At 32.8% G+C, this 72,089-nt stretch overlaps 4 protein-coding genes and 1 pseudogene across 9 annotated transcripts; 1 reads left to right on the top strand and 4 right to left on the bottom strand.

Moving 5' to 3' along the window:
* Positions 1-3,261: 3,261 nt before the first annotated feature.
* LOC115701074 (uncharacterized) lies at positions 3,262-4,500 on the top strand. Its single transcript, XM_030628771.2, has 2 exons — positions 3,262-4,161; positions 4,268-4,500. The coding sequence occupies exon 1, from the start codon at positions 3,371-3,373 to the stop codon at positions 4,016-4,018; it is 648 nt and encodes a 215-aa protein (XP_030484631.2). The 5' UTR covers positions 3,262-3,370; the 3' UTR covers positions 4,019-4,161; positions 4,268-4,500.
* A 30,539-nt stretch (positions 4,501-35,039) lies between these two features.
* LOC115701067 (RING-H2 finger protein ATL52) lies at positions 35,040-36,572 on the bottom strand. Of its 2 annotated transcripts, none has more exons than XM_030628760.2 (3): positions 36,132-36,572; positions 35,943-36,010; positions 35,040-35,815 (listed from the first exon to the last, which is right to left on the bottom strand). In XM_030628760.2, exons 1-3 carry the CDS (start codon positions 36,297-36,299, stop codon positions 35,215-35,217), a joined length of 837 nt encoding a protein of 278 aa, XP_030484620.2. In that variant the 5' UTR covers positions 36,300-36,572; the 3' UTR covers positions 35,040-35,214. The 2 variants fall into 2 exon arrangements, with proteins under 2 accessions (XP_030484620.2, XP_030484619.2); XM_030628759.2 differs by having other exon boundaries at positions 35,943-36,013; positions 36,132-36,538.
* A 3,656-nt stretch (positions 36,573-40,228) lies between these two features.
* LOC115700140 (uncharacterized) lies at positions 40,229-43,139 on the bottom strand (annotated as a pseudogene).
* Positions 43,140-50,997: 7,858 nt separating this feature from the next.
* On the bottom strand, positions 50,998-54,363 carry LOC115701072 (uncharacterized). 5 transcript variants are annotated; one of them, XM_030628769.2, is made up of 6 exons: positions 53,937-54,363; positions 52,955-53,110; positions 52,700-52,832; positions 52,525-52,564; positions 51,305-51,441; positions 50,998-51,215 (listed from the first exon to the last, which is right to left on the bottom strand). In XM_030628769.2, the coding sequence occupies exons 1-5, from the start codon at positions 54,219-54,221 to the stop codon at positions 51,354-51,356; spliced, it is 702 nt and encodes a 233-aa protein (XP_030484629.1). In that variant the 5' UTR covers positions 54,222-54,363; the 3' UTR covers positions 50,998-51,215; positions 51,305-51,353. The 5 variants fall into 5 exon arrangements, 4 of the variants coding, with proteins under 4 accessions (XP_030484629.1, XP_030484628.1, XP_060958870.1 ...); XR_009684137.1 differs by lacking the exon at positions 52,525-52,564 and having other exon boundaries at positions 53,937-54,332; XM_030628768.2 differs by having other exon boundaries at positions 50,998-51,441.
* Positions 54,364-62,339: 7,976 nt separating this feature from the next.
* LOC115701084 (RNA exonuclease 4) lies at positions 62,340-64,607 on the bottom strand. The gene is made up of 7 exons (XM_030628784.2): positions 64,422-64,607; positions 64,131-64,282; positions 63,924-64,054; positions 63,605-63,828; positions 63,306-63,515; positions 63,138-63,218; positions 62,340-63,034 (listed from the first exon to the last, which is right to left on the bottom strand). The coding sequence occupies exons 1-7, from the start codon at positions 64,445-64,447 to the stop codon at positions 62,797-62,799; spliced, it is 1,062 nt and encodes a 353-aa protein (XP_030484644.2). The 5' UTR covers positions 64,448-64,607; the 3' UTR covers positions 62,340-62,796.
* Between the last annotated feature and the right edge of the window lie 7,482 nt (positions 64,608-72,089).

Raw genomic sequence — 72,089 nt, 5'->3', positions numbered from 1 at the left:
GCCAAACAAGGATGGCGTTTCTTGTGTAATCCCGATTCACTTGTTTCTAGAGTGTACAAAGCAAAGTACTTCCCACCCTCAAACTTTCTTTCAGCCGAACTTGGAAACAACCCAACCTTTGTTTGGCGAAGTGTTTGGGGTGCTCAACATGTGGTTCGCCTTGGTGCTATTCGCACTATTGGAGATGGTTTAAGTACAAGTATCCTGGGAACTCCTTGGCTACCGAATCAACAAACCAAATGCATTACTTCCAGCCATCCAAGTCTCCAAAATAACCTTGTCAGCTCTCTTTTTCAGATCTCTGACCGTGCTTGGGACATTGAAGTGGTTAATGACTTGTTTCCTTCTCATGAGGCAAGCATAATTCTGGGAATTCCCTTAAGCCGAACTGCAGGAGCCGACTTTTGGTCTTGGACAGCAGACCACAGAGGTCTTTTTACTGTACGCAGTGCGTACTCTTTGCTGCAGAATGCGAAACCAGCAGCCCCCCCACCAGATAACTCGGGGTTTTGGCGAAAACTCTGGCACTTAAAGATCCCACCAAAGGTACTAAATTTTCTATGGCGTGTTATCTCTGACTCCCTACCTACTTGTGTGAATCTTGTAACAAAACATGTACCTATCTCTAGTCAATGCCCAGTTTGCAAAAGGCATCCCGAAACAGCTATTCACTCACTATTAAATTGCGAGTTTGCTCATTCCTGCTGGGCATTGTTTGGCTGGCCTATAAATGTTGCTGCACCTACCAGTTTTGGCAGCTGGTTCGAAAACATGCTGCTGGTGTGTGATACAGAACAGGTATGCCGAGCCTCTATGCTTGTTTGGGCCATTTGGAAGTCTCGAAACCAAGTTCTTTGGAAGAAACGAAGATGTACTACTAACGATGTTTTAGCATCAGCCTCCACCACCCTTGATCATTGGAGAAAAGCTCAGAATTCATCTGCTCTATCATCACTTTCCCACTATAATAGTGGTGATGGAGCCGAGCTTTGGACTAAACCACGCATAAATCACATCAAGATTAATGTGGATGTTGCTCTTTTTCATCGTGATAACTCATATGGTTTTGGGATTGTTGCGAGAGATAGTTTGGGCAAACTTATTGAAGCTAAGACTTGTTACAAGGCAGGCTCTTACTCGGCTGAAGTAGTGGAAGCTCTGGGATTCAAGGAAGCTCTTAGTTGGATTAAGAGTACCAATTGGCAAAATGTAGAGCTTGAGACTGATAGCCTCCTCACAGTTCAAGCAATTCGAAGTAACCAGAAAATGTCATCTATTTTCGGTTTAATAATCCAAGATTGCTGTCAGTTATTGTCTACTCTTCCTAATGTTAAAATAAGTTTTATAAAACGATCAGCTAATCGAGTTGCTCATGCTATTGCAAGGCATTCTCGATTCTCCTCTGATTGTAGCATTTTCGAACAAACTGTTTGGGCTGATTTACAGGCTCTGTTGTATTCAGAATGCTATTAATTCAATGAAGTTGATATTTCATTTCAAAAAAAAAAAAAAAAAAAAAAACTAAAGGCTAGCTAGAATTTTCTTTTAACTTTAATCTTTCTTAAAAAAGGATTTCAAAAGTATATATATACAAGTGATTTGCACTCACTTTTTCTTAAAGGTGTGTAGTACCATTCCATAATACATATCCGTTGCTTTTTATTTTATTTTCTCTTTTGCAGATGCAAAATTAAAGAATGAATTAGATAAATTAAAGAACCACTTTTCATTTTTCTTTTGCCATGATCCCTGTGATCATATATACAAGATTGTTCTATACTTCATAAAACTCTCTCTCGTTGATCACATGAAAGGTTAATTTAATTTCTCGTGATGATCGATTAAGAGTACTTCATATTAACGTCATTTCTGTATTACTATTATTAGAGACAAAACTAATATAGATACGAAAATTATACACGTACGTATATATGATATAATCTAATAATCGCAGACCAGTGAACAATTAACATATGTTATAATGGTATATTTCATGCTGTGGAATAGGAATGAAAACATAGAAATGAGAATGAGAATTATTGGAATAGGATTAGGAATGGAATAGAATCAAATTTAAAATACATAAAAAAATTGATAACAAAATTATTGAATTTTTTCCCACTATGCATTAGATTGGTCTTTCCTTTCATTTCAAAAATAGTTATTATACCAAAATGATGGAAAGACCATTCCATTGGAATGACATTCCAACATTTTAATATGCAACCAAACAGAAAAATAGAATGAAAATTGTTTCATTTCATTTCCATTCTATTTCATTACCTCCAAAACACTACCTAGTGAATAAAATGAAGTTGGCAATAGTAGCAATTTGCACATGTACTACAAAATTTATATTTTTAGTCAAAATAAAATTAGTGATTAAAAATAAAAAAGAATTAATTAATTATAAATTATCATTTTTATATTGTGACTAAAAGTATTAGTTACAAAAATCACAATTTGTTATGATTGAATGTATTTTTAGTCACAATGCTTGTTGTGAATAAAACTAAATTAGTGACAAACTTATATCTAAATGCTATGTTTTAATCACAAATAACTTTTTGTTGTGATTGAAAATCATAATCACAAAAAATTTATAATAATGGTCTATATATAATAAATTTAGTTATTTAAATATATATCCAGATATAATATTGTATAGCAATTTAGCTACTAAGAAATAGTAGAAATATTATATATTAGGCTACACAACACATTTATTAGACACTGCAAATCGTATACATTCTTTCTTTTGTAAGTAAATTTTATACATTTTTTACACACAAGATGTGTATTTAATTTTAGCCATATATCCTAACCCAAAAGAAAAAAAAAAAAGAAATAAAAGAATAAGTCATGTATAATTTTAAGTGGGACCATCACACTTTCACTTTTTTTTTTTTTGAAATTGTATAGTTAGGATTAATTATTCAATTCTATCCTAACTTTACAAATAGTGATCTCATTATGTGAATTGCATGGTGCAAAGTAACCTAAAATTCAAAACTAAACATACTATATATAATATATATAAAGTCACTAATAATCCAATAGTTTGTGAGCAAATTAACCATCATCTTGAGGAATATTAAGTATTCCACACAAATAAAAAGTGTAGAAAATTTAAAATATCTATAATACTAACTCTTTAATCTCTCACACATGATATTCACTTGATTCATTTGTTTACTTTTTCTTTTTCAGTTACACCATATCCACATAAATTTTCTTTCAAAATCTTCTATATATATATCACATATGCATTAGTGCTTAGTATATATTCTCATCTCCTAAACTACTCATTCAATAATAATTTTCTAGTCAGGCAAGAGATAGAGATCTATGTACTATCACAAAAATTATTATGGCGCCCAACAGAGAAAACCTAATAATGGTTGGCTCATCCTCAAGAGAGAATAAGCAAGAAAATAACTTGACAAATAGTTGTGAGGCGCCGGCAAAGCTCTCAATGGAAAGTCTTCAAAGAACAATATCTGACATCTCACTCGAGCTCATGATGACCAAAGAACTAGCCTCTAACATGGAAGGTACCGACAAAGACGATGATGATCATCACAAAAATAACAAGGACCTCCCGGCCATAACGGAGGAAGAGGAGCTGGCCAAATGCGAATGCTGTGGCATGGCCGAAGAGTGCACGGCTGACTACATAAGCCGCCTACGGCGCAAGTACTCGGGGAAGCTAGTGTGTGGGATTTGCGCGGAGGCGGTGAACGAAGAGATGGAGAAAAAAGGAGTGACAAGAGAAGAGGCGTTGAAAGAGCACATGAGCGCTTGTTCCAGGTTCAACAAGCTTGGCAGGACTCATCCTCTTCTCTACCAAGCCGAAGCTGTCAAACAAATTTTGAAGAAGAGTTCAATAAGTGGTAGGGCTAGGTCTCTCAGTCCTAGGGATTATAAAGGGATTAATTCTTCTCAAAGGAAAAGTGCTGGAGTTCTGGCTAGGAGCTCCAGTTGTATTCCTACCTTAGTTAAGAATGACCTAGATTAATATATATATTATACAAAATCAATTATAAACGTATATGCGAGTGTGTTCTTTTTTCTTTTTGTGTTCAATATTAGTATATTAGTGAGCTAGAAGTGTTCTCTAGAAATTCAGTACGTGGCAAGGGGTAGACTGGCCATGCATGGGTAAGCTCTTTCTCCTGTTCGTCTCTGATCTCTGATCTCTGATCTGTCTCTTAATTATTGCTCTGTCTCTCACACACACAAAAACTATGTTTATTTTGTTTGGCAGGGGATGATCTCACTGTTGAGGGGTCATGCGGATGGGAGGCTCAGTGCTGTCTCGGCTGGTTTTTCTCTGCTTTTCTGTGTTGTGTCTGTCGTTGTGGATGTGGCTCACGGGAAAGGTGGACAGTAATTGATGTGACTCACTATATCTTGGGTCCGACTGGATTTTGTTTTTCAGATTTTGAGTTTGATTTGTATTCTTTTTAGTACTTTAAATGGGTTTGCAATTGCATGAAATTTTGAGTTTGATTTTATTATTAATATCTTACATATATTAAAAGAGCCAATAATTACTACTATTTATAAAATGGTCAACCAAAACAATTGGTTTCTTCCATGCACACATATATATTAATAAAATTATTCAACAATACAAAATTTACTGCCACACTTTCCACACTTATATACCCCATCCATTCCACATTTTATCACCTTTTTCTTTCTTTCTTTTTTTTTTTTTCTTTTAACTTAATTATAAATCTACATTGTTGAAGAAATGCATATTAGCTTTCTTTTTAAATGTATTTTGCAATTTAATAATAAAAAACCATAATAAATTTCTTTAAATAAAAATAATCTTACTCTAAATAGAAAAATAAATTTATAAATAATTACAAAAAAATAATGATAATATTTGTATGAATACCAAAAATACTATTTTTAGTGATATTTTCACTAATAGTCCAAACAAAATTACTTGTTACTAAAAAATAATATTTAAATATAAATTATTATTAATTTAATTTTACTCACAATATATTATTAATAAATTATGATTTATGTGACTAATAACTTTAGTCACAGATTTTTTAGAAATAAGAGCATCGACAATAGGAACAATTTTTAGTGTTGCCTAAGTGAACCCATTATTAGCTCTACCTAATCAAATTTTTGTGGGATTATTTCACAAATACACAAAAACAACAAAAAAAATTACAAAAATAAGGTTTCATGGAATTTTAATATTTTTATGATTTTTTGATTTTATTTACAGAAAATATAGTCTTTTTATGTTGTACTCTTGTTAATTTGTTGTTAATTTTTTGTTATCCGTATGTTATTTTTTGTTGTTGTTTTGATGTTATTTTGATGTTGCTTTTATGTAGTTTTCTTGTTGTTTTCATGTTGTTTATATAAAAAACTATAAAAATGGAAAAAAAAAAACCAATCTTTAAATGTAAAAATGTATTTTTTTTTTTTTTAAAAAAATGTATATGGTAATTTAATAATTAGAGACCATAAGTGATTTTTTTTTTAATAACATTATTTTATTTCCAAGAACAAAGTGAATTATAAATAATTACAATATATATTAGCATAGATCTGCATATTTTATTATGAAAAAAATACATATTTTTAATTAATATTTATAGCTTTCTTTCATAATATATCATATTATTTATTATTGTTTATATTTCATGTGCCTTTAATTTAATAATTATTTTAAATTATAGTAATAAACTTCAAATAACTAATACAATTATATATATTAGCTCAATATGTAATTTTAATTTATCTTTATTAATTATGTTTTTTAAATCTAATATATTTGCTATACATTAATATATGCTTATGTGAATTTAATATAATATTTATTAAAACAATATTAATATATTTTAAATTAATTGATACTTTAAAATTTCTTTATAATATAAAAAAATTTCGAATAGGATCATACATATAGTGGTAATGATGGTAAGCCCTTTTAATGGTTGCTATTTAGTAAATATTTTATGTTATATTTTTTTATTTAGAAAAACTTTGTATTCTACCATATTTAATTTTAAGTGAAAGAACTTTTTATTATTATATCAATTTTTATGTATGTGTAATTTTTAATTTTATTTTAAAGTTTAGTATCAAATGTATTATTTTTTTAATTTTTTGAACAAATTAAATGTATTATTTTATTAAAATTCTTTATTATTGTGCCATTTTCTAATTATATGTATTTTTTTTATTTTATTTCAATGTCTTTTAATACATATTGTATTAGAATTATATGTTCCATATATATTTAACATAAAACATCATCAATAATGATTGTAATAACTATTTAAGAATTTTATTATTAAACATATTTATGATACAAATTATTTATATCGATAATTATACTTTCAACTAACTTTATGATAATATATATTTTTTTATATATTTTTTTAAATAATTTATCTTTATAATAATAACATATAATTTTTTTTTCATTTATTTTAAATAAAATTACAGACAATCTTTAATTATATTTATTATACGTGCAACGCACGTCCCAAAACTAGTAATAACTAAAAAGTAATAATAATAAGAGCATTATTATCGGGCTAACAGTGGTGCCCACACCACGGTGGACTGACTACGTGTACTCAAGGGTAATAAATGTGACAAAATTTTAGTGGTACACCTAATTTTAATTTTAAATATATTAAAAATAGTTTAAAAACTAAAAAAAAAACAATTTATAAAAATAAAAAATATATATAAATATTTTTTCTCTTTTTTTTTTTCTTTTTCTTTTTCTTTCTTCTCGACAGAACCCCCCTAACCCTCCTCCTCCTCCTCCTTCTTCTTCTTCTTCTTCTTCTTCTTCCATTTTAAAATTAGGACAAAGATAGACTCATCCAATACCAGCTTAACTTACGAAAAATTCTAATTTAAATATTAGGGGAAAAACATGTTTTTTCAAAGTATCATTCAACACCAGCTTAACTTAACAAAAATTATAATTCAAACATTGGGAGCAAAAACATGTTTTTTCAAAGTATGATCAACAACAATGAAATTCACTATCAAAGGTGCACATCGCCAACTAATGTAAATGAAAAAAACAAAAAGCAGTTACCAATCGATTGAGGATGATACAATGTCGCCGTTATCCAACGCAAGACCCGTGACCTGCAACTGATGGCCCTTGAGAGTGTGGACCTTCTCCCCAGTTCTCAAGTCCCAAACTAGGACCAGCATGTCCATGTCTCCAGACACAATCGCACCATACGTGAATTCTTCAGCATCGAGCAAAATCCATTGCAATGGACCCACGAAGCTTGTATGGTCGAGAAGAGTTTTTTATGCCGAGAATCGTCTCTTGTCGGAGGGGTCCAACGAGCAGAACCTCACGGTTCGATCCCGAGACGAAGTGGCAATACATGCATTGCCGCAAACGCAAATTCTTCGAACCTAAAAACAAATTCTCACCAATCAAGTAACTTAACAAGAAAGAAGAAGAAGAAGAAGAAGAAGAAGAAGAAGAAGAAGAAGAAGAAGAAGAAGAAGAAGAAGAAGAAGAAGAAGAAGAAGAAGAAGAAGAAGAAGGATTAGGGGGGTTCTGTCGAGAAGAAAGAGAAAGAGAAAGAGAAAGAGAAAGAAAAAGAGAAAGAGATTTATTTTTATAAATTGTTTTTTTTAGTTTTTAAATTATTTTTCATATATTTAAAATTAAAATTACGTGGACCACTAAAATTTTGTCACGTGTACTACTGTTGTGTACACGTAGGCAGTTCACCGTGACACTTAACTGTAATTTTTGGACAGAGGGGTACAAAGCAAAGCACAACTAGGGTTCAGAGAGTTATGCTGCCAAAATTTCAGTTTTGTGGTTAACTGTTACAAACCTAAAAGTTAGGGTGGTTTAGCCGCCAATATCCCTTTTAGAAAATATTTTTATTTTTTTAATTTTAAAAACAAAAAACTAATTAAAAAAATATTACTAACACACCCTATATTTACTTATTATTTATCTCATTCCACTTATCGACCTTTAACACACGTCTTTTACTCTGAAATGATTATTATATGAAAATAATTTTCATAAAGCATATACAATCAATATAGAATGTGAAATAATATAAACATATCAAACATATATGCAAACCACACAAGAGATCGAAATACATCTAACTAATGATTCTTTGATCTTCAATCCCACACGGGCTTCAAATCTATACAAAAGAAAAGAAAATGAGTTAGTGTAAGTAATCGAGCTTCTCTACTCTCTTTAGATAGAATTTGATGTTTATACAAAATGAATGAGGAGCTCAGGGACCAGTACCTGATATTTATAGGTGAGATACTCCATTAATATTTGTGCCACATTAATTGTTAGAATATTTTGACAATTAATTTAGAAAATTAAATCAAGAAATAAATTAATTGGAATGATTTGGTTAGGTTTCGGTAGAGTTTCAAGAGGTGTAAAATTTGGGTTTCCTGTTTCCTGCAGAAAATGATTCACCATTTTGGGGCAAACGGTTAATCGTTTCTTGCTAGGAAACCCCAGGGAAACAGTTAACCGTTTTACAAAATGGCAGACTATTTCTAGTGGTGTTTCGAACCCTATTTTTTCATATTTTCTTGATGTTCGAAGTATGGGTACACTACTGATTCATACGTGACTTTTGGGAATAAATTATGGACCTGGAATAGGTTAGGTCATTTGGTTAATCGTTCTTTTGTTGTTATGATATAGGGCCCAAGATCGTTTATCGCTCTCCATACATGTTAACCAACATACTTGAATCGAAACTTGAGCTAAGAAAAGTATATTTGTACCGCATGGCATGAGAAGATGCAATTATTATTGTAATGACTCGATTATGATCGAGATGAAACGGTGATTACTGTTAAAGTGAATTAAGATCATGACGTCATTTGAAATTTTTATCAGGTTTCTAGATTGTTGATTGTTTCATTAGACAATGGCAGTGATATATGGATGTCAGGTTAGGGCATCGACTTGCCTGATTAGGCAATTTGATATATGGATGTCAAGTTAGGGCATCGACTTGCCTGATGAGGCAATGTGATATTATGGAGATGGTTACTTTTTAGATTAATAAATATGATTGGTTTTATTATATAAATATTGGATTGTTATTGTTTAATTATTTTATGATTCTAGTATGGATAATTGATTATTGCATGTGTTTCCTTTATTACTTTTCTTGCTGAGTCTTTGTGACTCACGAGTGCTCTGAAGTGCAGGTAAGAGCAAGAAAAAGTTAGAGTAGCCATCAGGCGACGATCTTCTTCGACGAATGTACATATTGACCTTTTCTGGCTTGTGTGGTCGAGTTGTCAGGAGTTATTTTTGTTGGAATTATTTTACCAGGATCTAGATTTACTAATAATTATATGCTATTAACATCCTAAACATGAACTTGTAAAACAATATGAAATAAACACATATAAAGTTTCAGGAACCTTACAGTGGTTGCAGCAGAATATAATGTCTCCTTCCGCTCAGATCTCTAACCCTTGTATCCTTTCTGTACCAGAGTATCACCAAGATCTGAGCCCGAATCTCCTTATCTTGAAACTGGATTCTTCACAGCCTTACACACTATGATTGAGTACCACTTGATGTGTGTGGGCACTCACTCTTTCACTATAGGCTTCGGTTTTGAAGAGAGGAAGAGAGAGAGAAGGTTTCGAATAGGGTAGGTGAAGAAGGCTCAAATTTTTACTGAAGGAATGAGATGCATCATCTTTTTTCTTTAGCCATCACTACCTATTTATAGGAAACCATTTAGGGTTAGGTTAGATTTAATTAGCATTAAAATAATAAAAAAATAAAGTGGCAAAACCCTTCCCAAGTGGCCGACCATGGATTGTGGGCCCCACTTTGCAATTTTGCCATTTTTTTTTTTCATTTTTCATCTTATTTTCTCAAAAATACTATTTTTCCAATTTAACCACTTAAATGCCAAATCTAATTATTTAATAACTAAAATTAATTATTAAATAATATTGTCATTTAATATATTTATTAATTAGACTTAGCAAAGTCTCTTAATTAACAAATAAACCTTAAAATCTCTTTTCTTCACAATTAAGCCCTACCTTAATTAGTGAAAATTCATAAATTAGACATAGTCTAGTTTTAGAATTATAATTGATTAATTAAAATCAATTAACTGAGTCTTATAAGTAGTATTGTCTCAACTAGTATGGGGACCATGAGCCTATATATCTGAGCTTCCAATAAACAGATTTAGAATTTACCAAGTAAATTCACTAACTTATTAATTCCTCATTGCATCCACCATAGAACTTGGAATTGCACTCTCAATTATATAGAACGCTCTATATGTTCCATGATATAGATACACTATTAAATATCCATTGTTATAATCCCAATAATCAATGATCCTCCATAGATGATCTACATTGTATAGGGATTAATTAACCGTTACACCCTTCAATGTATTTTATCCTTAAAACACTTAGCCACCTATAAATGATATTTCAGTGAACTAACATAATCACTGAAATGAGTACTCAACCATTTATCTCTGTTTAGCCAAACTCAAAGGAAATCATCATTTCACTTCTATGCCCAGATAGAAGCTATAGATTCCATAGCTATGATTAGCGCTCCCACTCAATTGCACTATCATGTTCCCAAAATGTACGTATCACCCTAACCAAAAAGTAGGCTTAACTAACAAATCAAAGAACATGAATAATACTCTTGAGATCGAACCTAACCATGTTAGGATTAAGATCATTTGATCTAGGATTAACTAGGTGATATTGAATTGAATAGATATTACGGTAAATTTATCATATCTAATCCAAGTTCAATATCGGTCCCTTCCAATGCATACTCTATGCATCCAACCCAAGCTTTACTTTAACCAATGCCCTGGAAAGGACATAACACTTATCCAAGGTGCAAGTAAACTATGTTGTAGATTATCATATTAGTTAAACCTTGTGTACTAATAAATTTAGGAATATATATTTAATCACACAATCTTGATTACTTTCCACTGTGCTGACGACACAATAAACAAGAATATTAATGTGATAAGGGTTTGGATGAATTTACAAATCAAATAAACATATAAATGATAATATGAACCAAATGACACATTAAATAAGTGATGAGAATACTTCTGTCTCTTTATTGATAATTAAATGATAGAGATTACATTGAAATAGAGTTTTATTTAGGGCACAAAACCCAACAGTTTTAGGCTGTATGTGCCGTGTATTTTGACTTACTATTGTATATAGTCCTTTTGTAAAACTTTTGTAACAAGGATCCCCACAACAAAATTTTAGTGTCCTTATGTTGTTCATTATTAGGCTTTTATTTTCGTGGATTTTTTTATATTATCACGAATTTTGATAATCAATTAATCTACTATCACTAAACCAGCTTACAAAACCACATACATGTGTTGTCCTTATAGGTTAGGGCGTTACAACTTAGTACCAGAGCAGCCATAGTTTTAAAGGTCCTGAAGGCTGGTTGGATATGTGCATTTGCTGCAAAGACATGTCGACTCGTAGTATAGTAAGTGTTTTGTATTTATTTGCTATTGGATTTCTTGCCTAGATTATTACAAAGCATGCTGAAAAAGTAACATAATGATGACTGTGATAGGAATATATGTGTGATATATGGATATTGATATTGATATCTAGTTAGAAGTTCTGGATCGCAGGTGCATTAGATCATGCAACAACGATCTGGTCGATTGAATCGTGAGCTGAGGCTCGAGGCAGGTGGTGAGGAAGAGAATCCTCCATTGCCTCATAACTGGGAACAAGTGCTTTCTGCCATGCATGACATAATTAGGCAGTGAAGGAAGCAGATTTGAGACCTGAGAGAACAATAGGCTCGTCCTGCACTTATTCTGGCACCTCATGTAGTGCAAAAAAATATGAGGGCCGAGATCTTATGGAACCAATTTATAAGCGGTTTAGGAAACCAAATCCACCTGTGTTTAAGGGTGGCTCAAACCCACTAAAGGTAGAGCAGTAGATGAGTATGAATACCTCTATCTTTGACTTTATGTGGGTTGAGGATAATGATCGAGTCCGATGTGTTGTATACATGTTACGTGATGATGCCAAAATATGGTGGGAGATCGTCTAAAGGCCATGATCTGAATACCATGACTTGAGACATGTTCTAGGAAATATTGTATGAGAATTATTATAACGATTCCATCCATGTCGCCTAAGCAGAGGATTTTGTACGGTTAGTTTAGGGACATAGCATGACTATGATTAAATGTGCTACCAAGTTTGACATGTCGACCAAGTTTTCTTCTAATGAAGTGGCCGCTGAAGCTGCAAGAAAAGCCAAATTCGTTAGAAGCTTGGAGGAATATATTGCTAGGGATGTCATTATGGCAGCTAAACAACCAGGGGTTGTGAAGACTTATCCTCAGATTGTAGATTTAGCTCTTGCTGCTGAGGGAGATGAAGGTTTTGTTCGTAAATAGAGTAATTAAAGAAGGGATGCGTGTAAGATGAGTAATTTTCACCCCAAAAATATTAACCAAAGCACCATGAGAATGTGAATTAATTAACTCGACTACCAAGGCATATTTAAGACTTTAAAAAGTGCACTACCTAACTAATAGTAGCTCAACCATTTAAGGCAATGAAATTCTTCATTATTAGCTTCCAAGAACATGATACTATCATCCACAAAAATAAATGTGAAACCCGCACTCCATTCCTACCAAATCACAGACCATTTATATTAGTACGGGCCTCCACCGCTTGAATCAAACAAGATTAAGCCTCCTCAAAAAACATAAAGAGAAAAAGTGATAAAGGATCTCCTTGGCGCAAGTCCCTTCCTAGAATAAGACTTCCCTTCACGTCCCATTAATAAGGAAGGAAAAGGAAACTGAGGTGACACAATTCATAATCTTAGCTGCCCATCTCTAATCATAACCTAACCTTTTCATCGTCACTTCCACAAACAACCACTCCGCCCTATCATACACTTTGGACATATCCTATTTAAGCGCCACCTTCTTACCATTACCAATTTGATCCTTATGCATGCAATTCATGCATTCAAATTCTATAATAACATTATGATGAATCAATCTTTCACTCATAAATGCACTTTAAGATCCAAAAATAACATTATTCCCAAAAGTATTTAGAAATAATTTTACAGACAACATTACACAAAGTGATTGGACAAAACTCTTCAATCTTAAGTGACTTAACTGTGAGCTACCAAAGTTTCATTAAGCTATTGTAAAGAAACTCCGTTATTTAACACCTCTAGACATACCTGACAAACATCTCCTCGCGTAGTGTCCCAAAACTTTTTATAAAATAAAGTAGGCAACCATCCTTCTTAGGAGCTTTTAAAGTGCTCATACCTTTCACTGCCTGCACCACAATCGTCCTCGGTAAACAAAGCCATGAGAGCTAAATTAATCTCATCTGTGACCTTAGTAGGAACCTACCAAACCACTTCCTCAATCCATGCCATTCCAGGTTTTGTAGTTGTGAATAGCAAGTTGTAATATCGCTATATAACCTTAAAGATCCCCTCTCCAGTCTTTTGTTCGATTACCATCTCATCCATAAGAGAGTCGATACGATTTTTTTTTGGAAGCCTTATGATAGAAGTACTTAGTATTATGCTTGTCGCACTTCATGCACACTGCCTTACGACGTTATCTCTAATACGTCTCCTTGTTCCCTAATATCCCATTAAGATGCTTTTCTTTTTTTTTTTTTGATAATTTCCAATTGCCTAGATTGATGTTAGCGATAACTCATCAATTTTTTATTTGCTCACATCAATATTCTTAAACATCTCCTTCCTTTTAGCAATATTCCACCCAAGCAAACATTTGCATACATCTCATATTTTTAGCTTTCAACATGGTAGGGGTAACACAAGAAATCCCATAATTCCATTTTTCTTTAACAACCATCTCACACTCTACCTCCTCATACCAGGTCTCTTCAAAATAAAATCTAAAATGTTTCTTTTTCAAGAACCATCACCATACTGAACAATATTCTGACAAAAAGAAATAATCATTGCTTTATGATTAGAACACCACCAATCCAAGTATTAAAAATTTTCATTTAGAAAAGTATCACATCAATCCATAGCAAATAATATATCAAACTTTTCCAATACAAAAACTGCAAAATCACGATGACCATTTCACCAAGAGAAGGTATTATGGTCCTTCCATAAATCTTTGAAAGAAGAATAATCTAGAGAATGTTAGAACCTTGCCATCACTTCAAGAACTTGTGGCGAACCACCCTGCTTTTAGAATTAGACAAGATTTCATTCATATCCCCTCCACATATCCATGGCCCGTGCAGACTATCACCACTATGCTCCAACAACTACTAGGTTAAAAACCTTTGAGAAGCATATGGATTACCATATACTCTAGTGAATCTAAAACATACGCCATTAGTATTACGAATAATAGAGTCAATGTGGAACCTCAAAGACGACTCAATACTCACTTCCAGTATTGCCTTCCACATTAAAAGTAACCCACCTCCATCTAATTCTATCAACAGTAAATAAAAAATCAAATCCAAGATTCCTCACCACCTCTTCAGCCTGTCTGCAAGTTAACTTACTTTCAGAAATAAAAATCAATTATGCTTTCAATATCTCACAGTGGGAATTAGGAGCAAACAATGTACAATAATTCCCCAAACATTGTACTTTCCAACATAATATTTTCATTGTTCTCGGTGGCCTTGGACACCAAAGATTGCCTCTTTAGAATTAAGGGGAAGAGAAGAACAATTCTTAAGAATAGAAAGTACCTTCAGAGTCACAATTAGCATTATCCATTTCAAATTTCAAAGCTCCATCATTAGAGTCGTGTAACTCAAAATCACGGTCATCACGATTAATCCTCTTATCATCCACAACCTTTATCCTCAACCTTCTTGCTTGCTATTTGATCGAGAGTTTCTTCTTCTTACCATCGTCTGAAATCAACTCACCTTCCTTCATTGAGCTTCCTACCACAAAAACCCCTAATTTCTCTCCCATCTCCAATAGCGGGTCTTCTATGCACATCTCCATCTCGCACCACCTTTTTTTTTGTCTCTCTGTGGATATCAACAAATCCCACAGGAATAACCTCACCTAGATTTTGTTTACCTCATTCTACCAAAATTGCAAGAGAAGAAGTCATTTTCTTCGTTGAGCGAGATGACTGTCTCTTCCAAGTTGGGTCAACTTGTTCCTGAACTTTCACCCCAAAGTAACTATGTTTATTCTTTTACTTTGGATTAGAGAGTGGACTATTGGTCTTCAAAGCTTAGAATAGAAATTCACGCCCATGAGTAATATTATTTATATCTGAAGGTCCATCCATTAAAACATCTCCTTCATCCTATCAGCCCACTACCACCTCACACCATTGACCATCCCTCAATTCTACCGTGTTTTCTACCTTCAATCTTACATCATCGTTTGTCACATCAGCTTTATAGACATGATCTTTTCCATAATCATCAATAATACTCCCATTTCTTTACCCATGATTAGAGCACCCTTAGATCGTGGAGAAATTATATCCGCTATCGACCTAGAGGCACTTGAACTTCCCTGGCCACCATGAATGAAGCCAATCCCAAGAATGAACTAATTCTGCTACTTCGTATGACTTCTAGGCATTAGTGGCTCTTCAACCGTGAAGCAATCCTTTCTCTTATCATTTGACTTTAGCCATTCACCATATAAGGGAACAAGACTACACTGTAAACATTTTTCTAAAACCATTTCATTGGAGTAAGATTTTTGTTCATGACCCTAGTATCCATAGCGGAGGCAAAGTAAAGGGAGATAGTCAAATTTGAACTGGACCCAATTTTCTTCCCATCAACTGGTAAAAATTTCCCAACAAAGGCAGATGTAAAAAAGATCAAATTCAATCCGAATTTTGACTTCCTGTTTCATTATCATTACTTGAATATTCTCACATTTAATGTCAAGAACCTTCCTTGCCATTTTTCCTATTTTCATAGCATTATTTTTAGTGAGCAACTTTGGATGGAAATTCGTCAAACGAACCCAATAACCAAAACTACCCAGTCTCGCGTCACACAAGTTCCAAGATTAGGGCCACAACTTACAAAGCATTAGTCCCCTCTTAAAAGTCCATAATGCTTTGTCAAAAACTATTTTAGGAAGCCAACAAATGTGATGTCATCCTCGAAAGCAAGCACATGAACATCCTAACACTCAGAGACCTCTCAAATTTGACCAAATACTGTCTTAATAAAATTTCTTTTACACTTACATTTAAAAATGATTCGTCCTATCACTGACAGTTTCCAAATGTCCTCCACAATTACATTGCTCCTCTCACAGGTTGCCATAGTTAATAGAGATGATCAAATAAAGGGCTACAAAAACAAGCATAGAACACACAAGGTCAAAGAGAGTCTAACTTTTTAGTTTATATACATGTATTTATATTTTTTAAATTGTTATTTATTTATTTTTATATATAATTATAACCTAATTTGACAAAAAAAATTTATTTTCAATACCTTATAAAATTATCTTTACAGAAATTATTTAACCACACTAAGTAAAACATGAGTTATATTTATATTTAAACTATGTAACTGCTTATTGCATTTTACATTTTGATAAAACTATCAAGTTTGCCACAATATGACGTAAGGCCGTCTTAAATATTTTGGAGGCCTTGTTCTAATCTTTTAAATTAGGCTCCTACAAAATAATATAATTTATAAATAATATTTTTAAATATTATCATACGGTTATATATTTTACAAAATACCAAAACACTTCAATTATTTTATTAAAATTGTTTTTGATTCCAATACAATAAAAAAATGATAGAAAAAAATATGAAAAGTTTGAAAAAAAAAATAATAAATAACACTTAATGACAAGTTGTTAGCCCTTTAAAAAGTTGGATTCACTAAAAAAAACTAAAAGGCATTAAAGAAAAGGAAATTTTTTATTTATATACTTTAAATATAATCTATTATTAATATTGCCGTCAATTAATTTAATGACTTTTTATTAACGCTCCACATCATCATCCCTACCGAGAATTAAAAAAAAAACAATACCAGAATTGCAAACATGAAACTTGCAAAATCGTCATCACGCGCCGTGCTCCTCTATTATCCACGGAATTGCATCATTTCAATCGCACATGTGTAATTGACTAACAAGGAAACCTATAAAACTATAACTCAAAGGATTCTCGCCATTCAAACCATTCTCAGAGAAGAAAAACCATTGATGAACAAAAAAGCTCGATTACCGACTCATCAACCATTGAATCTCGAACTCCTTCCTCAAAACTACAATCATATCAGCGAAATCATTCACTGCGACTGTAAATAAATTCAAAATTGCACACATCGAAATCTTCTCAAGAACTGAAAAAAAACTCCATTAGTGAACAAAAAAAAAGCTTCAGTCGCATACATCACAACTTTGATCATTCAATTTTCAGAACCAACAAGCAATCACTCATTCTACCATTCGACATATCAACCAAACAGTCAACACAACAATGCAATCAACAATCAGAAATTCATCAAAATTTACGTTTCGCACCATACTCAACAAAACATACATCAAATATTGCAGAATCTGTACATGCATGTAGCGCTCAAAGAAGTAAGAGAGTTAGCAACTTTATTTGAATGTCTTCAATCTTTGGTACAAAAATGATATTGAGACAACAAGAATATAATATTATCTACATTCACATACTTGACAACTATTCCAGAAAAATGCTATGTAAAATTAGAGATATGAGCTTGAAATACAAGGTAACAATTTTGTTTATTTTGTATTATCTTGTAACAAAATAAACCTACTAGTTTATTACTATATGTAGAAAATGATACACCTTATAAAAAACTCTGCATATATGTTTACAAGGTAGTTTATAAAAAACACAAATACATGAATTCTTGAACTAAAGTATATATGCACATAATCATTTATCATAATGACATCTTAAACTGTAAAGTAACAACCTATTGTTTTACCTTATAACTATTTGTACAACATAATCTATAAATGAACCTACTAGTTTATTACTGTATGCATATCATAATAAACCTTATAAAATATAAAATGCACGCATTCTTAAAATAGCATGTATATCCACATAATAATATAGTATATTAATATTTTATTATTTTATAAACTACCTTGTAAACATATTTATATATATTTTATTTAATCAACTTATTGGTTTATTGATGCATATCGACAAATAATACATTAATGCATGCGAGTATACATGTTAATCTAATCTCATAAATAATTAACAAAAACATTACTCATTTATAGCTTCAATTAAAATATTTATTTTTATAGGTAGAAACGTTAAACCTGCTTGTATACAAAGTACATGATTGTACCGACTCATACATGGTAAACCTAGATAACAAAACTTATAGTTGTCGGAAATTTGAATATGATGAAATGTCTTACTCATATGCAATGCTTGTATAAAGCTCAACATACATCTTCTTCCCAGTAAACTCTGAACCAGACTCATATCCATTAAACTCCTTCCTCATACAATGCACAAAAAGCTCAACACACATCTTCTTCCGAACAACATTCATATTCAAAGATTTGGGGACATGGTTGATCATTTCATGTATAAAGTATTCAACATACTTTATAATGAATACACCACAGTCACTACTAAAAATACAAGAACAATACACATTTAATATCATTGTAAACTATAGAATTAATAAATATATATAAAAAGTAAACAGCATAGTTACCACTGATCTTGTTGTGACAATTTATCCACAAATACAGCTTCCAAAGAATTCGTCTCACTTACTCTTTGAAAATACTTTGTGTTCTTGTCAATATCCAACCTCCGACCATAGAAGTTCACATGAGATAGCAAAATGGATAGAAGAACAGCAAAAGCTTTCACAAAATTAGTGTTCTTACTCCGGCAAAAATATTATTATTATGGAAGAAAATCATCTTACCCTAAATACGATTCTCAAGTTTATTAAAATATTTCTTCCACTCCTGTAAAAACATAAAAAATAACACAATAATATAAAATATTATAAACTATCTTGTATACATATTCAACAAATACATTATTATACCTCAATCTATCTAAGTATACATCGTAAATCGAATTATACAATATACATTATCTAATAAGATTTACACAAAAATTAAATCGGTATAAATAATATACCTTACTGTATACTATACATATATAAATTCGAGTCAGCCTCATAATGCAAACAGACACTCAAAAAACTAACTTAATAAATAACAAACCAAATAACACTTGCAATATACATATATTCTAAACTATTACGTATGCAATTTTACAAACATACACCCCTACACCTAATCTAAGTATACATCCCAAATCAGAGAACATAATATACATTAATTTATACAATATACAGATATTTAGTATACAAAAATATGCACAATATACACTAATTTATACAATACACACAAACAAAAATCCTTATAGACAACACACCTTATTGTATACTATATACACACGAAATACGAAACGATTACATACTTTAAACTAAAACACAAAAACTTAAACTGGTAAACCATAAATCAAATAATAACTATTATGTATATATTTTAACAATAATACATTACAATAACTACATATACATCAATATATACAATAAACGTTAACTTATACAATCTGTATGTAAATTAAAATATTATATACAATACACTTTACTGTATATTATGTATACATAATGCACAAATCAAATACATAACTAACCCCAAAACTCACAAACATTAACTAAAAAATACAAAAACAAAAGTAATCTATATATAATCATACTTAAAATTCGATAAAATACTAATAAATCAAAAAATAAAACAGCAAATAAATCAAAATAATCACAAAAAAACACTATCTTAGACCAAACGCTTACAAGAATTCAAACACATACCAAATCCTAAACAATCGAACCATCAATACACCGATCCAAACTAAAATAAACCAAAAAAATTATTAAAAAACAACACTACCTTAACCTAAACCCTTATAAGAATTCAAACACATAGCGAATCTTAAACAATCGAACCATCAATACACCGATCCAAACAAAAATAAACCAAAAAAATTATAAAAAAAAAATTATAAATACATTAATGCTATCGGAACTACAATCTCTTCATCACTATTAACATACTCAGCTTCATCTTCCTTTATCACTTTGCTTCATCCTTTTCGAAGCTCGATCTACATATTTCTCCCTTCTTAATTAGATCCATTTACATTCTTCTTCCTCTTCCTTGAAACATCCGATTCCCCACTACCATTATCCTCAGACATTGTTTCTTTCATTTTTCTCTTTTGATTCATCGTCTTAGAAGATATAGAGGGAGAATGTGATGAACGTGTTTTCACCATTACTAAGAAATTATAGAAAAAAATAAAAATAAATGCAATGGGTACCATGTTTTATAAGAGGTAGTTTTGCAAAATATGTTTACAAAGGAGGTTTACAGAAGGAGGCATGATCACGCACTCTGCACCTCATGACGCACGTCACATCCAACTGTCGTTGACATCATCCATTTCTTCAGCGTGTTCAAAAAGTACTAGAAATGGATTAAATTTTAAAAACGGTATAAAGTAGCGGTAATATTAATAATTAGAAAAACTAAGTTATTATTGGGACTAAATACACAAACATCCATTCACATGTGTAAATTTCAAAATATATATTGGCCTCTTTATTTTTTGGGGGCTCTGTACAGTAGCTCAACTTGCACACTATAAGAACCGGCCCTAGTCTGACATAATTATTTTATTTAAATATTATAAATTTATAATATATTAATTTGTAGAAACATATAGAATAATCAAACAAAAAAAAATTTAAAAATACCTTTTTAGTATATATATGCCATTCACACTATATATAAATATGTTCATTTGGAAACAAAGTAGAGTTTTGGTTTAGAGGTTTTGCATCCATTATTTAGAATCTATTTTTGTAGTGGGTGGCTGTCAAATTAGTGTTATAGATTCGACTATATTTATATATTATATATAGGCTCACTTTTGCAAATTGCAATTAACTTTATGATTAAAATGAAATTTACGTGCATGAAATGAAATATTAAAATGCGGCTGCGAGTGGGTACTAATTAATACTCGACCACTAGGTAATTAATTATTAATTTATGTAAGTTTTTATTATATAATGAATGAAGTACTGAAGACAAACTCTTTTTATATTTTTTTTGTTTATCATTGGAATTTTAATAATCATTGATTTAAAAAATAAAATAAAATTAATGATCATTCATGTGTGGATAGTGGGTATATAAGTAAGGAAATAAATTATTCAAAAAAAAAAAAGTAAGGAAATAAATTAATATAAATAGATGTTTATCTAGAATATTTAACTAACTTAAGAGAATAAATAAATTCCTTCAAAAAAAAAAAAAGAGAATAAATATATAATATATATTGTTCTTCTAGTCTGAGTTGTTTTGGCATGGATATGATAGATAGATAATGAGTATTAATGCAAGATACACTTAAACTGTACACATTTATTATATATTGTGGATAAATATTAACTATTTAGAGTAATTTGTGGTATAAATACTTAAATTTTATGTCAAGTAGCAGATAAATACTTAAGTCGTATTTTTGGCGGTAAAAATACCTTCTGTCACTAGTGTGGAACTTCCGTAGGTACCTGGACGTTATGTGCCAGGTTAGTGGCCACGTGTCATTCTTTGATTAGTCTCCGTCATTTAATTTTAAATTTTTATTTGTAAATCAATTTAAAAATTAAAAATAAAACAAAAATAATTTTAAATTATAATAAAATAATAAATATTTAATATTCATATTTTTAATTAAATTAAAATAAAATAAATTAAAACTCAAAACCTAAAACCTAAAACTAAAAAATAAACACAAAAGAAAATTTCACAAACACCAGTAATCTTGCCCTTTTCTTCTTTGTCCCCTTCATCGTCCTCTTCTTCTTCACTGCCATTTTCTTCTTGCTGAAAACCAGTAATCTTCGTCCCCTTCATCTGGGTACGCCATTCTGTTCCCAAAAACCATTTGGGTCAATCTATGTCACTACAGAAGCCTCCATCGAAAAGCAGACCTCGAAAAAGTGGGTCCTTTAGCTTCCCTCCTCAAATCCCACTCCGTGGTTCGGTTCCGAGGACCAGACACCGTCAAGTTCCTCCAGGGACTGTTGACCAACGATGTACGAAGATTAGATGAACCCGCGAGTGAGAAGGATTCATCGACTCTGGTCACGCCCAATTTGGCTACGGTCCCCGCTCCACCCATGTACACTGCACTGCTCAGTCCTCAGGGGAGATTCTTGTACGCCATGGTTCTGTATAGACCGGCGGTGGCGAGAGCTGATGATAAGCTTAATGAAGCTAGATCAGGACCCGGGTCTAACCCAGATGAGGCTTTTGAGCTCTTTGCTGATGTTGATGCTTTTGTCTTGGATGAGCTCTTGAACACCTTAAAAAGGTAAGGTTTTTTCTTTGTGCCTCTTCTTCGAGAAAGTCATTGTTGTCAATTTGATTTTGCTAGATAGATGTTGGTGAGTGATGAGGTTTTCGATCGCATTTGATGTTGCTACAGGTAGATCTGAGTAAAAAAAAATTGGGGAAGAACAATGGATGAATTTGAATTGGGGTTAGAAATTTTTTGGGTTCGGGAGCAATGGATGAATTTGAATGTATATTAAATGTGTTTAATTTTATTTTAAGTATGTAATTTAGTTTTCTAATACATTATGTTTAATTGTAATATAATTTTTATATTTTTTAATAATTTTTTTGATATTAAAAATACTTTTTAAATGTTTAAATTAATTTTTTAAATAAAATATATAAATTAAATGACGTGGACTAATCAAAGAATGACACGTGGCCACTAACCTGGCACATAATGGCCAGGTACCTATGGAAGTTCCACACTAGTGACGGAAGGTATTTTTACCGCCAAAAATACGACTTAGGTATTTATCTGCTACTCGGCATAAAACTTAGATATTTATACCGCAAATTACTCTAACTATTTATATTATTAAGTGACGTACAGCATTACTTTTAATTGTATTTTTACTACTACAAAGTTTTAAGAGGTACTTTTTTTAGTTGATTAATAAATAATTGATGCCATATAATGTAGCTAACTATAAAATTTTAATTAAAACCACATACAGTATTGATTATTTTGTAATAATCGACATTATAGGGTGATAAATTTTTAATAAAACTACATTTAACGTCGATTATTTGATAATAACTGACGATATAAGGACACGCATTGGCTGACACGTGTTTTCTATGGCGTCAATTATTATTAAATAATTGACGCCATAGGAATTATATAACCCTAATCAGACCTTCATCTTCTCTCCAAACAAAATAACGTGGTAAAAATTGCAAACTATACCGCACCGCGGTTTGACAAAATACAAAATTATAATTGTACCGCAAAATATTTCAAATTACATTTATTGTGTAGTGCGAGCAGTTTGTGCAGTGTGAGTGGTTTAACACACCTCTACTTTATGTGATCTATTTCCTTCTAATACCCCAACCAAAGGAGTGATATACACTGTCTTTCACCAATTCTAATAATTAAAACAAGGTGTTGATAGATTTTATATATTTTCTTATTTGTTAATTTAAAATGATAGATTCGATATGTTAAAAATGGATTTTTTTTTAGTGTAATAGTATTGTAATTAATTATTAGGGGTTTTCACTAAGCTATAGTAGTCTTGGTGGCTTGTTAAAAACGTGTGTTAGTTATACCGAACAAAACATGTACATATTACATAAATTTGAAATTTGTTAAGGACCAACCAGGCAGATGTTTCATATATAATATTAGTGTTTGATAAATATTCTCAAAAGTACCAACTAAGCACATGTGTCCCGGACCCATATACCTAGCTATCTAGAGAAATAAGTCCTATATAAAGCAACATATGTTTCGATCTTGTAGTAAACATATACATACAACTCTTTTCTTGTCTTGTCTAGCTTTGTGTTAAATATGGCTATACAAGTCCCCAACATGAGCGGAAACTATACGAGGAAGGCGGTGGTGGCAGTCAAGTCCAAACTTGTTGAGGTTGAATGGACGAAAGAGCAACTAAGGAGTAAGTTCATAAGTGAGGACATGGATGGAGATGGAAAGCTGTCCAAGAATGAGATCAAGAAAGTGTTCAAAGATCTTGGTTCCTCTAGCGGCTTTTACAGAGCCAAGAAAGCTCTGTGGCGTGCCGATGCCGATGATAACGGTTATATTAATATCAATGATCACGAATTCGAAGACCTCCTCCAGTATGCCTATGATTGTGGCTATAAAGTTAAACCTTAAACTATCTCTATATATGGTATGTATGTGTACATGTATTTATATATTTCAATATTGTCATCCCTTTTCAAGAATTTTAATTTAAGTACTAATTATATATGCATTACTAATACAAATATATCTATTGTAAGTATTTTGTATTAGCTGTTGTGCTGAGCAGTCTTGATTACTCTAAGTATATACATATATATAATAAAAGAAGGTGGGCTTACTCCTACCTTTAATTCTTCTTTGTTAGTTTATTACTAAATATGGTGTAATTACAAATAAAGTTTAAAAAAAAGGAAAAAGGAAAAGGAAAAAATTAACAAACAGTATTCCTCTTATTATCTATCTAGAAACCCTTTGTTTCCTCCTAAGTTTTCCAACCATCTCTAGTTGTGGGACCAAAGGTCCACCATTTTACGTAAATTAATGTTAATTAATTTGTTAATTATATTTGTATAATCTGTCAAGAAACTCGTACGAAAAGGAAATTATAAAGGGGTTTTTTTATTTTTACATTTTTTTTTTGTATTTTTATAAAATTATACATAGAAACTCTTATTACAACTAGCGCTGCAACCTAAATTGCAACAAAGAATCGTATATAAACCTCTATTGCAACTAGCGCTGCAACCATTTTAAAAACCAAAATCGTAAATTTAAAAAAAAAAAAAGTTAAAAAAAATAATATATGAGATAATTCTCCAATTATAAAATCTTCTACATCATCATCATATATGTAAGTCTTGCTAAGCGTCAAATAAGTTCTTAGTTGGAATTTCTTATTGTTTTATCATTTTTAAAAGCCTTTAATTAGTGATTTTGCATAATATTATTAAATTAGAATATGTAAAATTAATATTTAATTATATTAATAATCATATGATATTTTGTAACACTACTATTAGTGCCTTAATTTTAATTAGTATTTCTTTAAGGTTTTTTTTTTTGCACTATCCTATATATACGTCCAACACCACAAAATATGTCATATGGCCACATTAAGTTAAGTACTATATTTAAATTTTGACGACTACAAATTGAAAAAAAAAAAATTAAAGCAATGAAATTATATATTTTGAAAAGAATTTAACAAGATGTATGGGATCTTTGTTGCGTATGGACACATTGATTAATAGTTGTAATCAACAAGGATCTAGTGAATTTTTTTAGTGAAAAAGGTACATAAAGTTACCAAAAGAGTAATTTTGTTAGTTTCTTTCCTTTAGTTTTGTTGAGTGAGATATGACACATTTAAAATATTTGTGATTGGTCCAACTCAAATTTTTTTTGAAAAATTTATTGCTTATTAATTTTAATAAAAATAAAATAAAATTTAAAACATCAAATGATAACTAACTTCAATTATAAAAAATATATATAAAAAAATTTTATTAAAAAATTATATATACTAAAAAACTACTACTTTTAGTGACAACATTTTAGTCACAACTTAAATTTTTTGTGACTAAATGTGACTTTTAGTCACAAAAAAATGTTACTTGTGACTAAAATATAGTATTTAGTTACAAGTTGTCACTAATTTAATTTTAATCACAACAAGTATTGTGACTAAAAATATATTTAGTCACAATTTTTTTACTTTTAATCACAAATTTTGTTGTGATTAAAAATAAGATTTTTTGTATATATGTTACACCAAAATTAAAACAAAAATTAATAAAAACAACACTTAAAATTATTTTTTCACATCCCTCTCTCCTTGATTATTGTCCCTCTCCCTCTTCGATCTTCTTCTTCTTCCCCAACTTCTCGTTCCTCCTTTTCGTTCTTCCTCCTCATCCTTTACCACCATGCGCAGAGGGGCAACTCCTAAGCGACAAGCTTCGCACTTTGACTATTGTTCCTTATAGTGTTTAACTAATAAAAAAAATATTAATATCCAGTGTGATGTTTAAACTTATTAATTACTTTTTTTTTTATTCTTCTAATTAACTAATAAAAAGGTAGTACATTAACTAATAAAAAGTTCGTGCTCAATGACATTATTTTGTTGGTATAGCTCACATTTTAGCTAAATTTAAAACTATTTGGTGTCCATGTTTATTTACTTGTAGTAGGAACCTTTTATTGTGGCTGATGCCAATTATCAATGTTATTCTTAGTCCTGGACCACCTTTTTTCTTTTTTTTTTTTGAAATATTTGATCTAAAGACAATATTCTCAAAGGCTTTTAAGAAAACCTTATAAAAGAGTATCAAAAAACTAATTGCTTTAAAGAGGAAAAGATGAAGAAAAATTCTAAGATTGCTCTTTCACCACCGAGATGTCCATCTACATCAACAATCCCAAAATTACTTGCACAGTTGCACCGAATAGCGAGCATCAGTGAACCGTACTAGTAACTGTTGATTAAAGATTATATAATTTTATTATTTTCATGATTATTTCTTTTATGGCTAATGATCTTATTTCTATGTACAATACAAGTCACAACCTCATATATGAATAAAGAATTTTTTGATATTTATATATTAATTATTAATCACTAATATTCAACCATATATCAAATTGTTCAACTTATATTTATAATCAAAAATGTCTTTACTTGTTTTTCAAGACATAAATTATAACAGTCTATACTCCAACATTATCGACCAATAATAGAGACCGTAAGTTACATTGACATGCACTCCTTCTCCTACTCACTATTTTAAGATTAATGTGTTTTACATATTAACCACTTTAATCTATATGATTAATTTATTTATAATAAAACAGTCTGATTTTATCAATAAATAAATTACTTATGATAAACATTAAATATTATTTGAAACTCTTTTTAAATACAATAGTGAATTTTATTTTACCAAGTCATATAAATTAATTAAAATTATTCAATTTACATGCTTTTTGTTTTAAACAAAAACAATAAGCATATAAACACAAAGAACAATCCTAATATATTATGTTTTTACAATTAGATGCATAATAGTTAAACAGTGTGAGATTTTCATATATAGGATGTCATTCACTAATGCATGATTATGTTGTCAATCAACTATCAATGAACATTCCTTCCAAAAAAAACTATCAATAAACATTTATTTAAATTTAAATAAATAAACAATGATGATGAACCGAGTAATAATTGAGTATTTTTTTTTTTAATTTACAACCTTTATAAATATTAGAAATTAATTACAAAAAAAAAATGTTCCATCTTCTTTTATCTCCATAGGGGCAATTCTATAATTTTGTAAGATCACCTCAAACCCATAAATTAATTAAAATAATTCTAATTAATTAAAAAAAATTATCCACAGTAATTTTTTTTTCTTTCTTTTAATTATATTTAATCAAATAATAATATCTATTTTATTATTTAATAAAACTTAAGATGTATTAAACAATTAAAATTGGTTTCAAATTCAAAAACCAAAAACAGTTTTATTTCAATTAAACATAATTAAAATAAATGTAATTTAAAGATAAAATTTATTTAATAAAAAAATAAATAGAAAACTTATAGTGCATATAGAGTATGTATATATGCATATACACATATATACATACTAGCAAAAATTACGTGCGAGGCACGTATACTAAATTTTATGCTAGTTTTTTTCTATGTTATTTGAAAGTGATACAATTAAAAATTAAAGAAAAAATATTATTAGTTATTAAGTGAGATTATTATTATGTGTATCCAAATATTATAGTTTATAATGTTGTCAATTAAAAATGAATACCGAATGCAATATGTTAGTGTTTAAGAAAGCTTGATGATTTAAATATGTTCTTAAGTTAATCCAAAAATAAATTAAAAATTGATGTTCCAATACTTAAAGAAACATTACTTAAATGGGTGTAAGATAAAAAGAAAATTAAAAATCAATCTCTAAATTGTTGATAATTAAAGATAGCATTTGTCTAAAAATTGTAGATAAGAAAACTAATGATATCATTGGTGGATTTCAATCTTCATTTGCTTCGATAGAGACAATAGTGTAATTTTTGTATTTTGCAATTTTCATTCTACCCAGGTCCGCATATATGTGGATTGTCTATTTTTTCGTTGATAAATTGAATATGGTAGTGTCGACAAAAAGTGAAAGCATGTTTAACAAAAAGTGATAGTATTCTATAACAAAATACTATTAAATTATTTGAATTTAAATTATTTTAAAATACTATATTTTATGAAAATAAAACTCTATACGATTAAAATTTCATATTTATCTTTATTCAAAAAGAAAAAAAAAATGAAAAGTTTCTATTGTTATCTCTACTGCCTTTCTAGATGTGAATAATGGTCTATTCTTTCTTCCATATTCTTCTTTATTTTTTGTATATTGTGTTTGCAGCATATATGTAAATTATTACGTAACTTTAAAAAACTTTGCTCCTGGAAACTAATGCATATGTCGAGCACTTAGAATCATTTGTTAGTTGTAAACTTTGTTGGGTTTTCTTTGCCATTGATGCTTAGTTTTGTAAACTTTAATAAAAGTCACGCTTCTTTTTTTTTTTATTATTATTACTTATATATTTTGTTATTAAGTTGTGAAGAAGAAAAAAGAAAAGTGTGGATTGGAATATTATTTGTGATCCCATGGGAATGTCCAAATTGTAATAGGAAAAGGAATACAATAAATATTAAAGAAAACTCAATCGTAGATGTACAACAGCAAAAACCCAATCATATTTTTTTTTGATTTAATATGATTTATTTTATTATATATAAATAAAAAGTGACCATGAATTTCTCATAAAACATTTTACTTGTAATAATAAACCATTTTATTTTTAATATAAATAAAAAGTCACTCATAAATTTCTCATAAACCAAGAATTCTGTTATATAGGCACAGTGGTTAATGGCTCTGGGAGGAGCCACCATGGCCATTGGTGGCATGGCTAGACTGATAGGATAGTCATGTCCTTAGTTGCGATTGCAAGAACAAATAGGCCCAAGAGGGCAATGCAAACGTGGACTGAAGGTCTTGGGCAGGATTAGTGGGCAACAAAGAAGACCAAGAGGTCTATTTGATCTCAATCGCACGTCCCTAATGCCAAGGGGCTCCATCAGCAGCAATGCCCAATTGTGACTGCTCCAACAAGTTTTGGGTTTGAATCCTGTGATGAACTCGTCAAGTTGCCATGGTACTTGGTGCTCTTCAGTCGAAGGGCATGGAACCCAAGACGGTGGCACCACCCTGCATGGCTGGGCTTCAACGTGAACCCGAGCTCCATGCAATGATGTTACCTGGGCTTCAATGTTCCATCTTCTTTTATCTCCATAGGGGCAATTCTATAATTTTTTTTATATTGTATGTAATTTTTTAAATGTTAGTATACATAAATGTTTAAAGATAAATATTTTATATAATATTAGCTCTTGAGTATTCTTGATAAGTAAAATGGTAAAAAACTTAAATATATTTAATATTAAATTTATATTTATTATTTTAAAGAAAAAAATTACAAATTTATATTTTAAAGTATTACTGGCGGATTGATCCGGTGCTAATAATAGTGTGAGTTTAATGATCTGACACTATTATTAGCGGCGCGCAGGTGTGTCAGTCCGCCACTAATAATAGTTATTAGCGACCAGGTATTACCAGCGGATTATTACCGGCGGACCCCGCCGTATTACTCTTTAGCGGCGGAAAATTGAATTATTACCAGCGGAGTGGTCAGCCTCTAATAATCATAATTGTTGTAGTGCGGGATTCTATGGATTTCGAGCTACGTGTTCGTGAGGATTACATTGTATTACATAAAAAAATCATTACATAAAAAAATTTATGCCCCAATAATGATTTATATTAATTTTTCTAGAAAAAACAAAAGTAATTTTTACACTCAATATTACCATATAACTAACGATCTATCATCACCCAAACATTCATTATATATATTAGAATTCATCATTTTTGTGAAACTAAATTAGGTGTGCATCAGAAGCATTTTAGTGATTATCATCTTGCCACATCCTAAGATCCTCCACATGTACATACATAAATAAGAAAACAAAAGATGAATAGAAAATTTACCTCTTAATAATCTATTAAGTGTCATTGTTATCTTTTCGTAAATTGTATTCGTAATAACACTCACACTACGATCTTTCAAATCAATCACAACATAAAAGAATCAGAGTGGGATGATAGAATACACAAAAATGATAATGTTCTTATTTTCTAGGTTATCCTATGGGAATGAAAGCTTATAAGTTACTTGACCTCAATACTAATAGGATTTTTTGTTCTAGGGATGTAATATTCTATGAGCAAATTTTTCCTTTTCTTAAAACCAGTCAAGTATCACCTGGTTTTTTTGATTTCTTCCCTGTTGATGCTTCCCAAACCAGTATGGATTTTTCTCACACCAGACCTGATGCACAGCGTGCGTCTTCTTCCTGGTCAGCCCCTCCCATTGTTGACAACAATGACAATCAACCTTCCTATCCAACTAGTCATTCCAGACCCGATCCTATTTCTCAGAATGAAAATGTTCATTCTAGACCTGCTGCTATTTCTCAGGATGACATTGTTGATATTCCCCAGCAGGTTGTTCATACCAGACCTACTCGAACAATTCAGAAACCATCTTATTTGCAGGATTATCACTGTTATTTGTCCACCAATATATTCTGTGCACACACAGGAGACAAAGTTTCCACTAACCATTCTATTGCTGAGATTGTTAATTACAGCAGGTGATCACCTCAATTCAGAGCCATTGTGTTAGCTATTTCAAGCCACTATGAACCAGAATTTTTCCACCAAGCTCATGGCATACCTGTTTGGGATAATGCTATGGACAATGAAATTGAAGCTCTTGAAGCTAATGACACTTGGATAGTGGTTACTTTGCCAGCTGGACAATATGCAATTGGTTGTCAATGGGTGTATAAAATCAAGTATAATGCTGATGGTTCTGTTGAGAGGTTCAAAGCTCGGCTTGTTGCCAAAGGTTATAATCAACAAGAGGGTGTTGATTATAATACCAAATGCTATTTGTAAGCTCAAGAAATCCCTTTATGGCCTTAAGCAAGCTTCGAGGCAATGGTTTGAGAAATTTTCCACAGCTTTAGTTGAGGAAGGTTTTCAACACTCAGCCTCGGACCATTCCTTATTCATCCAACACAAAGGTTCAACCATAATAATACTTTTGGTATATGTGGATGATGTGATCCTTGCAAGTAATGATATTGCAGCTTTGGAAAGGTTGAAACTCAACTTGAATAGCAGATTCAAGTTAAAGGATCTTGGCGAGTTAAAATACTTTCTTGGTATTGAGATTGCCCGAACCAAGCAAGGCATTTTTATATCCCAAAGACACTATGCTTTACAATTGTTGGAAGATTTGGGTTTCTTGGGATGTAAACCTGCTAATACACCAATGGAAGTTAATTTGAAACTTAGCTAAGATGGTGAAGAAAAGTTAGCCGATCCAAAGTTGTATCGAAGGATCATTGGGAAGTTGCAATATTTGACAATAACTAGACCCGACTTAGCTTACACAGTGAACAAGCTAAGTCAGTTTCTAGTTACTCCCAAAGTCACACACATGAACGCTGCACAAAGGGCACTTCAGTATATCAAAAGTTCTCCTGGACATGGGCTGTTTTATCCTGCTAATTCTGAAGTAAAACTTGAAGCATATACTGATGCCGATTGGGCAGCATGTGTGGATACTAGAAGACCGACAACAGGCTTTTGTGTATTTCTTGGAAAGTCTTTGATTTCTTAGAAAAGTAAGAAACAACATACAGTCTCAAGATTTTCTGCTGAAGCTGAATATAGAGCAATGTCTAACACAACTTGTGAACTTGTTTGGTTGCTTTCTTTGCTGAAGGAAATAAAAATCGAACACATTGGACCTGCTGTTGTATTTTGTGAAAATAAAGCTGCCCAATAGATTGCTGCCAACCCTGTGTTCCACGAAAGAACCAAACATATTGAAATCGATTGCCATTTGGTAAGGGAGAAGGTCCAAGAAGGGATTATAAAGACTGTTCACACCTCTAGCAAAGACCAAATAGCAGATATTTGCACAAAAGCCCTGCTGCCTAATCAATTTCAAACACTCAAGAACAAAATGGGAGTTTGTAATATTTACACTCCATCTTAAGGGGGAGTATCAGAGTGTGTAAGATGGAGTGTCTGTTAGAAGTTGGTTAGGAGTTTGTTAAGGGTTTGTTATGTCTGTTTTGCTGGTTGTTAAGTGGTTGCTTTCTGTTGTGTACACTATAAAATGAATTGTAATTGCTCTGTTTTCATTAATGAAGAATCAGCTTCTAGCATCAGTACTTTTCTCTCTTCTTACTGTTTCATTGTTTTTTCCTTGATTATCAACTAAAAAACAACTTTAAAACAACACTAAAACAAATAAAAAAAAATAAAAGAAAAAATGATTAAAAAAATTAACCATCTTCTGCACAACCTCAACACCAGATGCAATGGATGCTATATTTGCAAGCCCGATTCTGGAAAATTAGAATAAAAAAAACCACTCTTATTTTTTTTCAAAAACGTGATTGAAAATTTCAAAAACTAAAAAAAAAATAAAAACAAGATGAAGAAAAAGAACTGGACAAGAAATAAAATAAAAAACATATATGTTAATATATATATATATATAGAGAGAGAGAGAGAGAGAGAGAGAGAGAGAGAGAGAGAGAGAGAGAGAACTTGAGAAAGAAGATAGTGAAAAAAAAAAAAAGATTATAACCTATGGATTTTGAAACACAAACAAAAAAAAAAACCAAAGAAAATGAACAACGAGAGAGAATGATGAGAAGTAGGATGATGAAAGTATGTAAGAACGTGTAGAGTACATAAATGGTGTGATATATTTCATCATAAAATTAAATTAAAAGAAAAAAAAAGTGACACAAATTTAACAACACCAGGTCAAATTAAAATTTTTTAAAACAAAATATCATAAAAAAATAAAATAAAATGCAAATACAATAGGCTGCCACGTGTGTTGAAAAATAGAACAACAAATTTTTTATTAAAAAACCAGTATATCAATATAAAAGTAGAGCAATAAAAATATAATAAATACCAAATAGCAGTAAAATTTAAATAAAATTTAAAAAAATACTATGAGGTGTAAATAATAATAATAATAATAATAATAATAATAATAATAATAATAATAATAATAATAATAAGGATAAATATTATTTTGGACCCTCTGTTTTGCAAAAGTTAGTAATTGGACCCTGTGTTTTGTTAAATGACAAAATGGACCATGTATTTTCTAAAATAGTACAAATAGGACCCTGAATTGATTTTTTGTCAAAATAAAGTTTAATTATAATCCGATCTAAAAGTGCTATGACAAAATTGTTTACATTTTTTGTATTTGTTTGTATTAAGCATTGTCTTCAAGTTGGTTGTATTAAAAAAAAAGTTGTCAAAAATTAATCTCAGGGTCCTATTTTTACTATTTTAGAAAATACAGGGTCCATTTTGTCATTTAACAAAACACAGGGTCTAATCTGTAACTTTTGCAAAACACAAGGTCCAAAATAGTATTTACCCTAATAATAATAATAATAATAATAATAATAATAATAATAATAATAATAATAATAATAATAAATAAGTATCAAAAAACTACATTAAAACCCTACAATGAAACTTAGTTCATAACCATAGATTTAGGATGATTAAAAAAAAAACTAAATAAGAATTGCATTAAAGAAGAAAAGATGAAGAAAAACTTTAAGATAGCTCAAACTGTTCTATCTAAGGTGCTCCCGAGAGTTTATTTTGAGTTTTTGCCTATGAAAAATGTAACAGAGGACCCCTAAAATTAATTCCACATATTTTTTGGTCATGTTTGGCTTAAATTCTATAAACTCTTTTTTACTTCTAGGAATGTTTCGACCAAAAATTAAAAGTTATTTTTTATTTTAGTTATTTTGGGAGAACTAGGATTTTTAGCATCTCCAAAAAAAAACTTTTTGAGTTGTTATTTTTATAATTAAAATAATTTATTTAATTCTAAATTTACTAAGAGTTTGTTTAATTATTTGCTTAATGACATTCACACACTTGTGAAAAGTATTTTTTATTAAAAAAACATTTCATATAATAATTTTGTAAATAATAAAAATAAATTAAAACTTATACCTCTTCATACTTCTAGCTATAAACAAATGATAAAAATCAGCTAAAGGAGTCCATAATCCCGTCTTAATTTCATTTATATTTGAATCTAAAAAATCAAAACATGGGCTACGATGACTTCTCTTCAGTTTCCTATTGCGTATTTTGACAATAATCATCTCAAACTAACACTAGTTACAATGCTTCACCCATTTTTTATTCATAGTTTTAAATATAGGTGCTTATAAGCTTGTATGCCTTGGACCAGCAATGTTTTTCATATGGTAACTTGAAGGCAGTTCAATACTGCCATTACTTGAAAGAGATCATTCACCTGCGCATAATGATCTGTTAGACTTAGCCTTTGTATTTTGTTGGTTTGGCATATGCTGAATTAGTCTAAACCATATGTTTTTATGTGATCTTAGTCAATAGAAATTTAATCGATCTTAAAAGAAAGTCCTTCCTTTAGCATATATCTTTCGAGTTACCAATAATTCTACTATGAGAAACACAAAGTAGAAGCCATGAAACGATCATTTATAATCTCTATTATCTTAACCTTTTTTATTCACAGCATTATAAACAGGAATGTTTTAAGAGCTTATAACAAACAAACATATTTTGTTTCCCATTTTTTCTTTAGTTATGTTCTTCAACAGAGCAGAGTATTACAGGCCACTAATTCTACAGCAACTTTAGTAACCCCATTGGAAACTATCCCCAAGTGCCCTTATTATAGAGACTAACTCTTGTGTGGATAAACCAGAAGCAGCCATCCTTGGAGTGATAATACTATTATTGTTAGCACTCAACGAAGAATCCCTCGTTTTAGGCCCGAAAACAGCTCTACAAACTGGACACTGGCCATTGCTTTTAGCCCATGGCACAATGCAGTCTTCATGAAACATGTGCTTGCAAGGAGTGAGCATAACCTCCTGTCCACGTTCAAAGTCATCCAAGCAAATGGCACACCTTTTTCCATCTTCATCTGTATCTATATCCTTCGGATTCACAGGAGTGTCTCGGTAGTATAAGTTGACTTTGTTTGTCAATCTCCTCGAGACAGGATTGTAGAACTCCTTCTTGAGATTCTCCAAGGCTTTGCTTTGTTGGTGAAACTGGCTTGAGTTTCTGGACTGTTGTTCTGTTCGTTGATGTGGCAAATGCGTCCATGATTCAATCTGCCTTGGTGGGGACTCTCGGGGGATCTGCCTGTACCAGGGAGCAACAGGTTCTCTCTGTGGTTCACTGTCAAGGATTAAGAGACGAACTGGTGAACGATGTAGTGAAGGTACACTGCAGAGTAGGAAAACAAACAAGAATGATTATGATATAGTGAAATGAACAGGGAAAATAAATCATTCAAATTTCAAACAAAGTTACAAAACAAATCATTTCCCTCAGAGGGAGAGAGAGAGATTACCTGGTTGAGCCAAAGCTTGATGACCTTCTCCCAAATGACCGATGAGCTTCTACTGGGCCTCTTGAATCCTGCTATGTCAAAAAAAAAAACAACTAATATCACCATCTTGATGTTGCGGAATACTTATTTATTTATTCATTTATTTTATTTGCTTTCCCTTCTTCTAGAGGAATATCAAAGAATACTTACAGGGTTTCTTCGGAAGGAACGTGAGGCTGGCATCAATAACTGCCCATAATTTGATTCATTGTAGTTGGGAGCAGGAACACCGGACTCCCTTGCAGACCGCCAATTCATTGGTGGTGGTGCTGAATAAGAAGTATTAGAGGTGCTGTTGCTGTTGGTTCTTCTAAACATATTTGCCTCCTTTTGATTTCAAGATGTTGATTCTTTAATGTAAAATTGTTTTCACGTTGAGCTTTATGATTATATATATAGCTGTAACAACTTCCTAGTCTTTTGCCTTTGTTTAATCAAAGGTTAATAGTCCATGATGACAATCACCACTGGTCTCTGCTTTTTCAAGTTTTGGTTTTTCTTGCACTTAGTGCGAATAAAGTTTAATTCTTTGCCCACTTTAAAAGGAGATTCTCTGCTTTGGTAGCTAGTACTCCAGAAATTTAAAGATGAAGTGGAAACGGAGAAAGGAATAAGGTTCTTAACATATAAAATATCTTCTCTTTAAAATAATATTTTTTACCAAAGAATAAAAAATTACATTATCTAATTAACGATCTTTATATTTTCACAAGGCATCTGCTGATGTTGGATTAGAAGTCAATGAATTATTTAATGAATGCTAAAGCAAAAGAAGACGACATTTTTACATTACATCATCCTCATGAGTGGCTGTTAATTTGAGCTCAAATCATGTCCAGTTTTCAGCTATTATTTTATGTGTATGTATATAAAACATTATTTTTCTTTTCTTTTTAAAAAGTTAACATAAACAATTCGAAAAGTAAAAGTTCATAGGACTTTACATTTGAAGAAACAAACTGCTTATCAAATAAGCTTCTTTCTGTTTTTGAGGATGCTTCTTCAGGTTCTCTTTCATCATATCAACAGTCATTTGATTAAGTGGACATGTTCTGTTCTATGATTTTCAATGATAATATTGGAAATAATTACTGATCAAGGTTAATTCTTATGATTACTCATCAGAATAAAATCATTTTGATAAGATTATAAATTGTTTTTCAACATAAGAACATATACTATCCTTTGCTTTGGAACTAAATTTTTATACATTAATAGGAATTTTTTTAGGCTTCAAATTATGTTTGGGAAATTTGATTAAATATGCTTACATTATCTTTAAAAAATTTTCCTAAACTTATACTTACCAATATTTTTAGCATATGACAACTTTAGTGTAATCCGTAAAATATCTTCCCCATTTACATCAACTCCCTCTCTCTTCCCTTTTTCTTCCCACTCGATCTACTCCACCACCACAACCAAAAATACATTGGACCATCGGACAACATCGGGTTGCATCGGCCCACATTGGGTCCGATGTCTTCAACCTCCAGCCAAAAAATACATGGGGACCATCAGACTGCATTGGACGAACCATCGGGGTTGCATCGAGGACCATCGGACTGCATTGGACGGACCATCGGGCTGCATCGGACCCAACATTGGGTTCGATGTCTTCAACCTTTAGCCAAAAATTCATTGGACCATCGGACTACATCGGACAGGCATCAACCTGTTAAAAAACCCAGATTTCCCCAAAATACAGATTTGACCGATCCCACCCTAAACCTAACCCAAACTAACAGATTTCACACCCACATTGCAACAAAATAATCGATTTCTACCACAAATCCATAAATCCATCAATTTAAGACCAAAAACTTCATGAAAAAATTGAAAAAAAACCCACCTTCACCTTTGACATTCTCGCTGGTGATGGAGTAAAAATCGATGGCTCCAATCCTTTGTTCGTCGGTCAATCCTCTCAGTTGTTGGGGCAGTTTAGTGTGGGCGGTTATGGTACGACGACAGAGAGAGATGCGAGAGGGAAGGAGAGAGGGCTGAAAGGGAAGGAGAGAGTGCTAATTTTGAATGAGGATGGTAATTTAGGGATAAGTGATTTGTTGAAATATGCTACTAATACCCCCTATTTTAGGTTTAGGGAAAAAAAAATTACCCTTTAATGTATGCATAAAAATTTCAAATTTCCCTTATGTTTTGATACTTCTCCGTTTGGTACGACAAGTGTGCATTTTTCAATTTTCTTTGGGGAAAATTGATTTTTCATGCTTACATATACTTAAATTTTTTCTCCTAAACTCATAATAATTAATATTTGTGGAATATGACACATTTTATAATTTCTCTAAAATACCCCCCCCCCCATTTACATCACCCCCTCTCTCTTCTTCTCTCTTTCATTTCACTACTGTCGAGCTCCCCTACCACAAAATCAACACAATTTTTTTTTCTCTTCACTCATTCTCTTCACTTCACTACACTATAATCTACTACACTACAACATATACTTTTCTCTCATTTTTGGACGGAGCATCATATACAAGCAATGTGTAATTATTTTTTTAAGAAGTCTTATTTGTTGTTGTTATATTTAGTTTAGAATGTTGTTTTGATGCTTGATCTGTGGATTGTTGCTGTTATTTTGCTGTTTTGTGTGTTAAAATGCTTGTTGTCTGTGAATACTGCATTTTTCCTACTTTCTGCAATTTTTCGTCTGGTCCGATGTAGGTCCATTGGTGGTCTGATGCCCTGTCAAAGTTTATTGATAGGGATGAAGGCCCGATGGGGGCCTAAAAATTGGTTTTTTGTTTAATTTGTATGATCGAGTCTGATGGGGTGTTCGATTGTGGTCCGAAAAATGGATTTGGAGATTTTTTTGTAGGCCCAATTAGGTGTCCGATGGGTGTCAAAACATGGGTTCGTACAATTTTTTTGATCGGGTCCGATGGGGTCCGATTGGTGTCCGATGGTGTATAGATTTATTGTATTTTCAAGATTTTGGATAACTTTTCTGTGAGATTTTTGTTAGAATTGTAATTGTATTTTTTTTAATGTATGTGACAGGTGCAACTATTAATGCATTTGTTATGTATAATGGTGTTTGGGAGCTTGAGGGTAGAGATTGGGTTTATAATCGGGCCAAAAATTTGACATTTGATATTGATCCGAACGTAAGCTACTCAGGTTTGGTTGATCTTTTGTATGATGAACTGGATGTTGACAAAGTGCAATATGACTTGAAATTAGAAATAAATTACAAGTACATGTAATAATTAATGTATCGCCCTGAAGTTATTGAAAATGATAAGCGTGCAAGATACTTTTTGTCTACACTTGCGAAGAAGCCAGATGAATTTACTCCCTTGTTTGTGACTTTGTTAAAGAAGAATGTTTGTGTCGGTCCTAGTCCCACTCCAAGTTCTGTTAAAGACACTCGTAACGAGATTGGGAGTTTTGTTCCAAAAACAAATCCAGATGTATTGGCTGTTAATGTATTACCTGAATTAAACACTATGATGCCGAGTGCTGATATTGTAGTACAAATGCCCTTCATTATTGGTTTTTTTGATGGTCTAGACCTTGAATATTATGTTGAGGGAAATGATGATGTAAGAGACCACCAAGGTACAGAGGTCCATGTTGTTGTAGCTTTGAACTTGACTCCACTACTGTACCAAATACCACCCAGGCCACCGACACGGAAAAGAATGCCCCGTAGAGAAAATCGCCAAACATCTGGTACTAGTAGTAGTCGTCCAGGCAAAACCAATAATGCTAGAGGAACCAGTGACAGTACAGGTCCTAATAAGGCTAGAGAGACCAATGATGCTAGTGGTCCTAGTGATGCTAGAGGGACCAATGTGACTGGATTTAGCGATCTATTTTCTTCTTCAGCAAGTTACGGTAAATTTAAGGAGAAAATGTATACAAGAGAAGACACGAGGATCATAGTCATTATATATCTATGGGTGGGACACCAGGCAGGGAGTTACATGTAGGAAAGTGTTTTAGAGACAAAGAGCATTTAAAGATGGTTGTTGGCTTGTATGCAATGAAGAAAGGGTTTGACTACTCCGTTAGGAAGTCCGGTACTGCTATTTGGTACGTCACATGTAAGGATACAGATTGTGGGTGGAGATTAAAAGCGAAGAAGAACGTACTTTCTAACATGTTTGAGGTGAGTACATTTCATAATGTACATACATGTTACCTTGATCTTCGAGCAGGGCCTTCTTAAATATTTTGGAGGCCCTGTTCCAATCTTAAATTTTAGGCCCTTAATAAAAAAAAAAACATATTTTATTATAATAATTGTTACTTATTTCATTACAACTTTAAGTAAGTATAACCTTCTATTTAAAAAAAGCCATTCTTCGCACACTTTTTGAAGCGACTTCATCAACCATCTCTTCATATTTTACAGTCTCTAAAACATCATTTTCAATCGCGATCAGTGCTAATCCATTAAGTCTTTCTTGTAACATGGTAGACCGCGGGTAGGACTTCAACAACTTCAATTTTGAAAAACTTCTTTCTGCGGAAGCAACTGTCACAGGAATAGTCAATAAAATTCTGTACCCAATAATTGTATTAGGAAAACAATTTACGCCTTTCAAAAATTTCAATATATCAATAGCTCTCATTTTTTTCCCTAGGCAAGATTTCTCGAAATAACTTTAACTCCACATATAATTCGTTTCCATCAATATCATATTGTTCATTATGTTTCAATGCTTTTTTAAAATGACTACAACAAGACTTCAAACCTATATTGTCTAATGATTAGAGCTTATCGGAAGTAAATAAGAAACTAAAAATATTTTCATATTCTTCATATTGTTCAAATCGCTTAGTAAGAGAAACAATGACTTGATCAACAAGGTAAAAAAAATAATTAATTCTAAAAGATTCTTCTCTAGATAATTCAAGAGCTGGGGTATTCAAATTCTCATCAAATTGTCCTTTTCTTCGAATTGTGCGTCTTTGAGGAAAAATTAGATCAATATTCATTTCAATAGCAATTTAGCACTATTCAAGGCATCATAAAAACCTATTTCTCTATATTTTTCAAAAAAAAAGAAATTAACCCTTTTATTTTTTCCATAGCAACATCAATAAGCATATCTTTTGATTGTCAAAGCTTGCTAACTAAATTAATAGCAGATAATATTTCAAACCAAATAATAATTGCTATTAAAAACTCAAAATCTCCAAGCTCATTTGTTGCCAAGGATTTTGCTTCACTTCTTATTTTAAAATCAACTTCATCTTTTTCTGACACTTCAAGTAAAGCTTCTCTAAATTCTGATATTTGAAATCTTATAGCTTTAACACTATCTACATGACTTTCCCAATGAGTGGATGACAATGATTTTGGAGTCAATCCTTTCACATTATCTTTCAAAATTTTCCATCTCTTAGTAGAATTGGCAAAAATCGTATATATGCACTGGATAACTCCAAAAAAAATCTCTAACTTTACTACATCATTCAGCCATGTCACATAATGTCAAATTAAGACTATGACATCCACAAGGAGTATAAAAGGCTTTTGGATTTATGTCTAAAAAAATTTTTTGTACACCTTGATGTTTTCCTATCATATTTGACCCATTATCATAACCTTGTCCTCGCACATCAAATATGTTAAGATTAAGTTTTTTCAACTCATTTTGTAAAACATCAAAAAGTCCTTGACCAGTTGTATCATTCACATTTAAAAATTCTAAAAAAGATTCTTCAATGTTAACCGAATGTGAAGAAACATCCACATATCTTAATATTAAGGACATTTGCTCTTGATGACTAACATCAGGAGTACAATCAAGTATCACAGAAAAATACTTTGCTTGTTTAACTTTCTTAATGATTTCAGTTTTGATTGCAAAAGCAAGCAAAAGTATTAACTCATTTTGGATGTTATGTCCAATATAATAATTTTGAATATCATCATTTGTAATGCGTTTAACATGTTCTTGGACAACATGGTCAAACTCTGCCAATATTTCAATTAAGCCCAAAAAATTTCCATTACTATTTTGATACAATTTCTCATTAGAACCACGAAAGGCCAAATTATGTTTAGCAAGAAATTTCACTATTAAAATAATTCTTAGTAAAACTTTTTTCCAATGTTCTTCTTCTTTTTTCAATTAGCCTTTGAGTAGTTTTATCAATCGTTTGATTCTTTTTAAGCCTTAGACGCAATTCATACCAAGTGGTCATATATTTAACATGTTCCATGCTAATCTCATGCTCTTTAAGTCTTTCACCAACATGCGCCCAATCACTAAAGCCTTCATTTGTTAACATGCCTCTACCAATCCCACTTTTAAAAACTTTGCAACAAAAACAAAATACTCTCTAACTCATTTGAATAAACAAGCCAATCTCTATCACATTTCTCTCCATTTGATAAAACTGTAGTATACAAATTAGCAGTGAATCGTCTAGAAAATTTAGTTTTAGAACCACTCGTAACAGAATAATCTCTTTTTGGACCCTTCATCACTAATAAATTAATCATTTTTGAATCAAGAGCATCCTAATTTTTGGGATCAAATATATCAAGCAGATGTTCAAATGGGTTTGATTGCTCTGCATTGTTATCATCATTATCCTCTAAAACATCTTCGTTTTTAAGTGAATTATTCAAATGATCATCATCACTATTTGTAGTATTATGATTTTGATTTTTCATATTATCATTTTTAAATGACACATCACTATTATATTCCACATTAACATTTTCAATAGGCACATCACCTCTATTTTCCACCTCAACACTTTTATTTTGATTCTTAATACTAACATTTTCATTAGGAACCATATTTTCAGGAATTTCAACATCAACAATGTCATAATTATGATTTTCTAAAAAAACTAATGGTTCTTTTATAATAAATTTATCAAGAGCTCCTTTTTGAGATTGAGTTAACTCCTCAATTTTTTTTCTTTTTCTTACGTTTTTCATACCCAGACTCATGTTTTCTAATATTAGGAGGCATAGTAAATAAAAGAACTAATATAATATTTCAAAGAACAATCAAGAGAGTAATTATTAAATTAGAAGTGAATTAAGGAACAAAAGTACCTAGTATTTGTTGCTATCACAAATTCAATGTTGCCAATTGCCCAATACCACAATCACCAAGTGAAAAAAAAAAAATAACAAACCAACCACCAAGTGAAAGTTTCAATCTGAAAAACAAATATATATATATATATATATATGAGTGCACTCTTAATGGGTATTACCCATGAATGGGTAAAATTAGAAAAAATTGAGTTTTTGTGCTTTATTTTTCTATCCAAATAAAAAAATCTCTCACTTTTACAGCATATGGGCTGACATTGTTCCATCGGTTGAAAAAAAATTAAAAAAAAAAGTTTTTAGCAAAAAAAAAAAAGATAGAAAAAGTTGAGTTTCACTTATATATTTTTATATGAACATATTTTTGATATAGTAAAAGTGATATTTTTTGATATTTTTTTTTAATTAAGTAGTTAAACTAAGCATAGAAATTTAAATTTCTATTTTATTATTCGTTATTAGATCAAACTTTGATGATTTGATATTTTTAAAATTAATATTTATAGTTAAATTTGTTTAGTAACCATTCATGGGTAATACCCATTAAGAAATTATCCATATATATATACATTATAGAGATTAGAGAAAGAGAATCCACGTAAACAATATATATTATGTAATATTTATATTATATTATATAATATATATATAATATATATCTGACTTTATTTATGAGAATTGATGGCAGCCAAAAACTAAAATTGATTTAAAAAAAAATAAGAAAGGGAGAGAATGGTACTGATTTTTTAAAAAAAGAATGAGAAAAAGAGGAAGAATGAGATAAAAGTAGACATGTCAATTGTGTATTTATATAATAATTGTACATAAAATTAACATTGACGTTATGGGCAACTACCAAAAAAACCTTTCCCATTCTCAATATTAATTAACATCCTTTTATATTCTCAAAAAAAAAAAGCCCCTATTATTTTGGGGCCCTATGCAACTGCCCATGTTGCACAGCCTATTAGTCGGGGTCATCTTCGAGGAAAAGATAACCGTCAAGCATCACCTTTGATAGTTGCCCATCTAATTAAGGTTAAGTTCGCAACTAATGGCTCGGATCATTTAGCCTCTGATATAAGGAAAAGTATGCACAAGGATTACGGGATCAAAATGAGTTATGAAAAGGCATGGAGGTGCAGAGAGAAGGCACTACACCTAGCTCAGGGTACACATGGAGATTCATACTCGAAATTACCTAGTTACTTGCACATGCTAAAGTTGAGAAATCCATGTACCATCACGAATTTTGTGGTAGAGGATGGTCGCTTCAAGTACTGTTTCTTCTCTCTGGGTCCTTGTATCTGGGGTTTAAGTTTTGTCGAACTGTTGTATGTATTGATGGGTCTTTCTTGAAGACTAGGTATGGTGGGCAAATGTTGTGTGCAGTGGCACTGGATGCAGGGAGCCATATCTTTCCGATAGCTTTCGCTATAGTTGACAGTGAAAACCACAATTCTTGGACCTATTGTATGACAAAATTGAAAGAAACGATTGTGATGTTGAGAACTTAGCCTTTGTGTCGGATAGGCATCAAAGCATTGTTCATGCTTTGGAGATCGTGTTCCCTGATGCACACCACGGTGAATGCTACCATCACATTATTATGAACGTCAACCACAAGTTCAAGACTGACGTATTCACGAATCACATTTATATGTGTGCCTACACGTATTCAAAATTAGAGTTTCACAGAGAATTTGAGAACATTCGGGCAATGAATGTTGCGGTTGCACAATATCTTGAGGAAATTGGATTTGAAAAATAGGTTCGGTCGTACTTTTCAAAGGTACATTACAATGTAATGACGAGCAACTGGGTTGGAGCTTCAATAACACAACTAAGGACGCAAGAGGCTTCCGATCACTGCTGCTGTAGCATTCCTGAGGTCCAAAGTCCAACAGTGGTTTGCTACGCGAAACGAAAAAGTTGACAACTGGACGAAGACCCTAGCACCAGAAATGGAGGAGGACTTGGCATTACAATTTGAAAAATCTCAGTATTTGAACGTTGACACATGTGGACCTTACACGTTGTAGGTTCACCCTGGAGGAACAATTGAGACCGGTGGCGTAGTGAACTTGCAGAAACAGACTTGCACTTGCGATTTGTTCTAGTGCATGTAGTTTCCTTGTCCTCATGCATGTGCTACAGCTCAGCAACGAAGTATTAGCATGTACGCACTATGCTCGCCATATTACACAACAGAATATTAGAGGAGCACATATGAAGGTACAATTATGCCAGTTGGTGACGAGAATGATTGAGAATTGCGTGATGACAAAACGAACATGCCACAAATCTACACACCACGACTCTCTAAATTTCTTCATATTGTCATCGTTCACATTATCAAACGGAAGATCCAACATTTTATGCTCGATGTGCTCTATCACATACATCCCGCGAGTTTTTATTTTTCACGAGAGTTACAGGAAAATTGGCTAAGTCTGAAAGCTTTAATTTCTAGAGAGAGATGCTTTGACCTTATGTTTACTTTTTTGAATGTGAAAAATGAGCTAGAGGAGCTCCCCTTTTATAGGAAAGGAGGTCATATTAAAATAATAATAAAATATTCCCAAAAAAAATAGGCTATTGTTGACTGTTGATGATGACCAAATAGTTAAATTGACTCCAGAAGCGGGTTGTCAATTTTCGGAGCTTGATTCTCGTCTGCAGGTCCCACTTCGGGTAAGCTGTAACTTAAATTTATAACTCTCCTGAGAATATTTAGAGTTGATAACTTCAGAATTGTGATTGAAGCGTGAGACATGACTTGATGGAGCATTGAAATAGTTTTGAAATACAAGTTGAATCGCGTAAATCTAATCAATATTAAGTGAGTTATGGTCATTTTACTAAAGGTTGTTCAACTCACAGCGCCCATGTTGACATATGACGTCAACGTGGACACTGGGTGAGCTGGAAAATGTGTTGGGGATGTATTTTTTGATGCCTAAATGATATTTTGACATCACTTAGCCAATTTCTTTGTTCTGGTGAAGTTGTTCACCAGTTCTTGGAGGTTACTGTTTCGTAGAATCGGGAGACTCGAAACTACCCGATTTGCTAGTAAGTCACTTTGCAAAAAAAGTGAAAATATGAAATTGTGGATGTGACTTGTTTGAGTTCATAGGTCTCATTTACAATGAAAAACTATACGAACGCTTGAGACAAAATTAGAATCGAATAAGCAGTTTTAGAGCTTCTGGAATGTCATTTTGATACTTTCAAGGTTCTTGAAATTGAGTACGAGGTTTTCTACCCTATTTTTGACCATGTCGAAGAGAATGTTTGGAGCAGAATTTGCATTTGGATGATCGAAACCAATGCACTAGGTCAACCTGGGCACTGGGCTCAGATTTTTGCCCTTCAAGATTCTCATTTTCTCCCTGAGTTTGCTTGTATCTTTGTTAATTTTGATAAAGGAAAAAAATTCTCGAAACACTTTTTTCAAAAATATGATTGGAAACGGCCCATGTTGACAAAATATCAACCTAGGTGCTAGGTCCAGGTTTAGGCCACCAGATGGTTCTATTTGATTCTCGAAAATACTTGTATCTTAATCTTTGACAAAAATGAAGAATATGCCCGAAAGACTTCTTGAAAAAACTCCTTAGAAATGGCACAGCATGACAAAATGTCAACTTGGGCGCTGGGCCCCCTTTTCTAGCCTCCGGGTTGGTCTGTTTCTTCCCTAAAAACACTTGTTACCTCATTTTTGATGAAGATAAAGAGAATGCTCAGGATAGTTCTTCAGTTTGATTCTTGGAAGTGCTCTAGGTTGACAGAATGCCAACCTGGATGCTAGGTGTCTGGGGTACCTGGTGCTCTGGATGCTGAAAAATGAAAGTTTCTGAATTTTATTATGATGCCTCAAATATGTTCATGACATGTATAATTCATGTCCCAGTATAAAGTTTGACCCATTTGCACTAAGACGGTCCCAAAAACTGAAACCCTAGTTAGAATGTCAACCTAGGCATTGGGTGAAACCCTAGGTGCCCGGGTTGACTTCCAAGGTGTTATTTCATGTATTTTCAACGTTCGGGCCTTGGACTTGGATTCTTCTTGACTTAGTTACTCAGGATATTAAAGGATGGTGACTTGGAAACAACTTGGCGGGATCCAAATACCCATTCCAGAGCCTCAAAGTTAATATGGGTGTAGGGCTAAGGACCCTTTCCCATGTTGACTGCTATGACTCGAGTTTCTTCACTCCTGGAATATTTTTTTTCTTTCCACGTGTCAAACATTGATGTTCACATCATCAAAGCTAGTTTTGGCGTAAGAATTTTCCCCTCAAGTCAACTTTACACTTGTATGAGGTTGAATTAATGACGTGAACTAAGCCCATTTATCTCGAAACTACCAGGTGGGCATCAATTTTGGAAATCTTAGGCAATTGTATTCTGATTGTCTTGAGTGATTTCCTTTGAATTGGGAGACTTCTAAAATGTTTCGACATAAGAATGTCAACATTTACTCTGATCTTTGGCTATTATCTTAGCATTGACTCTCTTGTCACGCAGCGTATTTAAGTAGATACAAATGTAGTCTTTATTTTCTTTTAGGTTGCAGCCTATGAGTTCTTTAGTGTTCTCTCGCTTGTGTTTGCAGCAGGTGTGGTTTTGTTCATCTCCTCAGCTTCATAGTGGAGGAAGCCTTCGTCAACTCCTTAGCTTTACAGCATAGGAGCCCTTCATCATCTCTTCACCTTTACAGCGGATGAGATCTTCTTGGCGACGATCAACGAAGTGTTGTAGCAGTCGCTGGCCATTTTTTGGTCAATTGAGGATATGACCAACTCCCAAATTAATATACCCAAGATGGGAGTGATATCTTCCCTGCCTTGGGCGCACCTTGGAGTGATTGTAGGTGCGGTTTCCATTATCCCTTGATTTTAACTATGGAGGTCTTCATCGTCCCTTCGGTAGTATTCACACCTGAGGAGGTCTTCTTGGCGAATGTCAATGATGTGTTGTAACATTCGTAGGCTACTCTTTGGTTTCCAAGGAGATGGTCGATACCAACTACTGTCAAGAACTTAACAGACAGGTCACAGATAGATGAGATGGCTTTGAGGTCGTAAAGTGTTGACCTTCCAAGGAGACTTGGTGTCAATCACTATGAAGGTAGTCATAGTGGTTTTATGTAGTGGGGTTGTTTCAACTGTTAGTGGTAATCTAATTTCTCCACAGAGAATGATGTCAGCTCTACTGAAAACATACATTAGTTGCTTGCATGGCCCCAAATTCTCCCAGGGACAAACCCATTCTTTCCAAGGTCTAAAACATACATTTAGTCTATCCATACCCAAGTTCACGTCTAACCCGCACCCGCCCATACACTCAACCACACATAGAAATAAATATTTTTTTGAATTACATTTAACTTACCTAAAATTAAGACACAAAAATAAACCCTCAAGCTAATCGCGTCTAAGACTAAAAGTCCCCCCACCCCGAGGCACATCATTGAATCAGAGATTGGATCAGACCCCCCCCCCCCCCTCGACCCTCTTCCCCCCTACGAGTCATCGCGCGCCCTCCACCTCACTCAGCCTCACTCATTCCCTCAGAGGATTGCACCCTAGTTATTGAACAAGACCTCCCTCTCCACCTCTCATCCTCTCCTCCATCGCCCATTGTCGGTGTTGGATAATATTCTCTCTCCTCCTCGATCCTCCGCTCCCATTCAGTTAACACTTAGCAACCAACAACAAGAAGACATATTTTTTTATTATGTTTCAAAATTTATTATCTGCAAATTCAACTAGGTTATTAGTAGTTAGATTGTATATTTTGTGTAATTTTATAAATAAATAAAACTACAAAAAATATATATTTTTTAATTTAAAATAAAAAAATCAACTCGCCCTCCCAAGGCCCATGAACCCGGCCTAACCCTGTTATCACACAGATGGGTATGGATGCTCTTTTTCTCACATAACACGTGAACCCAACACCCGTGAAATTGTTCAGACCAAGTTTCACCCAGTGTTCAACCCTATTGCCAAGTTTGATTTTGAAGTAGAAATATTTTCCATTTTTAACTTTTTTGGATGCAGTTGATCTTAGGGGATCTTCTTATCTATTGTCAAGTTTCTTTATAGGTTTGGAGTTGCTAAAAAATGTGCTTAGATTCTCGGTGGGAAATGGACAACAGATATGAGCTTTTGGGATCCTTTGATCCCTTACTTGATGACGTTTAGGCTTTTTTTTTTTTTTTTTTTGTGAGTCGTCTGAGTATGTTTGTTAGCTCATTTTTTCTTGATGGTGGTATGTGAGATGTTACAAAGTTAAATCAATATTTCAATCCCAAAAATGTGGATTTTGTCATAAGTATTCGACCTTTGGAGAGAAATGTGATTGATTGGTGGTGTTGGCATCATAATATGGTATTTTCTTAGTTATCCAACTTGTTTTTTAGCTTTAAATCTTAATTGCGAGGGGTATGAAGGGAGCTCAAATGGGTTAACGAATTGGCAGAATGGAGTATGGAATATGAATGTTCCTCCTAAGGCGAAAGTGTTTATCTAACGTCTTTCTTATGAGGTGTACCAGTAGCTACAAATTTATAAAAGAGGAAGTTACCTATGGAGTCGTGGTGTTCCAGATGTGGTGTTGTTGAAGCTGAAATTTCTTTGCATGCTCTGGTTTTCTACCCATGATTGGAGGTGATTTGGAAGGAGTTAGATTTGTGGGGACTATTGTGGCGTGAGAGACAAGGAATGCTGGGTGATCTTTTAGTTTATCTCTTCCATGATCTTCCATCTGAAGAGTTTGCTAAGTATGTGTTTGTGATGGTGGTGTGGTGGATATTGTTTGGGAATGCTCAATCTCGGTTGGATATTGTGGTGGCTCTAACGTGGAATGCACTGGCAGAATTTTAGGAGGGCAGGAGTAGAGGTTCTTGTCCCGCCGTGACGAGCAACAGGGTTTAGGCAAGGAAGGGTGAGTCAAATAGGTGGTGGAGAACTGTGGCTACCGCCGACAATAGGTTTTTTCTCCTTAAAGATGGATGCCTCAATGATTACAAGTCGTAATTTTGTTGGGTCGGGAGGTTTCATTTGAGATGGGAAAGGCATGATTTGGGCTTCTTGGGTTGTGGGAGTTGAAGGAGGTTTCTCAGTGGCTGCTGCTAAGTTGCTTAAGGTGAAGATGGGTCTTCAATGGGCTTTGAGTTTGGGCTTTTCACTAAGTAGGGTAGAGTGTGATTCAAAAGTTGTGGCATCATGGGTTAATAATCCAAGTTGTAGCTATTTAGCTCTATTATTAGTGATTTAATAGTTCGTGTTATGTTTATTCTGTAGGAGAATTTATTTAGACAGACGCATGTCTTAAATTTTTATGTGCTCCTATAACGGTTGATTTTGCGTTTTAATGAAATATTCTCTTATAAAAAAAATAAGAAAAAAAAATGTATTGAACAATATAGACCATGAGAAAAATCTCTACTTTAAAAATTTCAATCTCAATCTTCCTCTAATAATTTCTTAAGAGCATTAGTGGTGTCTAACACCACCTAAAAGTGACACTTTACAATCAATTAGAAATACTCCATAAAAATTAATATATTAAGTTATATGGAATTCGTTAATTAATTATATCAATCGATATATTACATGTTGGAAGGTGTAAGTATCTTTTAGCATTTCTCTTTCTTGAATAATGGCTTACGAAAAGAGTGTGTGGTCTAAACCTTGAGGCATAAACTCTTACCAGAAGGTAAACTTCGTTTCATTGCAAGGTACCAAGACAACTTCGATGCCCTGCCACTGAATGGCCAGGACCCTTACATGCCATTCATCTCAACTAATACATATGCATTTTCGCAGGGAACAGAAAGTAAATTTGATCCACAATTTACGTGACAACTCAACGATTCTGCTCCAAAATGCCATGATTAACTACTCAAAGTACTCCAGCAAAAAAAAAAAAATACTCAAAGTAGTAACCAAGTAAAACATATGTCATTCCCAAATTGGAAGAACACAGCCTTTTCTATACATATTTCAAGTGAAGTCCAAAGGCAAATGTCACCGAAAATTCAAATCCTTTCTTAAGGCTAAAATTGTGTCTACAAATTTCCATAAAAAAATTTACTTTAAAGCAAAAGTGAAGAGCACAACTTGAACCATTTACCTCAGGCTCCCAAATATTTCTCCTAACCTATCAAGATCCGCAAATATGCAGAATTTTTAAAGGTACAGTAAGAAGTACTATAAACACAAAAGGATATAGAAGATTGGATATTATACCTCCAGTCAAAAAATTTCTGAGCTGATACCATACAACCCAATGACTAAACTACTTGTTCATTGTAGAAGACAAGCAGAAGTTCCAGAATATTGAACCCATTGACATGAAGGCTACGCGTGCTTGAAGAGGTACTACCCTGTATAGATGCCATGCACATTTCACAAGTTTAAGATAAGACAGTAAGGCCTCCAAAGATACCAAATGAAAATACTACTAAGAATATAAAGTGAACAGCAGAAGTGTGTCAGTGTCTGCCATCACAATCCACTCCCTTCCCTTATACTAGTCTATATTTTTTATTTTTTTAATCTTCTCTTATGTCATCCATCATATACACCAACTCTGGTGTTGCACTAACACCAAATATAGTATTATAGTTTGTTTCATTCTAACCACAATACTAAAAATTACACAAAAAAAAAAAATTATTCTCTATTATTTTATTATTTTTCTAATTAAATAAAATATTTTTTATTTTTTAATATAGAAAACAACGTTCAACAGTCTATTTAACAAGCATATAAAATAGTCGTGTTAATTTTTCTAAATTTATTAAAATTGTACAGGATATCTTAAATAACTAACGTACACAACCATAAAAAAAAATAAACTAAAATATTCTCCTCAATATCTTAGGAGTGCACCATATTACTTTCCTAATATATATTTAAAAATTATTAAATATAATACGATAATAATATAAAAAAATGAAAAGTGATAGTGCAGCTATATACACCACACTATATTTGGTGCAGGTATAGTGTCACGGTTGGATTGATAAAGAATACAATTGCCACCATATTTTCCATGCGTTGGAGATGGCCTTATACTAAACTATTCATAACTCAAATTAAATTGTTACTGAAAAGAATGCAGAATTGTTTTGGTTATTCAGTTTATGACCTATCCTGTCAGTTGTACACCAATCAGATTCAAGCAAATGTCTACAAATACATGGATCGATGTGTTGTTTCCTTTACCTCTCAGAACTGATACAAAAAGGAAAATGGACTATTTTCTCTTCCCTAAAGAATCAAAAATATGGAAAATCTACAGTCTTCAACTGATGTTCTTTCTCTTAGAATGCACTAGGCATATGTAGAAAAGAAAAGAGAATAATTTTCTGTCCTATAATTGGTAACAAATTTCAGGACACCGATTTGCAAATGAGAATGAAACTACTAAAAAGACAAGAGCAAAATTTAACCGAAAAACATACCAGAAGTTCAATACACTCACAGGTATCCAGAACCTAAAACCTACACAGTTACATAAAATTACAAGGTAAGAATCATGCAATCAAGCCAATTTAAATAAGTCTTTCTTTTTCCTTGAAATCGATATAAATATATAAATAAATAAGAAAGCAATAAAGATAATAACTTAAATTTTACCATAAAGTAGGGTAGGAAGAGCATCTTTCTGGTACTTGTCTGGAAGCTGTGAGAGCTTCCCTTGCCACAAATTGTTCCATGCAAAAATAACAGCAATGACACATGGACCAAGCACTATTTGGTTTAATAGAACCTGCAAGTAGAAGCAAATTTTGGAAGAAGTTATACAGTTATCTAACCTTCACAAGAAAAAGATAGCCACTGCTAAGTACAATGAAGTGAATTGTCATAACAGAGAAGATAAGGAGACTAAACCTTCAGCATCACGTTTGTCACTGTTGGCTTTGGCAAACAACGATCAAGCAACTGGTACCATGCATAAGAACCAGGGCCATACAAAAGAAACCCATAGGATGCCATTCTCAAAGAACGAAGCCAATTATGGTCCGAAAGGAGAGTCTGCACAACATCCTATAGAATAGTTTCCAGTCAATTTTAAACTCGAAAACACTACAAACCAATTATTTGAAAATAATAGCACAAATTAGAAAGCATAAGTTCCTTTTTAAGAAATTTTTCTTTTACATAGTATCATCAAACCATAATGCAAAACAATGTCAAGCCTAAAGCCTACAGTTCCCTCCAACTGGTTTCAACAAATTTTTTAAACCTATTAAAATTGATGAGAACACTATATAGACGCAATATGTCCCTTTAGAAGTGAAGATACAACAGTTACTATCTAAATGATTTATATCTTTCTCTGAAAACGAAGCAGGGAAATTGTGCCCTATGGTGCTATCATAACCAAACAAGCAGGCCTCCATTGAGATTCCTTTAAAGCTCTTACGAGTACCAAACAAAAGCACAAAACTTCCCGTAAACAGTTAATCGGTTGAATTATAATATTTACTTGAAACCCAACCGATAGGAGATATTATTAATATTAAAGAAGAAAAAAAACACAACTTATACCAACAAAAAAAATTGTTAATTATAAGTAAAGGCACCCAACGAATTAAAAAGATAATTTCCCACATCGCATAATAAGAAGATACTAAACAAATCATATATTTTCTCCCGCATTTTCTTGGGAACCAAACAGTGCACATAAAATAAAATTCTAGCAAATGTAAGAGTAAAACGAGTTCTCAAGTTCGTAAAAGATTATATAATGTGCCCGGAAAACTCATAGCTAAATTTCCTCATCTCCAAAATTAACCAGAGCAATTAATTAGCCTGAATAACTCCCCGCAAAATAAATAAATATAAGACGAACAGCGAAAAAATGAGAGACCTGAGAATCGGAGGGAGAGGAATGTTTCTTGGAAGCCTTTGAGGTTCTCCAACGCTCACTGAGCTGAGCAATTGTGTCACCAGTGAGAGCAAGGGAGCCCGCCGTCATGGCTTGCTTCAAGGGGAACCATTCACCGGCTCTGCTAGTAGCCTGGGCAGATTCGGAGGAGTTGGAATTAGGTCGTCTTCTTTGGTTTTTGGAGCGAAGCCGTTCGTGTTTCCTCGGTGGAAGGTTCCAACCCCATAGGCCGCCGAGGCCGCCTCCTCCACCGCCCAACGCGTGCATTTTTCTCAGAAGAAAAACCCAAAACAGGCTGCCAAACTAAAATTTCGTCTATTTGTATTAAAATCTGATGTTTGGTTTGTTCTAATGAGAATGGTAATGGAATCAAATTATCCATTATAATATTTGTTTTGCTTTTAAAAGTGATGTAATAGGATTACATTGTAATCATAATTACATTTAACCATATAAATTGATTTTTTAGCGGTAAAAGTAAAACCTTTCAAATCTCACTTTTGTTAGTTATTTACTTCTTTTGTTCAAAAGGCAATGTTAAGTGTCACGGTGGACATGTCACAGTGTACACAAGTGTACACGTGGCAAATTTCTAGCGGAGGTTATTAGTGGCAAAGCTACATGAACTCTTAAATTAGTGACACATAAACTAATTTTTTGTGATAAAACTCTCTCAACCTCACTTCTGTTAGTTATTTACTCATTTCGTTCAAAAGACTCTATTAAGTGCTCTGGGATTGGAACCATCGAATCTCCCCTTTCCCTGTTCTTTCTTCTTCTTCTGCGACGAACCCACCAGACCATGATGAACCCAAGGACGAACCAAAAAACCCAATGAACCCCCCAACTACAGTGGTATCAACGAAGAGTTGCATGGAGGGATAATCAGACCCGGCGAGGTCGAGGCGAGAAAGAGAAACTTCAAAGAAGGGTTGGGTCTCGGGGCTTAGAGGGAGGCTGAAGGGTTGGATCTGTAAGGTCAGGAAGTTAGTTTTTGGGTTTATTTAGGTTGAAGGTGGCCAGAGGTGACTTTTCGAAGCTGTATGAGAAGGAGGACAAAAGATAGAGGGAGTGTGTGTGGACATTAGGGTTACAGGGAGAAAAATGTAAGAGAAAGAGAATAAGAGGGAAAAAAGAAAAAAAAAATAATCATTTTTTATAATTTTTGAATTATTTTTAAAATATTTAATTAATTAAAATTATGTGGACCATTAAAAATTTGTCATGTGTGCATTGTGGCATGCCCACCATGGCACTTAACAGAAGTGAGGTTTGGAAGGTTTTACCACCAAAAAAATTGGTTTATGTGGTTACGTGTCACTAATCATATAGTTCAAGTAGTTTTTCCGCCAATATCTCCCACTAAAATTTGCCACTTGTCTACTTGTGTACACTGTGGCATGTCCACCGTAGCACTTAACAGAGTCTTTTGAACGGAAGGGGAGGTTTGGAAGATTTTACCACGAAAAAATTAGTTTATGTGGTTAAGTGTCACTAATCATAGAGTTTACGTAGTTTTACTGCCAATATCCTATTTTAAAATAATAAATATGGAGTGGAAATGGATACAGAAAGGTGGTTTTTGGTAGAAAAATGATAAGCTGCGAGATCACAAGCACCACAAAAAGTGGTATATCGCTATTGGTGCAAATTAATATCGATATCATACATTTTGATTTAATAAATAATATAAAAAATTGCTAACCACTTAAACGCGCCACATCGGTGTAGTGTTGGGCACCTTAACCTTAATGTGCCCAATAACAATGCTCTTTTGGTAACATTTTTTATTTTTTAATTTTTTAATCACAAAAGTGAAAGTAAAAATTTTGTTTTAAATAATATTGCATTCTGTAACTACTTTTGTTTTGTAATTTAAAAAACAAAAAGTAAAAGTGTGCTCTATGGTTTTTTCATTTATGTTTTTCTATTTTTATTTGAGTTGAGTCTGGGATCTAGATCCAGGGTCAGGGTCGGGATCGGGATTCAGGCTCCTGGTCGGGGTATGGGACTGACATCCGAGTCCAAGACTGGGCCAACATCCGGGACCAGGAACTAAGTCTAGGTCCTAGTGTTAGGGTTTATGCCTTGAAAAGCATACAAAGACATTTTTTTACTAAAATAGTAGTTGAACAATTTGATATATGTTTCAATGTTGAATTATTGATATTGTATATTTAATAATTCTTATATAAATATCAAAAAATTTATTATTCATATATAAGTTTATAACTTGTATTGTACGGAGAATTAAGAGCATTGTTCATGAATAAAATACTCAGCAACATATTAAAGTTATGCAAAATTTAAGCAATGGTAGCTAGTACAACTCATTAATGCCCATTATCCGGAACAAGCAATCTTGATTCAGATCGCTAATATAGCAAGACATCTTGGTTAAGGTGCAAAATATTATAGAGATTATATATGACAAGGACTAATATGTAATTAAGTTGTCTTTATCAAATATTATAGAGTTTGCGCGCCTCGGTTTTGTCTGTAGGAAGTTCTCCACTTAATAGATACTTGAAAATTGGTGTCATCCATGTTGGCAAAGTATCTATCATCTCGATTTCTTCCTCTTCACATATGCTTGGCTCGTCTAAGACCTCCACCGATACTAAATTCAATTTATCATGATCAAATTGAGATGCTAGTTTTGCTAGAGCATCTGCATTAGAGTTTTGTTCTCTTAAAATTTATTCTATTTTAAAATAATCTAACTTTCTAAGCTCTTCCAAACTTGCTCTCTAAGTATTTAGCCATTTTCAGGTCTTTCGCTTGGTATGCTCCTAAGACTTGGTTCACAATTAGTTGCGAGTCACTATAACACGTAATGTTTTTGTCTTTTAGTTCCTCAACTATTCTTAACCCTGCTAACAAGGCCTTGTATTCTGCCTCGTTATTTGAAGTATGAAACTGAAATCTCATTGCGTAGTGGAATTTGAAGTTTTCAGGCGACATCACTATAACTCCTACCCCCGAGCCATTCTCATTTGAAGCCCCATCAAAATATAGTTTCTAAGTTTCTATTTTGTGTTCAATGTCAGAATTTTCTTCTGAGTTTATTCCTTCTATCAAAAAGTCAGTCAAAACTTGCCCTTTGATTGAAATTTTCGGGTGACAAGTTACTTCAAATTGTCCCAATTTAATCGACTATTTTATCAATCTTCCAAAGCATCAGGTTTTGATAACACTTGCCTCAATGGTTGATTTGTTAAGACTTTAATTGGATGCGCTTGAAAATATGGCTGCAACTTGCGAGATGCATGAATTAGGCATAGTGCGAGTTTTTCTAAAGGTGGGTATCTCGACTCTGTTCCCAGTAACCTTTTGCTAACATAGTAAACATGTTGCTGGTTTTTACCCTCTTCTCGCACTAATCCTGCACTGATGGCATGTTCTGAAATCGCAAGATAAAGGTATAGCGTCTCCCTAGTTATTGGTTTGGCCAAAACTGGGGTATTGACAGATGCTTCTTTATCCCTTTAAATGCTTCCTTGCACTCTTCCGTCCATTCAAATTTCTTATTGCCTCCCAAAACATTAAAAATGGGAGACATTTGTTAGTTGATTTCGAGATGAATGTATTGAGTGCTGCCATCCTTTCTGTTAAAGCCTGAACTTCTTTTGGCTTTATTGGTGAAGGCATCTCGATTAAGGCCTTTATTTTTTCCAGATTAGCTTCAATTCCTCTCGCATTCACAATGAAGCCCGAAAATTTTCGTGAGGAAACCCCAAAAGAACATTTTTTAGGGTTAAGCTTCATGTCATATTTCCTGAGTATAGCTAAATATTCTGCGAGATCCTTCGTGTGATCCTCACTTTTTACTGACTTCATGTTGTCGACGTAGACCTCCATGTTCCGTCCAATCTAGTTTTCGAACATACTATTTACAAGATGTTGGTATGTTGCTCCAATATTTTTTAACCCGAATTGCATGACTTTATAACAGTAAAGTTCTATATTTGTTACGAAGCTCGTATGCTCATGGTCTGGGACATGCATTTTTATCTGGTTATTATATCCAAAATATGCCTCCATGAAAGTTATCAACTTGTGTTCTGCTATTGCAACTACCAACTGGTCAATTCTTGGTAGTGGAAAACAATCTTTAGGACATGCTTTATTCAAATCTAAAAAATCTATACAAGTTCTCCAAGTGCCATTTAGTTTTGGAACAACAACTAGATTAGAAATCCATGAGCAATAGAAGGCTTCTCGTATGAAGTCGTTAGTTAATAATTTGTCAACTTCTTCTTTGAGCGCGCTTCGTTTCTCAGAATCTAATGGTCGTTGCTTTTAACATTTTGCTGGATAATTGGGGTCGATGTTAAGGTGATGGCAAGTCACTTTTGGGTTTATTCCCACCATGTCTGAGTGGCTCCAAGCAAACTCATCCTAGTTTTCCCTTCAAAAAATGATTAATTGTTATTTTAGTTCTTCCTCCAAACTTTTCCCTATGTAAACATATTTTATGGGATTGTTTGGATTTAAAATCACCTCCTCCATCTCTTTAATTGGTTTGAGTTGGTTATCATCTTGGATTCTTTGATCTAAATCTTTTGCTCTCTTCTCATTTTCTTCAGTTAAAATTACCATCAATTGATAACTGCTTTTTTGTTCAGAAGTTCCACTCGATAACATTCTCGAGCCAAAAATCGGTTTCCTCTAACTACTCCCACTCTAGAATGTGTAGGAAATTTTAAGGATAAGTGTTTAATCAAACTCACTGCTCCCAGTCCAATTAGAGTTGGTCGACCCATCAATACGTTATATACGGAAGGGATGTCTACAACCAAGAACTCTTGCATTTGTGTTGCTGATAACGGCAGTTCCCCCATAGTTAAGGGAAGCTCGATAATGCCTAAGCTTGCGACACTATCGCTTGTAAAACTGCATAGACTTACCATGCCTGGTTTCAGTTTTGCCTCCACTAATCCCATCTTTTTGAATGTGTCTTTGTAGAGGATGTTGACAGAACTTCTATTATCTACTTGTACTCTCTTCACCCTTTTATTGGCGAGTTGAATTGTTATCACGAGGGGATCAGCATGTGGGTACCGCACATGTTTTGAATCTTCTTCAAAGAAGATGATCGGTGGTTTATTTTACTTTGCTCTTTTCAAAGGTTCAGGAGCGAATGTTGATTGTTCATTTTTCACTTCATTTACGTACCTCTTCTGTGCACTGTTACTGTTTCCCGCGAGGTGTGGCATTCCAAAAATTACCAAGATATATATCCTCGCCCTCAAAGGTCGCAATCTCAAGTTATTCGGGTTATTGTGTTGGTTAGGCTCTCATTTCCTTGATTTCTCACATACTGCCTAAAGTATCCTCACAAGATTAAACTTTCAATTAACGACATTCCTCGATGGTATGCTCAATATCCTTCCAGAATCGACAATATTTTGTTGAATCTCACTTGTTCCTCGCGTGTCTCATCGACTCTAGTCTGTGGAATGTGACCCTGTTTTCATTGGCGAGGTAGATGCTCTCACGAGTTTCATTAAATTCAGTATATATCGAATAGATGGGTACATATTTCTCATGCTTTTTTTTCTGTTTCTTTTTGTCCTTGGATGATTCTTTTGACTCATCCTTTCTTTTGGTATTTGATCCACTAAGGTATTTTACCTCTGTGGTCACGATGCTCGTTGTTGCAATACTTGTGCTGGGTTTGTCTCCTAATAGCTTCATTTCATTATGTGCTTCCTCTTTACACACAAAGATTTGTGCTCTTTCATTAAATTCATTAATATTCCTCATAGGGCGACCTTGGAGGTCATCACATAATTCACCCTTGCTGTAGACAAGTCAGTTGTGATTCCAGCCAGAAGGGTTGTTAACAGAATACTGTCGTTTAGGTTTTTGACTTTTACAGTAGCTGTACTAAAGCAACTTAAGTACGCTTTAAGATATTCTCTTGGTTGTTATTTTATGTTGGTCAAAGATGACGCCTTTGGTCGACGGTCTCTTGCAGCCTGAAACTGCTTTTTGAAGTCCTTCGACGACTGTTCCTAGGAGGTTATGGAATGATTGGTGAATTTATGTTCATAGTTACTTACGAACCTAGTCTTTGAGTAGTTCTCAGACTAGTAACTTTGTGAGTTATTTATGCTCTCCTGGTCAACAAAATAACATCGAGATCTACTTTTATCTCGTGTTTGTCTACTCGAGCTACTATGCCCACGGGATCATAGTTCTCTTGTGCTTGAGCTTGCTTCATCTCGCGTTGGTCTTCTTCTTTAGAAGAGATTAAACACGTGTCCCCTACTCAAGAAAATGTACATATTTTCTCTATCCGCGCGAGAAGGCGGTTGTGGATGTTTCGGGGGAAGGCCACTGGACCTAGGTTGGTTTCTAGGATTTTTTCATTATCATGATGAAATCCTTGGTTTCTTGGTCGATTTTGCGTTGCCTCTTCATTCATGCGAGATGATTTTGGCATAATAGTTCGTTCATTCCCTTGGTTCGTAAATCCATGGGAAGTTCGTGGAACATCACATCAATGTTCATGGTTCCTTGTATTACTTGGGTTAGGTTGATTATCCATTGGGACATCCCTTGTATTCCCAAATTGTTCCTCCTGGATATTTAGGGGATTCGCTTGGTTATCCTCCTGCCTCTTAGTCCTGGAACCCTGAGGTCTCCTTGTAGTTGGATCAGGTTAGTTTTGAGGGACTGTTCCCTATGTAGCCCTGGTCGCCGCAGCTTCTCTCTCTAACTCAACGTTTCCTCAGTTTAATTCAGTCAGGTGTTGTTAAAATTGCCTATTTTTCAATTCTACTAGTGCTATGTATTTGGTAGGATCATAGGCATCCTCACTCTTTCTTTTTGGGATTTGATCACCATCAGCATTGAAATTAACATCGTTCCTCCATGAATGTGGTATTTCAAATGTGTTGGTTCTATGAGATCTCATAGGTTCTTTGCCAGGACAATGAGTTTTTTCCTCAGGATGATCACCGTCGTGTTGATTGTTATCAGCCATTTAATATGGGTTTGTGTTTGTGTTTATGAGGAGATATTTTTCTGAGTTTTTATCACCAAGGCTCTCAATGAAAGTACCAAACTATTAAGGCAGATTTTTGTTAACTAAATAAATATCCTTTTTTGCAATAAATACACAATATAATTTAATGATAATAATAAATACCAGATATTTTACGTGATTTTGTAGTTAAAATATACATACTCCATGAGTCCATATTATTAGGGATATTTTTTGGAATACAGAATACAAATCTCAATATTTGAAAATAATAGAATTTCTCTCTATTTTTTGTCGTCCTTTTTCCCATAGATTCTGCCTCTATTTATAGGAATATAGGTTGTCAGTTATTTTTATTGGGATTGATTTATTTATAAGTGCTGGTGAAACGTGGACATTCCCCATGTTTTATTTATTCACACATGGGATGATATCTAATAACTACCCTAGTGCTCTTTGTCTTTATCTTTTAAGCAGTTATGCAAACTAGGAAGGTTGCATCTTACCAAATATGAGTTATCCTTCTTATTCGCCGTGAGAGGAAAAAACACTAAGTGTAGAAGTAATTCATCTTGTTGTACCCCTTTATTTGTATTGATTCTGCGAGATGACTACTTTGTTGTGTCAAACGCGAGGCGGTTGAGTATTATTATCTTCACCCTACTCGAGTGAGAGAGTCAATGATTCACGAGGTCTTTGGATATCTCATTTTGTACATTTTATTACTCTATCTATCCCAAGGCGGACATGTGTCTCGTCATTTCTAGTTTAATAGTTTTTATTCTTGTCTCGCATAAAACTAAGTAGTCAGCGAGTTTGAACATTTCTATTAAACTTGTATTTAATTGAAATGAGTTATTTGAACTGCATTTAATGATACAATGTCATTAGTATATACCCTGAGTTGATTCATATTCCTTTTGTAGGACATGTGTCAACTTTTGGTACATAGCCGAATTTCGAGTATAACAATCATATATGCTTCATATCATTCATATAAATTTCTAACATGAGTTAGAATTTCAAAATGGTAATATCAAGAATGCTACAAAAAAGGGTCTTTGGTACTCATGTTAAAATCTAGTTTCAATCAACGAGCAATTGTTAGAAAACACAAGATTTGATAATTCTCAAATTTATTTCTTAGAAAGTTTCCTTATTGCCTATAGAGATAGGTGAAAATAAGTTTTTGCACAAAAATGTAATACATTATTTAAGTTATTGTACTAATTCACACCTAAAGTTTCATATTATATATATATAAATATATATGTTTCATAGTATTATGTAATCTTTATTTTTCTATTTTATATATATAAATTAATAATATATACAGTGTTTATGTGTTGTAATATTTATTTAATTTTTTATGTTGTTTTTATATTACTTTATAATAAAGTTATAATTATTTTGATTATCTTTTATTGTAATAAAATCTGCAATGTATAGTTCGTCAAACATTTTTAAAATATTATTACACTCAAAAAAAAAAATCAAACAGTTTTAAAGTTACGTATAAATATTAAGAGCAAAACTATTCATAGATGGGATTTAATTAAGATAATATATATTGATCATAGCAAGCAATAATTCATATACTATAAATTGCTCTCGAATATAGTACATTATGAATCGATCGCTTCAGCTTGAAATATATATAATAATGTTAAACTAAATGAAACATATATAATACATATATGTCTATATAAATCACCGTTTATTATTAGTTATTATATATAAATAATAGGCTGACTTTTCATAACTGATCTATGATGATAGAATTATAGATCAATAGCGCAGCTATATTAATCTATATTAATCATATATAAGTGTAGAATGTATAATTAATTAATTGGAGTCCAAGCACCAACAGTAATAATCAGACCTAGAGAGAGCCAACATTTGTTCAGGGCTCATTCTCTCAAGCTCAGATTGTCTCCACGAAGCAAAGTTGTTTCGATTTTGAGGGTCTGAAGCCAATGGATAGTCCTCCGCTCTATGATTCTGTGATCTCATTCTACTGTAAAGCCTCATTGTCGCAACACAATCCTCATAAGGGTCTTGGATTCCAGTTTGGATATCATAACTGTATTACGTATATATATAAATATAAACATATATAATGTAACTATATATGCATAGGAAAATTAATAAAAGGATGAGGATATGTATATATATAAGATACTTGCCCAAGATATGCTTGAGTTAGATACTTGAGTGAGTTGCTGAGCTTGCTAGTTTTCATCAGCGGAGGATATTTCGCAGTATCCCTAAGTACGTAAATATTAATTATTAGTTAGTTGTTTTATATATATGCATGGGCTATTTGGTATATATGTAGTGATACAAATTATTACCTGATCATAAGTGATGGGTAGTCAATCTGGAGACGATCAAGGTCATGATCCAAACCGTGACCAACAAGAATCTTAGCTCTACCACCTCTGGTGGGTCGGATCCTCCACATGGGTTCCCCATTACAAAGGAACTCATGAATCTTAGCCTGCACTTGTCTCACTGGCATTGCATCCCTTAAATACTCAGCTCGAATGCCTGTAGTTTCATACCTGCAGAATCATATATTAATTAATTTCCATCCTTTTCATATTTCAACATAAATATAATAAATTAAAGGTAATTATATACATAGTAGTACCTGTAGTTAGTGACAGGAATGGTGGGTTTTACATAAGTATGGAATATGATGTTTTCATTTTGGTCAATGAGACAGACCCTTGCGCAGACATCGAGGGTGCCATCCATGCCACCCCCAACCATTTTACAAGCCATTGCCACCACCTGTGTTCCTCTGCTACCTCTACTGTTTATCCCATCCAGATTGTCCCTTATTCCTAAATTTGCCAATCGACCAAGTACTCCCTACAAAATTAGTAATAGATAATAATAATCATCAAATGATAACAAAATTCATTTTGGGGAGAGAGAGAGAGAGAGAGGGAGAGAGGATTTATTACAGCATTGAGACCAGAGAGTTGACACCTCTCTTGATGAACTCTGACAGAGTAAGAGCTGTCAAAGATGGATAAGCAGAATCTGCATCCTCTCGTGCTGAATATGTTTCTACATTCTTGCTTTGGCAGTGGCCCTGAATAAATAATTAATTTATAACTTCAAATATTCTTATTTAAGAATTGATCACAGTACAAGAGGCGCGTGAGTACCAATAAGATGTTCCCTTAAAGACTCGAATGATCTGCAGTGTTTCTTGCAGATTCCACAAGTGGGTTCATGAACAGAGTGATATGATATTCTCATGTGCTCCACTAGATGATCCATTCTGTTAAACTGTCTATAGCATGCTGCACACCTGTTCCTGTTTAATTAAATATATATATATATATATATATATGTATATATTAATCAACTTAGCAATAAATTAATAAAGATGACTCATGAAATTACGTATATGTGTTAGAGAGAAAACTAGAAAATACTACATATATATGCACTACCTCAGAGTTTCTGCATGATTCTCCATAATGGTTTAGTTGAATAGTATATAATATTAATTGAAGATGAATAATTGTATACGTTTACTCCAATATATAAATATATTGTAAGATCGGAAAAAGATGAAAATAATAATAAAAGCAAGAGAGAGTTAAGAGTATTATTAGTAATAAGAGAGAGAGGCCTGAGAAAGAAAGTAAGAGGGTGTGGAAGGTATTTATAGGGCCAGAAGAAAAAAAAAATTGATTGAGATCCAAGTTGGTATACATGCAAAATGATTAATTAGCTACCTGAGATTATAATCAGCTGATATTAATAATTCTCCACCCCAATATCCCTTATTTGAACATTCGTAGTGATCCTGAAATTTTGGGGTCCACCATTCAAATGGAATAATATTTTCTTGGTGCATATATATGTATGTCCCTCTCTCTCTCTCTCTCTCTCAATTCTTACATTTCAGTTTATTCTATGAATATATATTTATTGATTATAATATATAGTTCGTAGAAGACTAGGAGCACTTTATTGAAAATGAAATTTTTTGCCCTTAGCTCCTTTTCTGACCATAATCACGAACTTTAGCGTGTCAACACACTGATGACGCATGCATGCAATAAAAAAAATCGGAAAATAAAAATAAATAACTGATGCGAAAAATCTCTATATTTAAACATTACCATTCAATTATTCAAATACTAAACTTTTTTCAAACAATATTTTTTTTATCAAGAAAGAAACTTCATTAACTAATACTAACAACATAAATGGGGGCATACCTCTTCCAAACACACACCAGCTCTACAAATTTTTTACAAAGCTGAGAGTTGCCTTAGATAGTTTCTTCTAATTAACAAAAAAAAAAACCCTAAATTTTATTACTTTCTTTAGCTATAAGGTATATATACTAATACAATAAGGGGTCAATCACTTGCTTGCAAACATATACAAATTTTCATACAAATCTAACTACTACCAATAACAGCAACTAACACAGATTTTTATTTTTGATAAAATGATAATAATTTAATCTCGTATATATTTAAATATATGAAATTTTATATTAAATTGAAAATAGATATGATCATACATTTGTATAATAAATATTTATCAAATCATGTTGTACTGGGACAACAGTACCAAAAAAAAAGACAATAAAATAACAATACAAATTGACTATAGATGAATGCTTAGGAATATGAATCATGTTATTTTAATTACACAATTGTTAATGTAAATTATTAATTCTCTTCCTTTAAGTGATGACAGATGATAAAAGTAACTCTAACTCTTCTCAAATCATTAAGGTCCTAAATCATAAATTATCTACTTGCATAAATTAATTAACATATAAATTGCATCAATTACAGAATTTAAATGTCACATAAACTATGTAAATACTCTCGTTTTACACTATGTTTATTTTATTAGAGTACTCCTAATGTTCAATATTTCTTAGATATTTCACATTAAGATCATAAATCACATTAAAGATGGCCAGTCTAAAACATGTAGTTAAAGTAAATAAGAACAAATCATGCAATCCATAGAAGAAAAACTAATAATCATATTAACTAATTTGAGGAAACATCAATGAACAGTCATTATATCCTTAAATTGGGAGTTTAATTAGTTCATAAAACTCATGTTCACATCCATAATAAAATTTGAAATTGAAATTAACATAAAGAAGAAAGAACTAGTTGGTGATCTTGTTTCGGGTCGCTACAATTGCTTCCTTTGGCTCCTTCTTAGGTTTTAGGGTTCTATTTCTGAGAATCAAGATTTTAAAACGTGAAACCTTTATATAGAAAATAATGGAGATATCTTAGAATAGTGAAATTATAAAACTGCCCAGAAATCTCGTGTTTAGCCCGTAGTCGCAACCACATAATGCCTGGTCGCGACCATAGAACAATCTCAAAAATCATTGTCTCTGCCAATGAACCCCTTAGTCGTGACCATATAGTCGCGACTATAAACCAATTTTTAGCTTAGAGATTTTTTTCTTTCAGTTTGCCCTATCTTTTCACCAGTTGGTAAAAAATAAACTTTAATACCTCAAGAACCTGAAATAAGAAAAATCAAGTGTAAAACAATTCTAAATATAATATTAATGAAGAAACAACTCCAAAATGGACCCAAAACTTAGGCTGAAAAGCCTAACACAATTATTATTTGTATAACTGAAAATAGTCTAACACAATTATTATTTGTATAGTGTTGGACATCTTAAGGTACTAAATAATAATGTTATATTAATAATAATGTACTAAAAATTATAAATAAAAAAATCATTCATAAGAAAAAAAAAAATTAACATCATTAAGAAAAAAATCCAGAAAAGTTGAATACCATAAATTATCATTCATAAGAAAATTTTATAAAATGAGTTGAATACCATAAATGGTGGGATACCGTTATTTGTGTCAAGCACCACAAAGGGTACTAAAAAAACCAAAAATTATTGTAAAAAAAAAGAGTAATTTGCGGCATAAATACTTAAGTTTAACTCGTGATTGCAAATAAATACCTAAGTTTAATTTTTTTACGGTAATAATACATAGTTATATTTTTATAACTCCGTAGGTACCTCGCTGTTAAATGTCAAGTTATTATCCACGTCTAATTTTCTTATTGGTATATTTAAATTATTTTTTTAAAAAAAATAAAAATTTAATGACTTGGGCTAATTATGGATTGTCACAATTTACTTAACACTTAACAATCAAGTATCTATAAAAATTCCAGAATTAAAATTTATGTATTATTACCACTAAAAATTAAATCTAAGTATTTATTTGCGACAAATTACTTAAAAAGAAAATTATACAAAATAAATATTAAAAAAATTTGTAAAAAATACAAGACTTATTTTTGTCTTTTTGAGATATGCATTATTCTATCATGTCATGATATATCTATATAGTCGTGTAAAGTATTCATATACATATATGATTTGATATAATTATTGTGTGCGCTATATATAAGTTTGATTTTTTTTTAGATAATAAAAAGTAAGTAATTGTGGGTGACATGATAAAGCCGTGTTACGTGTACGCACAGCTAGCTTGGTAGCAAGGTAAAAACATGGTTGATTTTATGAAAAGATTAATCTTGTTTTATAAATAAATATGCCTTTCGGCAAAAGAAGTATGGATTGAGACTTGAGAGCTTATTCGCCTGGATAAGATTTACAACTTCTTTCTCATTTGTCTCCAAATCATTTTAATTACTTTCACTACTATATGTCTATTGGACTAGTGGTTGGTTACCATTCATTACAGGGAAAAAAATTCAACCACCACGAAAAGAATTTAATATCATATCACGTCCCTGCATTCCTAGCCAATATTGGTATATGTACAACAACATATTGAGAATAGAATACCTTTGTATTTTTCAAATATATGTAGGTACAGCAACATGAGATGAAGATGAGAAAAATGGAATGGGTCAGCATATTGTGAATACCTTTTGTGTTTTTTATTTGTATTTATTTGTTCATTTATTGTAAGGGCCAGCATATTGAGAATACCATTTATAACTCCATGCACGGTAATTATTTTTACGAATATATCAAGAAAGTCATATTATTTAGTCTTCTTTTATCCTCATGTCACTAGCTACAACTGGTAGTAGTGCTGTAAGTTTGTGTGTGTCATGTTAGTCCGATTCATATTTATTTATATTTTTTTAAAAAATTGGTCGTATTGTACCGTGCCACAAAAAAATATAGGTCGTACTATACCGTGTCAATATTTTTAAAGAGTAAATCCAACACGGCTCGTAAGCCCAGTATTTTCATCTCGTGCTCGAATTGGTGCGTGCTTTACTCGTGTCGGTCCATATTTCTTAAATAGGTCGGTCTTTTAGAGAGAAAAAGGCTCTCTTATTTTCATTGTATTCAGCCGAAAGTGTGGCTGTAGAAAATATGTTGTAGGGTTTAATTACAATAAAAGAGTTTATATATATACACAGTGAAAGAAAAGCCCAATGTGCCAGTATTGGGCCAAGTAAACAAATAAAGCATTCTAATACCCCCACCCCCACCCCCCCTTTTTCAAGATAAACTGTATAAGTTTCTTAAGTTCATCTTGGTTACAAGTGTATATGTAGGAATTTATTACTGTTTTGCCTACACCACATCAAAGGAAACAAATCAAAAAGCAAGGTCAAATTAGAACTTTAAACCCAGTCAAAGATTCCCTTTGACTCCTGATTTAAACTCCCCAACGACAACTCTCTTCTATGAGCTACAAGTCGTTTCACTTATATTCAGAAAATCCTAATTTAACACATATGTATATTCCTTTTAACCTCAAACACATAAACGCAACAGCCATCAAAAAACCCTAGCAGCATCCTTTGTTCTTCACTGTTCTTCTCTGAAGAACATGAAGACAGCTGTTATTACAACCTAGAAAATAACCTCAGCCAGAGAATAAACCTAACCCGATTGCACCCTAGTTCAAATCTATCCCCAAAAAATTAACTCCCTTCAACCGAGCCTTTCCCAAACCGATTCAAACCCAAAAAATCATATACACAAACAACAATCAAACAACCACATCAATGAAAAATACAGAAAAGAAAAAGGAGAAGAAGACACCAGTTTTATAGAGGTTCCCCAAAAATATTGTGATGGGTACGTCCTCTTCGAGCTCGCCTCATTCGACTATGAATCTTCAAATATCAGAGTTTACAAGAATAGGATTCCAATACACACAGGTACAAATTGGTAATCCCTAATATTTACAGTGTTAAAATCCTCTCTTCTTCTCTCTGTTTCTCTCAGATTTCTGTACTAGCAGTTGTGATTCTTTTCTTCCTTGTTGCATGAACAACACCCTTGGCTATTGGATATCCAAACCACCACCTTGGTTCCAAGCTTCCACCATTGTAAGCCTCTTCCAAGAAGCCCCCAAAACCAGTCGGTTTCCCCTCTGTAAAACCAGATCTGATTTTGTTGTATATTGTTATGCCTCTGATTTTCTGTTTCTGTAGTACTGCTCTGAGTTTGTGTTTTTCTGCCTCTGTGTTTTATTATTGTTGGAAAATATATATCTTGTTGTATTAGAGCAGAAAGAGAGGAGAGTTAGTTACAAAAAATATTACTAAACTTTTGTAACTAACTTTAACTGCTTTGTCTTGGTAAATAGAGGTTGAAGGCCACATAAGTCTTTTTTACTGCTTGTAATTTTTGTGTATTTGTAATCTGAACAGTGTGCAAGAATATGGGAATTTATTTCAACAGTATAAAAATAAATGGGAAAAAGAGGTTTGGTAAAAATGTCTGCTATGTTGTTTTTGGTGGTGACATGTATTAGCTTCAATGTGCCTTTGTGGATCTTCTCTCGGATAACATGGCAGTCAATCTCGATGTGCTTTGTTCTTTCATGGAATACGGGATTCTTGGAGATGTGAATGGCGGTTGTATTGTCACAATAAAGAATGGCTGGATCTTTGTGATGAATGCCAAAGTCTCGAAGAAGAGCTAACAGCCAGGTGATCTCACAAGTGGCATTTGCCATTACCCAGTATTCTGCTTCAACGAAAGAACGAGAGACGGTAGACTGCTGCTTTTTTGATTTCTAAGAGATTAGGGAATTACCAAGGAAGACACAGTAGCTAGAAGTGGACCTTCAAGTGTCACTGCAGGAGGCCCAATCAGCATCTAAAAAAAATCTTAAGATGAAAGTCTAAATTGGACATGTTAGTTTCAGCATAAGCAGACAATTTTATAGAAGAGGTAGATTGAAAGAAAAGCCCTTGGCCAGAAGTGCCTTTGAGATCGTAAAATTCTATGAGCTGCATTAAGATGGGGAGCTCTTGGGTTAGATAAAAATTAACTTAGTTTGTTAATAGCAAAGGCAATATCAGGGCAAGTAATAGTTAGGTAAATGAGTTTACCTATGATACTGCAATATATTTTTAGGTTTTCTAATGGTTCCCCAATATCGAATGAGAGCCGAATATTAGGTTCCATTGGTGTAGAAGCAGGAGAAGCTCACAAGTAACCAGTTGTGTCAGTTAAAAGTTGTAGGGTGAATGATCTTTTGGATACAGAAATCCCAGAGGGGGATCGACCAATTTCCAAACCCAAGAAAAAACGTAAAGGGCCAAGATCCTTAAGTTGAAACACAAAATTAAGTTGTTGTTTAAAGGAAAGAACATCATCATTATTATTGTAGGTAACCACTATGTCATCCACATATATTAAAAGAGCAAGAAAAATACATTTGTAATTTTTAATGAACAATGTGGGATCTAAAAGGGATTGAGTAAATCCAGTGGATAAAAGATAATTGCTAAGTTTTGTAAACCATTGTCTAGAGGCTTGTTTCAAGCCATAGAGACTTTTGTTTAGTTTACAAATAACATTTGGAGGAATATCTCCTTTAGGTTTATATCCCTTGAGGAGTGTCATGTAGACAGTTTCATGTAAATCGACATGAAGAAAGGCGTTATTGATATCAAGTTGGTACAAAGACCAATTGTTAATGACTACAATAGCAAGCAGTAATTTTCATGTATTAAACTTTGCAACAAGGGCAAAGGTGTGAAAGTAATCAATACCTTCTTTTTGGTTGTAGCCTTTAGCTACTAATCGAGCTTCGAGTCTTTCAATAGTGCCATCAGCATTGTATTTGATTATGTATACCCATTTGCAACCAATGGCGTGATATCCATCAGGAAGAGTGACAACAATTCATGTGTCGTTAGCTTCGAGAGCATCAGTTTCTGTGTCCATGGCTTTTTGCCATTTTGGGTCATTAGCTGCCTCTAGAGGGTTCAACAATGGAATGGGTAGCAAGGATCGTTGTACGAAAGTGTTATGTTAACCTATTATAAGATAAATATTTATTAATAGGGTAAGCAGTGGACAGAGTAGCAGTGGTATTTCAAATGTAATCTGAAAGACGTTTAGGTTTGGATAAAGTTCTTCCTGTATTGGAGGTGATAGGGGAATGAATTATTGACTCCCTGGGTGTGGATGGCACTTCATCAAGAAGTGGGACATGTGTGTTGATGTCAATCACACTTTGGGGAATGTCCATTTTATGAGATGAAGTTGCATCATGGTCGGGAACAGATTCATGCTCCTCAGAAGGGTGTTGAGATGGTCCTATAGAGGGCAGTCTAGATGTGAGAGTAATTGATTTATTGAATTAGGAGAGTTAGTGTCGGATAGTGGAGAAATATCTTCATGAAAATAAATATCTCTAGAGTGAATAATCTCTTGAGTTTCTATGTTTAAGAGAGTGTAAGCTTTCATACCAGTGGATAACCAATAAAGACATAAGGACGAGATCTTGGATCAAGTTTATGTCGTTTGGTTTTCAAGGTAGAGGCAAAGGCAAGACACCCAAAAGCTTTAAGGTGTTCATAGGCAGGAGCTTTCTTATAGAGAACTTCAAATGAAGTCTTTTTGTTAAGTAACATAGATGGAGTTCAATTTATGAGATAAACATCAGTATTTATGACATAACTCCAAAGGTAAAGATAAATGAGATTGAAACAGTAAAGCTCTATCGACATTTAATATGTGTTGATGTTTGCGTTCAACAACAGAATTTTGTTGAGGGCGACCAACACAAGAGTTGTACTTCATGGTGCCTTTGCTACTGTAAAAGCTTGTGATATTCAGTTCTTTAGCATTGTCACAA

The sequence above is a fragment of the Cannabis sativa genome, chromosome 8, assembly GCF_029168945.1.
Source record: "Cannabis sativa cultivar Pink pepper isolate KNU-18-1 chromosome 8, ASM2916894v1, whole genome shotgun sequence".
Taxonomy (NCBI): domain Eukaryota; kingdom Viridiplantae; phylum Streptophyta; class Magnoliopsida; order Rosales; family Cannabaceae; genus Cannabis; species Cannabis sativa.
Note: the sequence above shows the minus strand (reverse complement) of the source record. Positions and strands in the feature narration are given on the sequence as shown.

Coding starts and splice junctions, on each gene's coding strand:
- LOC115701074 (XM_030628771.2), top strand. CDS start 3,371: ATGGCGCCCAACAGAGAAAACCTAATAATGGTTGGCTCATCCTCAAGA.
- LOC115701067 (XM_030628759.2), bottom strand. CDS start 36,299: ATGTTTAGAAGAACCAACAGCAACAGCACCTCTAATACTTCTTATTCA. Junction 36,014..36,131: donor GTTCCTTCCGAAGAAACCCT/GTAAGTATTCTT, acceptor TTTTTGACATAG/CAGGATTCAAGAGGCCCAGT. Junction 35,816..35,942: donor TCAAGCTTTGGCTCAACCAG/GTAATCTCTCTC, acceptor CCTACTCTGCAG/TGTACCTTCACTACATCGTT.
- LOC115701072 (XM_061102886.1), bottom strand. CDS start 54,221: ATGCACGCGTTGGGCGGTGGAGGAGGCGGCCTCGGCGGCCTATGGGGT. Junction 53,111..53,936: donor CCTCTCCCTCCGATTCTCAG/GTCTCTCATTTT, acceptor ACTATTCTATAG/GATGTTGTGCAGACTCTCCT. Junction 52,565..52,699: donor TCTTCCTACCCTACTTTATG/GTAAAATTTAAG, acceptor GTAACTGTGTAG/GTTTTAGGTTCTGGATACCT.
- LOC115701084 (XM_030628784.2), bottom strand. CDS start 64,447: ATGGAGAATCATGCAGAAACTCTGAG. Junction 63,516..63,604: donor ATTCCTGTCACTAACTACAG/GTACTACTATGT, acceptor ATGATTCTGCAG/GTATGAAACTACAGGCATTC. Junction 63,219..63,305: donor TACCCATCACTTATGATCAG/GTAATAATTTGT, acceptor TTACGTACTTAG/GGATACTGCGAAATATCCTC.